The sequence below is a fragment of the Miniopterus natalensis genome, chromosome 6 (genome assembly GCF_054644295.1).
Source record: "Miniopterus natalensis isolate mMinNat1 chromosome 6, mMinNat1.hap1, whole genome shotgun sequence".
NCBI classification, from domain to species: domain Eukaryota; kingdom Metazoa; phylum Chordata; class Mammalia; order Chiroptera; family Miniopteridae; genus Miniopterus; species Miniopterus natalensis.
The window spans coordinates 5,989,907-6,061,995 of NC_142086.1; the positions used below are offsets into that span (position 1 = coordinate 5,989,907).

General features: G+C 40.8%; 1 protein-coding gene across 1 annotated transcript; it reads left to right on the forward strand.

Annotated features, from left to right (window-relative positions):
* The first annotated feature begins 7,627 nt into the window (after window positions 1–7,627).
* LOC107541281 (cyclin-Y-like protein 1) lies at window positions 7,628–17,607 on the forward strand. Its single transcript, XM_016218300.2, has 5 exons — window positions 7,628–7,675; window positions 8,523–8,642; window positions 12,270–12,439; window positions 16,028–16,190; window positions 17,303–17,607. Exons 2-5 carry the CDS (start codon window positions 8,529–8,531, stop codon window positions 17,411–17,413), a joined length of 558 nt encoding a protein of 185 aa, XP_016073786.2. The 5' UTR covers window positions 7,628–7,675; window positions 8,523–8,528; the 3' UTR covers window positions 17,414–17,607.
* The last annotated feature ends 54,482 nt before the right edge of the window (window positions 17,608–72,089 follow it).

Below are 72,089 nucleotides of genomic sequence, written 5' to 3' on the forward strand. Positions count from 1 at the left end.
TATTCAGGGCAGCATTCTATAACCCCTTTCTCAGATCTTGCTGTGAGAGGTAGAGACTCTAATGGGTTTACCATAGAGCTGCACCTGACACCACACTTAAGCAGCTCATAAAGTATAAGAATAATCTAAATGTTTAATTGTTTGACATTTTAACTAAGAAAAAAACACACACTTTCATAGTTTAACTTACTGTGACATTTTCTTGCATTTCCCTTTCCTTTCAGGAAGCTCCAGGGTGCCTTACTAAAAAGTACAGCTCCTGCTCAACAATATTTCTAGATGACAGCACAGTCAGCCAGCCTAATTTTGGAACCACAGTTAAATGGTGAGCACAACTGGGTTGCCAAGGGCCGAGTGACAGGCCCCTGTGCTAAAAGCATCCTAGCAATATGTAATTTCAGCCACTTGATTGCCCTCTTCAGTGATCTGGTTAAGAAACTGGTGTCAATTATATATTAATTTCAAGAACCTAAATATAAGTTTTTTATTTCCATTTTAATCTTCATGTGGATGGAGGAAAAGAAAGCCAGTTAGCAAATAAGAAATCCCAGTGTCTTTATTTGCTGAATTTCTGTTGTTAAACCATGTTGAACATAATGAGGAGAGCTGCTATTCTTAGATGTTTCTATAAGAAAGTATTTCTTTATAAAATATAGTCCTAAAACAATGCGTACTACTTTAGAAGTTACTTTTGCTAGAACTAACAGCTTTGTTCCCTACTGACACCAAAGTGTATCTGCATTTAAATTTAATTGAATATTGTCAAATTTTCCCCATTGAAAGAATAGGTGTATTAAATTTTCATTGCTTAAGAAATTAAAATATTTAATATACCTAATAATAGGTATATTAAATTTAATTGTATATATGTATATATTGATAAAATATATCTCCAAGATACTATATGAACCCGTATATAAAAAAAATCACAGCATAAAAAATAAAAGAGATGAAGATTTTAAACATAGTTATAGTCAAGTTTATGCTTAGGCAAAGGTGAACAGTGCCATGATGGTGAAAACCATTAATTTCTGGGAGCACCCCATAGTCCACAATTGAAGATACACTTTAAAAACACCCTAAGATGAAACTTCCAAGCTTATTTAAAAGAGAAAAAGAACCAAACATAATGTAGGGCTTCTTGACGCCCATTGGGAATGTCCAAGGAACATTATCAATGTCTCTTTGGGATATGAGTGTTGACTTTCCAGAACACAGTTTGAGAAATGCTACCTGACAATATTAATATCCTTACACCTAAATTTATGTCAGCATTTAAAACAAAATTAGCTCATAAACTTAATTTTGTTCATAATATACCAGCTTTTTTGCTAATTAAATTATCAGTAGATTCTAATTAAAAGCAGCTAATTCACATTCATAAAAATGTAACTATGTTCTCTCACAACTGTTGACATAAATTGTGTTTCAGCAAAAGCCAAGGCCCACTTCTCTCTGAAGGCCTCAATTTTGCCCTAGCTAGTTTGGCTCTGTGGATAAAGCTTCACCCCAGGACTGAAAGGTTTCAGCTTTGATTCTGTCCAAGGGCAGGTACCTTGGATGCAGGCTCAACCCCTGGCCCTAGTTATGGCACGTTCAGGAAGCAACCAATCCATGTGTGTCTCTCACATCAATGTTTCTCTCTCCCTTTCTCTCTCTCCCCTTTCCACTCTCTCTGAAAAGCAATGGAAAAAATATCATTGGGTGAAGATTAACAATAATAATAATAATAAAGTCCTCAGCTTTGGGACCTATTGAGTAATCACTGATGTTTTTATTCAGTCAAGACACTAAGTCCAAGATTTAAACAAACAAACAAAAAACACTGGACTTTGGCTGCATTTCGTAGCTTCTTTTCAATGGGACTACATCAAAATAAAAAGCTTCTGCACAGCTAAAGAAACCATCAACAACACAAAAAGGGAGCCCACTGTATGGGAGAACATATTTGCTAATGACACATCTGATAAAGGGTTAATATCCAAAATATATAAAGAACTCACACAACTTAACAAAAGGAAGACAAACAACCTAATTAAAAAGTGGGGAAAGGACCTAAATATTTCTCCAAAGAGGACATACAGATGGCCAAGAGACATATGAAAAAATCTTCAATGTTGCTAATCATCAGAGAGATGCAAATTAAAACCATAATGAGGTATCACCTCACACCTATTAGAATGGCTCCATCAACAAATCAACAAATGACAAGTGCTGGCGAGGGTGTGGGGAAAGGGGAACCTAGTGCACTGCTGGTGGGAATGCAGACTGGGGCAGCCACTGTGGAAAACAGTATGGAGGGTCCTCAAAAAATTAAAAATACAGCTGCCATTTGACCCAGTGATCCCACTTCTGGAATTATATCCTAAGAATCCTGAAATTCCAATCAGAAAGAACTTATGTACCTCTTTGTTCATAGCAAAGCAATTTACAATAGCTAAGATCTAGAAACAGCCCAAGTGCCCATCAGTAGGTGAGTGGATAAAACAGCTGTGGGACATTCACACCATGGAATACTACTCAGCTGTAAAGAAGAAGGATCCCTTACCCTTTGGGACAGTATGGATGGACCTGCAGGGTATTATGCTAAGTGAAATAAGCCAGTTAGAGAAAGACACATATCACATGATTTCACTCATATGTGGAATCTAATTAACAAAATAAACTGATAAACAAAATAGATCCAGGGACATAGAAGTATGGAACAGATAGGAATCTCAGAGGGAAGGTGGGGGTAGGGAAGTGGGTGGGGAGAGATGAATCAAAGAACTTATATGTATATATGCATAACTCATGGACACGGACAATATTATGGGGAAGGCTTGTGGGGGAGGGTGGATAAGGGGAGTAGGGGATCAATGAGGGGGAAGGGGACATCTGTAATATTTTCAACAATAAAGATACATTTTTTAAAAAGTAATAAATAGTATTTTTCTATAAAAGAGAATAATGTTACAGTGTATAATTCAAAAGTAGTTTTAATGATTAACTTTGCTCAGACAAGTAGGTTTCATGCTTTTTTTTCTGAAAATTAGCCTAATTTTTTGAAACGCAGTAAGTTTTTAATTTGCTCTCCTTAAATTTTCAAAATAATCATTCAGTTCATTCACTATTGGTGAAATAAAGGTTTACAGAGAAAATTAGTAGAGACAATGACTTTTAGGAATGATTTTGAAAAATATGGCTCATGGTGCATTTTTCTCAATGGGGCGGGTGAGCCTTATTAGAATTGCTTATGCAACTTTTTCAACATATATGTTTCTGAATACATGCAATCCACCTCCTTCCCTGACATACTCTCTCAGTGTTACGAGCCTTCTGATCAGCTGAGGAAGGATGTGAGGCATAATTATATGAAGCAAAGCATCCAGGGTGATTCTGATCTGTTCTTTTTCTTTTTTTTTTTTTAATTTATCTTTATTGTTGAAAGTATTACAGATGTCCTCTTGTTCGCCCATTGACCCCTTCTACCCTGCACCTCAGCCCCTCCAGGCCTTCCCCACACTATTGTCTGTGTCCATGGGTTATGCATATAAGCGTATAAGTTCTTTGATCAATCTCTTCCCACCCACCCCCACCTTCACTCAGTCTGTTCCATGCTTCTATGTCTCTGGATCTATTTTGTTCATCAGTTTATTTTGTTCATTAGATTCCACATATGAGTGAGATCATGTGATACTTGTCTTTCTTTAATTGGCTTATTTCATTTAGCAAAATACTCTCCAGGTCCCACTACGCTGCCTCAAAGCTCAGGGTGATTCTGACCTTAACGTTGCTGCACGTTGCCATCGCCTGGAGAGCTCTAAAGACAATCCTGTCATAGCTAGCGCCAGCTCAATCAGAATGCCTAGAGGTGGAAAGGGCCATTTTTACAGCGTCTCAGGTGATCCTAATGCACAGACAGGCTTGGGAACCAAAGCCTGGTTAGAGTGCAGGAGGAAGAACTTCTAGCTGTCGGTGGGACCTAGAGCAAGTCAGGCTTAATCCTGGTTCCCTCATCTGTGAAATGGGTTGGGGAATTGACTACCATCTAATGTTCAGTGGTCATCTTCGGCTTATGTTTTGAATTCTGTGATTTTAAAAGCAGTTTGAAGATGAAACTGTTTTAAGCACTATAGAAGTATCCATCTTGTTGCTAAAGACATTGTAGGCCTTTTTCCAAGTGCTATTATTCTATATACCTAGTTATAAAATTCCTATTTGCCTTTCCACAATTACTTTGGGCCTCATTTTCGATATGGAGGGCAAAGAAAAGAAGCATGTAACTTAACCAAGAGAGCCTCTTTGTTGCCTACTACACAACATCTATGAATGACTGAGGAATACAGCAACTTGCACAGTATCTGAGGACTTACATCTGTTCATTACAATTTCATTTAAATTAATTTCAGAATAAATGTTATTAATATCACACTGTGCTGTATTTTGCTGCATTGCTAGCACTGTTTATTTCAGGGTAGCTAGCTAGACCTTTGCTTTTGCTGGCTCTTATATTTGCTCTTAAATTTTTTAATAATTATGTAAAAGTTATCTTAAATGATTTTAAGTTTGCATAGAGCACTTCATTTACCTTTAGAACCATGATGGAAAATGGATGGGTTATTAGATAGTGAACTAAATCAACTACAATGCAGAGCCTAACAACCTTTTAAATATTTTTTGTTTGTTAGTTTTTTATTGATCTCAGACAGAAGAAGGGAGAGGGAGAGAGAGAGATAGAAACATCAATGATGAGAGAGTCGTCACTGATCAGCTGCCTCCTGCATGCTCCCCACCCCCCGGGGATCGAACCTGCAACCCAGGCATGTGCCCTCACCAGGAATCAAACCGTGACCTCCTGGTTCATAGGTCGATGCTCAACCACAGAGCCACACAGGCTGGGCCTAACAACTTTTTAAAAAAGCAAAAAAACTATTGTGTGGCTTAAATTTAAGCATGTGTACAAATTGATAGAATATGTACAGGATAAATGGTTCTATGGATAGAAAGGTAAATCACAGAAAATACATAATAACATATTATAACAATCTAATGGAACATGTCTTCTAAGACCATATACTTAGCATTTTGGTTTCCCTATTTTTGCAAAAATCCAAACTAAAACAAGGGGGAAAATGCCCATATGATACTGTTCTGAATGAGGATTTCAAGACCACAGAGCACTTCGGAAGGTTTTCCACACCCAAACGCCTTTTTAAAGTGTCTTCAGAGATAACATAATAAATTCAATCGTTGCCATTGTTTTTCCCTCCGTAGTGTGACCTTGGCCATATATGACCACATAAAGAACAGGTGAGTGTTAAAAACCTGTCTCGTTATTCTAACTAATAAATTTGCAAGATATCTAGTTTAGTGTTAGGTAATAACTATAGATATTTTGGGGGTAAGCTGTAGAGTGTTTTTATTACATTATTAAAATGAATTGTTTTTTTTTGTCTTAGGACTCCTAATGCTTAAATTATTGCAGATCCAAAGGTGTATTTGTTTATGTGGGCTATATTGATATTTACTATATTAGAAAATTAAAATTGACAACTTAAATATAAATAAGTCTCTTGTATGTTAAAATGCTGTTTTTGTAGGACTACTGAAATTTTGAGCTAGATAATTTTTTGTTGTGGCAGATTGCTCCCCTAGGACTCTCTCTCCACCATACACTGTGACAACCAAAGATGTTTCCAACCATGGCCAAATGCCCCCTGAGTGACAAGATCACCTTTGATTGGGAACCATAGTATTAACATAATTTTTATAAAAAATAATTACTTTCTACAGCAAAAACCTGAGCGGAATGTGTGTCCTTTATTTATATCCTTGCAAGACTCTTTATTGAAGAGAGCTAATTCTCATCTATACTTTGTCTTCAATCACTTGCAATTATTTCCATCATTTGTATTGAGGAAACAATGTGAAGGAGACTTAGCCTTATAGAGCTATATGGCCAAAAAACCAGGTATTTCCAAAGTTTTTAGATAATTGTGAATTTATTTGATACTATACCAAAAGTCCACAAGTGCTGGTTTCTTAAATTCATGAATATGAATTTTAAATCATATCCATGAACTTATAGTAAGTGCTCTGTTAAATTAATACTAACTGATCTATCTTGAAAGCTGAAAGAGTCTTTTACTTGTACATGACTTTATAATAATATTGTGCATTGATCATTTGGAAAATATTGGTTCACATTTCTTTATACTGTGTCAAAATGCACTTTTGTGAGTTATTACCACTGATCTTACCAGAAAAGTTCTTAAGTATTGAAAAGTTGTCCAGCTCACAAGAGAAGGTACACGTTTTCCCAAATCCTGATTTTTAGCTTAATGGATTGAATTGTGTCATTGGCAACAAATATACAAGTTATTTTCCTTAAAAGGACAAGCTCAAATTTCACTTTTGAGAGAATGCCAGTTGTACTATCAAAGAAGGATGTTATTCTGTGAAAAGGGGCTTGCTCAGCTCACAACTAAGTCATAAGTGTTTTTGTTGGCACATCCGTATTTCAGGTGCAGAAGTGCTTAATGCATACTTTCCACTCAGAATGTGAAAAAGCTTCAAAGATGAATAACACCATTACTTTTTACTCCTTTATCAGGATGTTCTTAAGTAAAGCAATTGTTTTTCCCTGCAAGTGGCAGTGAGGAGGTACAGTCGGTACCACTGCCTTGATTCATGTTCTGTTAAAAGTTTCTTACTTTTCCTTTAAACAATCATTGCAAATGTCAGTGTAAAACCAGGCAATGCCTGAATGTTCCTATAGAAACAGTTTTGATCCCATGGGCCTCCTGAAAAGGGTCTAGAAGAGCCCCAGAAGGCTGCAGACACGCTGGGAGAACCACTGTGTGAAGGAGCAGCATGTATTAGTGTGGTGAACCTTCAACTCAAAAGACCAATCACTTTTAAAATAAAAAGACAAGTTTTTAACTAAAACTATTTAAAATAAACAAGAAGAGAAATATAAAATGAGAATATAATATAGCAAACTAATAAAAGGAAAAAACAGAGAAAAACATGAATCACATATGCATATGAGTTAAAATTCTAAAGACAGCCTGGCCGGCGTGGCTCAGCAGTTAAGCATCAACCTGTGATCAGGGAGGTGGCCAGTTCAATTCTCAGTCAGGGCACATGCCCGGGTTGTGGGTTCGACCCCAGCAGAGAGCATGCAGGTGGCAGCCGATTAATGACTTTCTCTCATTACTGATGTTTCTATTTCTCTCTCCCTCTCCCTTCCTCTCTCTGAAATCAATAATGACATATTTTTTAAAATTCTACAGACATTATTGCCCAGCACGCTTGCTTTATATAATGTTCTTGTGTATTTCAATGTGAAGTTAGAAAAATAGAAATACATTTGGTTTACCAGCATTGCCTGTTAGGGAGGTCAGGGCTTATAAAGGCAACTCTGGCTGGTCACTGTAGAAACGATCTCACAGAATTTGATCTGCTGAGTAAAAGGAGGTCAGAAAACCCTCTTAAAAATCCAAGAGAAGTGTTTGAAAATCTGCTTTCTGGAAGGGTTAAGCCTCTCCCTCCAAACCTCTCTCTACTCCCAGCAGCTGTCTTACTAAGGTATTAACAATTCCTGAATTAGTTTTCTAAATGCACATTCTTATTTTTTAGAGCTGGAAATAGGTCCTTGGATGTTTTTGATGAGAGATCACACTCACTCATAGTAAGTGTCAGTTTTATTGAGGCGGTATTTTTCTCAAATTCAGTTGGGTTTATTTTATGCTGATTTTCTTTGGATTAATTACTAGAAGAAAATTATTCCCTCCAGCTTGAAGTTAAAATTATCTTCCTTTAAGTCTTCTTTCCTACCCAATTTGGTATCTAACTATTTCAAAGGAGTGTTGCCTAAGGGATACGTCAGTGAGAACTGAGTTGCATCTTTATAATTAGAGAGCTAAGGAGAGTAAACATACTCCAAAAACAGAAAATTATTTTTTCAAAGATAACTTTTTAGTAGCATCAAACAATATAAATATTTGTAAATAAACCTAACAGATATTGTTAAGATTTTTATGAAGAAAATTAAGCACCTAATTAAATTTTAAATCAATTAAAATGACAAAAATTATTAATTCACCTCTTCAGATGCTCTGTAGTGATACGCGGCTGCTGACTGTGTGTAGCGCGGCACAGATTAGATCTTGTGGTTACAGGAAATGGAAAGTGTCTTTTCAGAGTCGACTGCAGAGATGTCTGACATGGTTATCAACAAGCATTTTGAACCTGAAAGTAGTTTACATTTAGATAAACCTCTGTAAGGGGAAGGTGGAAAGGATCATGTTTAAGTTTTCTGAGGTTGTGCCTGTATTTTTTTTTTTAATGACTGGTGGTGAGTATGGAATCAGCATTGCTCTTTAAGATCCTACGGTCTGTATTTAAAATACTAAAAGACATGTCACCCAATCAGAACTATTTTAGGGGCACGTGGGCACAAGTATAAGATAGCTACTGTGAGAGTACTTAAGCATTTTTCTTCAATGGATACTTACATTGCACTTCTTTCTTTTCAGCGAGAAATGGCTCCAGAGGAATATTTTGAGCAAGACCCTGAACCCACGTGTGTCTATAGGTTTGCCCGCCCTCTTTTCAGGGCCATGCAGATGACAGCCAACTCTGCAATAGTGACGTTGGTAAGACGGTTCTCTTTCCAGAAAGCATCTTTTCTGTGTTGTTCACAGGCTATGTCCTGTTTTTCAAATAAAAGTAGGTTCCTGAAATGATCATCAGATCTTTCAGAGAAACCTCTCACGCATTCGAACTACATAATCATTATGATTTAAAATGCTATTGCTTTTCTCATCACAAACAATCGCTATCAGAGGCAGCGAGAGATTTTTGGTTCCTCCCTGCTCACCTCAGGAGACATATGCACATGCAGTGCACACACATGCACACATGCAAGGTGTGCCCACAGGGTAGGATGGAAGTAGTAACAAAGCCGTCTGGCCCCCAGGCAGTGACTGATTCAGGTAGGTCGAAGCTGAGCCCCCAGCTGTATCCCCCAGGCAGTTCTCATGTGTGCCCTGATTGGGAACTGTCTCCCTAAATTCTGTTCCCTGGGTGATGGGTGTTCGTTTATCCCCGCTGTCCACTCGGGCCGCCTGTGAAGTCGCCCAGGATCGTAGTGCCAGAAGTACGTAGAAGGTTTGCAAGTTGCCTGCTAAGCTGCAGCTGTGTGAGGGCCTTTGTGCCATCCATACAGAATTCCCATGGGAAGATTCTACCGTTTTAAATAATAAGTTCTACTGTGGTGAGAAGTGGTTGGGATTGCATCACTCCTCCTGCACGGACTGGAGGGAAAGAGTACTGAGGTCAGTGCCTCCCGCCTTAGTAGCCAGTTAAAATTTGAGAGAGGCAGCTGGGCTTCTGAAGAGAGCTCCCCTCCCGCCCCCGCCCCAGTGGGCACTGAGTCAGACACGGGCCTTTCCGTGGAGCTCCCAGCCATTTGGGGTGCTCAGCACACGCTGGAGAAGGGCAGGGTGGTGCCCCCACGTGGAGAGCCAGGTGACACAGGAGAGAGCACCTGGGGCGGGAGAGGGGGAGTTCTTTGTAGACAAGTTAAGCTTGATGTGCCCCTGAGACAGCAAAGCGGCAGTGCGGCAGCCTTCAGGTCATTTGAACATATGGAACTGGAGCATGAATCTGAGCTAGAGGTAGGTAATTAAGAGCAGCAGTTCAAATGCAGAGAAAGCATGTGAGTATGAAGTGGATGGAAGACTGAATAGTGCCCAAGGGTAGGTACTCAGTGTATATTTATGGAACGAGCAACTCTTGATGGATTTGGCGTTTTGACTTCACTGTCTTGAACCTCCGTTACCTGGGCTTCTCTTTCATTATTTTCAACTGGGTTTCCCACCACTGTAGCCACTCTGGGGACCCGTCCCTTCAGTGCCGATAGTCCCTGCAGATCTGAGCGCTGAGGGCCAGGAGAGCCGGCTGAATAAAGGGCTCGCCTTTATGTAGCTTCTATTCTAGTGAGGAAGACCTAAGTACTTTTTTCACCAGTGTTTTTAAAAAGGTCAATGAATTAGGGGGTAGCACACACCAAGGAGGTAAAGCAGGCCACGTGATAAAGTTATTAGAGGGGCTTACTATTTTACATAGACTGATCTAGAATAGCCTCTTTAAAGAGGTGACATTTGAGCCGTGACCTGACTGAGCGGGGGAGATGAGGCAGAGGGAACAAGAGCTAGATTCTGAGGCAGGAACAGGTTGTGTGTGCTCGAGGGACAGTGAGGTGTGGCCAGTGTGGGCAGAGTGTGGAATGAGGGAAAGAATGTAGGACGTGAGGCCATAGGAGGGCGCTGTCCTATCTTACAGGGCCTTGTAGCTTGCAGGCCGTGGAAAGAGTTAAATTTTTATTTGTTCAGTGGAAAACCTTTGCAAGATATTGAGCAAGGGAATGAAGTGCTCTCAGTTACAGAGCTGTTCTGGCTGCTTTGGGGAGACTGCACTGTAGCTGGAAGTCCCCATGGAGGCGGAGAAGTCAGAAGGCAGTAATAGTAATCCAAGTGAGAAGTTACCAGCAGAACAGGAAGCAGTCAGGTTGCGGCGACAGGCAGAGATAATGAGAGTTGCTGAAAGACCGGAGCAGGCTTGCTCGTACAGACTCGGCTCAAGCCACGAGGCAAACGGCAGCGACCGCTATGCCATTAGGGAAGACTTGGGAAGTGGGGAGTTGGGATGAAGAGCCCTGGCATTTATGTCAAGGCACCAAGGACCTTAGCAGTAGTAGACTCCGCAGAGTGGTGGTGGCAGGAGGCAGACTGCAGCGGCTTACGGACAGAGTGGGAGATGGGACACATCATCGGGGCACCTACTGTGAGCGGAAGGAGAGGCAGCCTTCTCGGGGTCGCGGGACATGGGGTGGGAGACACGAAAGCACATTCACGTTGGGGAAAATCTCTGGCAGACAGGGAGGAATTCTTCAAAAAGAGGTAACTGTGGGAACAGTGTTCTGCAGAAGTGGGATGGTGTTGACTTCACCGACAGAAGAGTCAGCTTCAGCGAGAAGAGAAAGTTCAATTCCACTGACCCTGGAGGGCAGGTGGTCTAAATGAATGGCTCTGGCCCAGATCAGGTTCGCCAGGAAGGTGAGAGACTGCCAGTATTGTTTAAGGGTCTCTAATTATAGAGTTGAACCTTGTAAGGATGTTCATTCTTAGGATACCTGAGAGGGCTAAGCTTTGGGGAATAGGTTGCAAAATTTTACTAAGATCATATAATGTTCAATAACCATTTGTTTCTGAAAACACAGTTGAGTTTGGAGAACACTGGAAAATTCTCGCTGTCAATCTGATAACCTTCAGAAAGTAAACATGCTCTTTAAAACTGGACTTTTTTCTTTTGTCAAATGGCATGTATACTCTTACGGAAAGCACCCTTTGAGGTAACACCAAATCAAAGCTTACCTCTATAGCCCTTACTCAGCTGTTAACGTCACCCGATTCTTTGTAGACAGAGCATTTAATATAGGTAAAAGAAATTGTGAAACCGCCCAAGCTGCCTGGCAGGTTAGAGGAGCACCAGGGATACAACAACTGACAGCTCGGTTACCACCTCAAACCAACAGAAGTGACTCTGTTTCAGACTATGTAAGACAGAGGCATCTCATAAAGCGATGGTGGAGATGTGAACATTAGGGGATGTGGAAGGACTGTCCTCTGTGTGCATGAGTGCTCCTTACGGAGGCACTAAGGGCAGGATTCCTTGACAATTGTGCAGAGCAGCCTGAAAACGCCTGTTTGCACTGCCTGTCCTGCTGCACAGCAGCCTGAGGGCTCTGTGACCACCAGTTTTTGTCTTTAGCTTGTGCCACAAAAGAAGATATAAACGTGCTCAGTATTACCAGGGATTTACATATTCAAGTATTTTGTAAAATCACCATATAATAACCAGGCAGGTATGAGACATTGCATGTGGCAAACACTCAAGAATTCATTGAACAACTTGGATCTATGCTGGGCCTGTATATGGGGCCCTTTATAAGCAGAAAGGAAATGACGTTTCTTCAGGAAGTCCTTTGCTAAGATGTCCATTCATTCCTATGACCAAAAATTGGGCTGGAAATTTGCATGGTCACAGAGTATCTGATTTGCAGCTGTGACTTGACCTCGGGCTTTGGCTGGCCAAGCAGTCTCTGTAGAACCTAAGAATGAAAGGCATGTTGAAAACAGATGATATCTGTCATTCCTAACAGTTCTTATCACAGCACTTAAACTGAGCTAAAGTCAAAGACCAGTGTTCTACTTTCACAGATTTACATAGAAAGGCTTTTGATGTATGCCGAGATCGACATCTGCCCCACTAATTGGAAAAAAATTGTTCTGGGAGCTGTTCTTCTTGCCTCGGAGTTTTGGGAAGATAGGGATGTGTGGATTGTGAACTACTGCCAGCCCATCAAGGACATCATTACAGTTGAGGACATGTGAGTCTGTAAGGTTTTGGTGAACTTTTCCAATAGCTCATTTGCCTCCATGAAGTTTACATGTTAATGAATATTTTTAAAGGTTAACATTGTGCCGAGAACTGATATAGGCGTAAAACTACATGCTTCTTTAAATCCACCTTTGGTATAACAGTTCCTATTTCTCATCGTTAATTATTAGGTCTTAATGTGTCATTGCTTTATAATCTGCTTGATAACTTGTATTTCTCTGGTGGTTTTTGGCAAACATTTTATGAGCTCGCTACCATAACCACAGTGCAGTAGCTATTTCCGTGGCTTTCTGAAAACCACCCACCAGTTCCAGTTCATTTTTAAGGGGCACACATCTGGCAGTTTAAATAAATGTGTGGCCACTGTTAGGGTCTTAGGGCCTCTAAACTATTGAGGGATCATAGTTTAAACCTGAGTCACACATTGTATATTTGCTGTTACTGGTCCTTTCCTTTATTGTATCTAAAGTTCTTTTGTTAAAGCAACCATGATAGAAAAATAACCACATATAAAGGTTTCAGATCCCTGTGCTCCCTCCTGCCCTTTTAAGAAAATTGCACATATTTAAAAATAAATCTGAGAATTAGGAAGCTCCTACCTCTCATGCAGTGGAAACACCACTGGGCACCACCCAGTGCCCCTGCCTTTCCAGGGTTTCCTGGGCACTCAGCAGCCACAGCAGTGCCTCGTGGGGAACCGCAGGTCAACAAGGAGAGGGATCCTAACAGGTGGCTCACTAACGTGGGAGTGAAACCACACATATGAGGGCTTTCCATGTGGCCACACTGACTGCTGTGAAGGGCTCTGAGGGTGGCAGGCAGGATGAGCCAGAGGTATTTCCAGCAGACTCTGAGTGCCCTGACTGTGAAAACGTCTTTGTGGGTGTCACATGGAAAATGTAAAAGAACACCTCTTGATTATATGAAGCAGCATACAAAGATCAAGGCCGCGGTGGGCCGTGACAAGGGTTTGCTGTCTTTACTCATTTCTCTACCTAAGGCTCATTCAGAATTACCAAAGGGCACATTTGCACCAAGTGATGGTGCTTGTGACTAAGGAGCCAGAGATTGCCAGTAGCTGTCTAGGTGGCTTTCGGGGAGAAAGCCCACTTTGATAATAGTGTAAAGCAGGTAGTCATGGTGATCTTGTTGGTAGACACCTTAGCAGAGTGTGTGACAGCAAATAATGACTTTGAAGCAAATGGAAGTACTTTGGGAAGTGGCAGAAACTGAAGTGACTTTAATCACCAGTGTCATCAGTCTTCAAACTGGTCCCTTGAAGGACGGGAAATTTGTCCTCATGAACACTAGCCCTGCCATGATGGCTGCTGAACTCAAGACCTGCAACTCAGCTGGTGGGGCTCCGGTTCTAGTTATAACAGCAGAGAACGGGCAGGGAAATGTGTGGGCTCTCAGATGAGAGCTCCAGGGGCAACGTGGGCAGTGTCTGTCTAGCTATAGAAAGACAGGTTGTAAACAATGCCTTTTGTGTATAAAGAGGAAAAAACACAGACAGGCGCTATGTGTATAAATCAGCTGCTTTTGTTTGTGACCTTTGGAAACTGGAAGGCAGTGCCAGAGTGTTTAGTATGCAGAGGTTTCGTCCCCCTGCTATTGGTAGTGGTCACATTTTGAGTCTAAATTAAAAATTGGTGTCTATCAACTTTATCCTAAAACTTTCTAACATCTGTGTGTCTTTTAAAAATATTATTTCCCTTCAAAATAAGTTAAGCTGAGCACCTGCTATTCAGAAAATTAGCTGTGCCTGTAAACAGGATGCCGTTCATCCGTCTAGCCATTGAGAAACGAGGCAAAACCCAGAAGACGCTCATTCTGTGGGCATAATGCTTTCAGTCCACGATTAAACCTCTATTAATAGGTTAATTCTATGAAGTTACTGTATTTCTACACAATTAAAGTGTATTAGTGAAGAAATTATAAAATTGATAATGGAGATTTATTTCTGTAGTAAATTAAGTCGTGATTAGCTGATTATCAAAACGTCCAGCATGCGAGTGTAATCAGTTTGTTGTCATCCTAATAAATTTAATTTAAAAATATATATATATACACATATATGTAAAACCATAAAACATTATATGATTCACATTTCTATAGACTAATGGCCATAGGAACCGGAAAATAATTGTGGAAGTAGGTTCAGTTGGGTTTAAAGTTCAGCAGATAAGAAAAGCTCATCCCTGCTCATGTTCAGCCCCCTCCATACATGAGAACATGGAGGCTTGGTTGACGGCCTAAAGGATAAAACATTAAAGGTTTAAACTAGGAAACCAAGGATGTTAGAAAGTCAGCCTCTCGGGTTCATTCATGGTTTCATCAATTTTGTATAATTAACTCTGTCAAGAGATTACTTTGAAAGTAGTAAAGTTTACTCTGATTTTATATTTATGTAAACACTTGGCAGGTGACGGCGGTAAGGTCTGTAGTGCAGGACTGCTGCCACCTTTCACTTCCCACTGTACTGAGCTCACCCCTGAGGCTGTGCCCCCTTCCATCTGGCAAGGGGGTGGATGTGAGCGCCCCGGGACCGCACTCCCAACATGGACCACTCAAACACTGTTGGAGTGGAGTCCAGTGCTCTCTAGCAGAGGTCATATCGTAGAGTGGGTTTAGTCCAGGCAAGGCATTTCTCTTTAATCTTCATGCCTTCCAGGGTTTACAAAGTGCATCCTGCCCTGTCAGAGTGACAGTTCTCACTCCAGTAAGACTAAGGTAAACAGAAACTTGCATTATTATACCTTTTGACAATCACCCCAGGCGCTGGGGTAGGAGGAAGTGTTCCCTTTCCCATCGAATGTGGGTTATTTATTTTATTTGAGACGACTCCTTGTTGCCTAGAGAGTGTTTCCTCCTCACAGTCAATAGCACAATAGTGATGGCTCTAGATGGATCTATCTGTTGTCATGGTGATGTGCCCACTCCTCTTCAATAAGCCCCTTTTTGTTAGGGGCCTGGTGAAAAAGTCTGCAAGTTGTTCAGAACTAATAGCAGCAGCAGCACTCCTTTCACCTGACCACTGCAGTGGGCCTTGCGAGGGAGCGTGGAGCGTACGTCCCACAGCTGCCCTGAGGGCCTGCAGGAGGGGCCGCGTCCGCAGTGGGGGTGCACGGAGGGCCGTGACCTCCCAAACTCGAAGTGCCGGGATGCAGGAGGCACCACGGAGCTGCGCCCTGTTTGAGCAGTAGTGTGTTAATACAGCCGGTAGCCCTGGCCGGTGTGGCTCAGTTGGTTGGAGCATCACCCCACGCACCGAAAGGTCACAGGTTCAATTCTGGCCAGAGCACATACCCAGGCTGTGGGTTAGATCCTGGGTCAGGGGACAACCGATGAACGTTTCTCACATCCATGTTTCTCTCTCCCTCTCCCTCTCCCTTTCTCTCCATCTAAAATCAATGAAAAAATATCCTCAGGTGAGGATTTTAAAACAAATACAGCTGGGCGGCCTGTATTTGCTTCAAAAGAAAAATTAGAGCCATCCTAGAAGCTCAGAATGACATTTATGAAAACAGCAGCATTCAGTAAAATTGCCCGGGGTTGGTTTTGTCTTCCCACCCAGGAATGAGATGGAAAGAGAGTTTTTTCGTCTAATTCAGCATCATATTAGTGTTTCTGCGGGTGTGTTTGCCAAATGCTATTTTAAACTGCGCTGCGTGGCCTCTGACAACCACCTGCCTCTTGTATCCACCCCTCTTCACAGAGAAAGAGCACAGAACCTCAAGGTAAGGCTGCGGAGTCGCGAAGCGGACTCTCGGTCAGTTACTAATGCCAGCATCTGCTGACACATCATATTCAGCAGTGATTAGGAAAATGGAAAGCTTTTTAAAATTAACATATTGAAGAAGAGCTTTTTTATCCTTTTGCATCATATTTCCAGCGTCTTTTATGATTTATACAGGGATCTCAGATTATAAAAAATTACAGATCTCTCTGGTGACCATAATTCAAAATACTTTAAGTCAAATTTAATCTGGTAATGGTTTTCCACTTGACACACTATCCTTTCTCGTAATCATACATGAATTATTTCTTACAGTTGTATCACTTATCATGTCTACATACATAATCTACTCACCATGTTTAATCAGTTTGTGAATTCCTGTCATTTCTATATATATCACAGTGCAGTCCCATCAGTTTATTAGACAAAGCATTAGTGGCCAACCAGAGAGACCTCTACTTAGAACGTATAAGGTGTGTTTCAAATACTGGATGTAGAAGTACATCGATTTGTAATGAAAATGGATAAAGTACATTGGACAAAGTAATATTAATAGTTTATGATTTTGGGTGAGTATAAACAGAATAATTCACAACTGAAATAGACACTTTTTAATGGACATTTCTGTGGAATCTTGGTTGTACCTTACAATAAGACGTTTTCTACGTGATTAATGTGCAGATGAAATAGTTGTGGTCCTTCAGTCCTCAGGCCTTTCCTACCTTCCAGTAGGCTACAGCACACACCTGCCTCATTACCACTTGCTTAGAGTGTTTGATAACTGATGAAGGCTGTGTAGAATTTGAATAGCTGAGTCATCACTGGTTTTGCCCAAATATATGCTCTTTACATACAGGCAACAGATGATGGTTTTTTTCAGTAATTCTAAGTTCCGTTTTGGTCTGGAAATCTAACCATAGCCCCGAAGGGACTTACCTTAGTGAATTAGCGGGAAGTAGCACGCCAGAACCTGGCAGTGGGGACCTCATCTACCCAAAGAGGCCAGGACTATACACTGTATAAAGAGTGTGAATGTTTGCCTTGTCACTATGCTTTTTCCTAAAAGAATCCGTTTTTAATAGTACCTGTATTCTATTTGATTGCCTTTGCCAGGCCATTTCCAGATTTTGTGAAGACAAAGACCTATGCAGAGCTACTATAAAAAGATCTCTCAGTGAAGACAACTTCATTGGCATTCGAGGCTCTAAAACCATCCTTTCTTAAAAGAGAAATGGGAGGTCATAACATCGTGAGCCCTCCTCATCCACAGGAACTGGAGAAATATCACCTCTCCTGCTCAAAACCCAGCAGCTAGTACTTCCTCCCTTAGGGAGGAATGAGGGGTTGTAACATCATGAGCTCTTCATTCACAATAACTGGAGAAAAATCACCTCTCCTGCTCGACAGCAGTGATAACAGGAGGTAATAAAACAAAGGTGTCCTGCAAGGCTTGGCGCAGTTTTTTAGCTTTGATATTGCCGGCTTGGGTATAAATGCCTCAGACCTACAAAATATCATATCGAAGTTTAAAGTTCTCTTCAGCTTATTTAGTTTTGTAAGTTGTAAATATTAATTTTTTAATTTTAATTTTTTGTTTCAACCCCCTCTTGAAGATGGCAAAGGTTGATGAACTTCTAGTCATGCTTTAAAGCCCAGCTCAGATGGTACCTCCCTGAGATGCCCCTCACCTACCACTCAGTCCTCGGGGCAGCGCCTCTGCACATCGGTCCAGGGTTGTCCAACATCTCCTTGTCCCCAAAGCGTCTGTCTTGCTCTGTGTCACCTCCTCAGTCCAGGGGCCTGGTAGTCTCCACCTGTGTGCATCTGACTGGGTGTGAGCTCCTGTCACCGCCTGCAGGCACAGACTGCGCTGGCAAGAGATGGGCTTCTTGGGAAGCTGCACTCAGGAGAATAGTGGGCTAGAGCGGGCGAGGGGGCCTGGAGAGGAGGGCACTCAGGGTGCGCACCCCCAAGCCTGTGGCCCTGGGAAGGGGGTGAGTGAGAGAGAGTGTCATCGCAGGAGACGTGTACCTTTGAGGGCCAACAGCACTGGCCTCTGTTTATGCTCCAAATACAGTGTCTTTTCTTGAGAAGTCCCAGTGACAGCCAGGACTGTAGGCATGTCCTACTCAGTAATGTAACTGTGGGTGAATTAACAAGGCAGAGGAGGGACAACACTGTTCTTCCTCGGGCCGTCTGTCCCCAGCACTGCCCCACCCCGGTCACTGTGCTCCCTCTGGGTTGCCGGGTTAGTGGGAATGAGCAGACAGCTACTAGGTCTCGGAGAACAGTGCTGGAGATCTCGCTCACGCCGCGGCAGACAAACGGGCCGGTCGGGCAAAGAGGGAAGCAGCAGCTAGGGAGACGCCTGGGGGCCGCCGGGCCTGCGTTCCCCAGACAGCCCGCTCCCACCGTCATTAAGGAAGGACGTTGCTCAGAAGTTATCTTCTCACAAAAGGGATGTTATAAAGGGAACATAGGCAGCTAATGTGTTTTTAATTGCTGAAAAGCAAGGGGAGTTAAATTCTTAATTCTGGCAATTAAGTTTTCTGTGTTCTTGAGCACTCCAAGAATAAGCACAATTTCCAGGCAATGATCACCTCAGACTGAGCGTGGGCCCTGGCCGTGGGAGAGAGCCAGTGAGCGGGCAGGCCGGGCTGCGGGCAGCTCGCCGGTTTCATCGTCCAGGTGTGGCGGACGCTGCATGGCACAGACTCACCACCTGAGAGGACACGGCCGCCCTGCGGCTGCCTGCCCCCCGCCCCTGCCCTGCGCCCTTGTCCTTCAGTGCCCCCTGGGTCCTCAGGACTGAGCCCCATGATGCGGAGCAGGACCGAGGAGCGCGGGACAGGCGTCAGGGTGCACATCCCGCACCTCTCTGGGCCTCAGCTCACGAGTCAACAAAATATAAGGTTTAAAATCAGCTTGATCTTCAAAGCAGAGCTTGCTCCTGATAATCCTAACAAATAAACAATTAAAGGTCAGCCCTCCCCTTGGCCCACGGCAGCTCCGAGTGGTGGAGTCGGTGGAGACAGTGGCTGATGACAGAGGGAAAATGCAGTAACGGCAGGCCCATGGCTCGTCCGGACCAGCAGCACAGAGGCTGCGGGGGTTTGAAGATGCCCAAGCGAGGGGAGCAGGGGGACAGCATGCCAGCTGTGCAGACCCTTCCCACCCCGTGCGAAGTCGGCTTCGACTCTGCTTCTCTTTCAGGGGTGCGTTGACCTTTGAGGCAGCACCTCTGCGCCCTTGTCCCGGTGATCATTACAGAGCTCCATGAAGCAGGTGGAAGGGGGATTCTTGTTTCCATTTGAAAGATTAAGCAACTGAGGCCTGGAGAAGGCAGATCTCAGTGTGCTGACACCCAGAGACACCTTGTGGCTGGTGGGCAGGCACCTCCTGCCAGCTCACTTTCACAGGTTAGGTATTCCCAGACCCCTGTGATCTTATGGTGCTAACTTTGGCCACTGGCCCCAAGTTGTGTGACCTGTTCCCCGAGGCTGAGCACTGCCCTCCGGTTGCTGCTGAGTTCCTTCCGTGGCCAACCTCTTCCCAGAGCATCGGCCTGACCCGTGTCCTGAGCCCTGCATCAACACCTAGGCCGGGCCAGCCCTCGTGACACAGGGACCTTCTTTTTTTAAATTTTTTTTTTTCAATTACAGTTGACATAGAGTCTTATATTAGTTTCAAGTGTAAAACCCTGTGATTAGACATTTATATAACTTACAAAGCAGCCACCTCAATAAATCTAGTACCCATCTGACACCACACATAGTTATTAGAATATTACTGACTATATTCCCTGTGCTGTGCTTCACATCCCTTGACTGTTCTGTAACTGCCAATTTGCACTTCTCCATCCCTTCACCTTTTCCACCCATCCCTCCAACCCCCTCCCATCTGGCAACCATCAAAATGTTCTCTGAATTTGAGAGTCTATTTCTGTTCTGCTTGTTCATTTATTTCGTTTTATAGGTTCCCATATAAGTGACCTTCTAAGTCAGTTTACAGGACTGACCCAGAGCCTAGGGCTGGGACACCCCCAACTCATCGCTGTATCCCTCTTCCTGCCTCTGTGCATCTGCGGAGAAACCACCTGGGCCCGGTGACAAAGGTGCATGTGTCTTAAGAAAGGGTGTCCTCGGGCACCGCAGGGAAAATCTGTCACAGACAGGAGGGTTCCCTCAAGCAGAGAGCTCAGTGACAGACACTGAGGTTAAATGTACTGTGATTTCTACCTGAAAAAATTTCAACAGAATCGAGAATTTTCATTGTCAGATTTAATATTAAGTTCAAACATGGGTCTTGATGACCTAATTAAAATCATCATTCATAAACATTCTCCCACCCTCTATTCTCTCTCAAGTTTTTCTCTGAATTCCACCCTAAAAAGGTGGCCTTGCCCTCCCTGTGTCAGAGGAGGGTGTCTGTCCTTGTCTGGGTTTTGTTGGATGATGAATGCTCACGGCATCTGCAGCCTGGCTTCCCCACAAGACCTGCTTCCTAGGAAGTTACCCCAGAGCTTGTCGCCTCTGAGGGGCCAGCTTGCCAGCTCCACGGCAGAGGAGAACTTTGGGTGAGTCCTTTGTTGTCTCCAGTCCCCTCTCCCCCTCAGGCAGGACCTCTCTCTTTATACAGCCTTGTCCGCTTCTCCATTTGTTGGGAAGAGGCAGCACCCAGCCTGGCTCACCCCCGCCCCTGTGGGTGACCTGCACTGAGGTGGTGGCCTGGCTACGAGCTTCAGAAGCTGAGAGCAAAGCTGCTGCAGGAATCAATTAGCCACAAAGCTCAGGAACAGCACTGTCAATGTTAATGGAGGGGAGAGGACCTCGTCTCCCCTGGTTGCTTGGGGGGGTGTTTTTCTTGTGATGTCAGGAGAAAAAGTATTTTGTGAGATTTGCACAGAAAGATGAGATAGGGTAGAAAGCTTTATTTTCTGTGGAATTACACTCCTGGGTTTCCAGAGTTTCATCCCTCAGGCCCAGAAAGGAAGACGCCCCATTTTACCTTCACCAGGACTAAAATCACAGCCCACGTCCGGAGCTTCTGTTCCATGTCTGCACAGTCCAACCCAGCCTCAGGCGAGCTTAATTTGTGTTTCCCTGCTGGAGTCCAGCAGTCCATTGCATGTGGGGTCCACAGAGCCACATGGTCATGGAGGAAACACGGGCGAATGCAAGGAAGTAAGACCAAGAGAGCCCCACGAGCCAAGAGGAAGCAAGAGCAGGGAGCAACAAGAGAGAGAGAATGTCTTTGCTTAGGAGATTATATATGCCTCAGTTTTCACAGGCTTGCAGTGGCCACGCCCATTCTGGCCAACCATCTGTGTCTCCAGGTTTGACTGACCGGCAAGTATCTTCCCTATGTCACCCCAACTTTACTGGCATGTGTCTATCTCCACTTTGTTGGAACCCTTCCCCCAGTGTTTCTCAGGGAATAGGCTGGTGGTTCCTAGTGAAGCTGCCCAAATGCTATGCCCATAATGTCTGGCCTTCCCTTTGCTCATTTCCTGTTATTAAGAACTAGCTAATCGCAATGGTATCATCACCACCTTCTAAGATATTATGATAGGAGGTGGGAGCTCCCCCAGTAGGCTCCCAGCAGGCTTCCCGGATGGTTTTTCCACAGAGCAGAGAAGGCTGTCAATTAACCAGGTGGGTGGAAGGTGCCTGTGGGGCTCCGTGTGATCTATACATGGACCCAGTGTATATATCATGGTGTGTAGACGTGAACCACTTGCAACCCTAAGAGGATGGTGCTGCCGCAGGGGGAGGGCTTGGGTGCAGGTGTAATTCAGAGGCACAAGCAGCTCATCCATTCAGTCACAAAGAGGTGTGGCCAGGACCCACTGCAGAGGGGCCAGACCTGGGTAGTTTCTGTCCTGGTGGCCACATCTTTTGTGTGCCCCTGTAGTGTATGACACTGGGATGCAGAGTGACCTTGCAATGCCCTTCTCGTCCTTGAGCCCGGTCTGTTACATGTGAGCTGCGTGGCCTGACAAAAGTGCCTGCCCTCCCTGAGCCTCGTTTTCTCTCTGGAGAGTGAAGGTGGCAGCCGCTCACGGGACAGCCTGCAGTAACAGGTGCAGGGGCCGCTGGCCACGCTTCTCGCAGCACCCAGCGCCCGCCAGGGGCCTGGTGAAGCTTTGCTGCCAGTTATGGTGATCTTGAGTGTATTCAGCAGCATTCCACACGGTCCCATTAAAGGATTTTAGCTAAAGTGAACACGTTGCAGGAAAACCGGAGACTCGCCCTGAGCACATGGGGAGACACCTGCGCTGACCTCCCTCTGCAGCCAGCGAGTGAGTGAACAGTCCGCAGGGGACTCACTGCAGCACCGGGAGGGGAGCAGCAGACAGACGCCCGCGTTTTCTGCCTGAAGGCGTTTCTTATGTGTGTGTCACCTGTTCTGCCTGCTCCCCACAAGGTGTTTTTGTGGGCTGCTATCAACAACTGGGAAGGGCCTGAGACCTTGCTCCCTTTTTAGCTGCGGAGTTACCTGTGGGTTTTACAGATGCTGCCCAGAAATATGAGAGGCCTGGGCCATTTACTAACAGCAGTCACAGTAGAGCCAGTGTCGCTTCTGTCACCGAACACTGAGGCCTGTTTCCTCAAGGCAGATGATAGCTGCAGTGGCTGCACTGCTGGAGCGGAAGTAACCCTGACCTTCAGGGGCACAGATCCTTGCTGCTGGGCAGTCAGAGACCCTACCCTTGGCTCTAGAGAGAGAGAATCCAGCTTCCCTCGAAGGATGTGGAACAAACAGCAGCCGGGCCCCTGCCTGTGAACTTTCAGGAGGGCAAGGCCCAGCACCCTGTCTCCGGCAGTGGCTTGAGTGTCCGTCATGGTTTGGGTTAGTGAGGGACAGGTGCCCTGAGGGTGACTTAACCAGTGCTGCCCAGTTACCACTCCCTCAGCTCGCCCCTGTGTACTAGAATGCAAGCAGCAAAAGCCCTGGTCATCTTAGCCTAATGGAACTTCGTGGACAAAGAATAGCATCGGTCCGTGCTGTCACTGTGACATGTCACTCAGAGCTGTTCCCTTGTGCTAGCCCTGGACACGGGCTCTTGTTTGCACCCTACCCGTTTGTGTTAGCTCTCATCATAGCAGGATTTCTCTCTATTTTTATGTATTTCACAGAAGCTGTAGGTCATTGATTTCTTCCTTCCGCATCTGTGGCAAACGGAGGCCTGAATATCTCTTAACAAAAAGCCACACCGTGGTTTCACAGCGATGGCGGCATCGGGAGCTGTCAGCCTTCAGGAGCTCCAGTGGGTCTGGGCTCATTTATCCTGGCTCTGGTCTGCTTCTTGACTGAGTCACGCAGGACAGGATTATCCCTGCTTCCTGACAGCACCCAATCCAGAGCAAAGCCCCACTGCCTCAGGCCCCCCAAATTACTCAGCCAAAACCCAAGTCCTACAATAGAACTCCCCATTGTGAGCATTCTCCCAAAACTGCAACCAGTAAGAAACCCGCATTTTCAACTACAGATATGTTGCCAGTGGCCTTTGGCAGAAAGGAATTGATATCAACAAAACCAAGGGCAGAGCCTGGAAAGAGCACTGGAGCCTTCCCTGCTCACTGCACTGATCCAGCACCTTGGCCCTGGTACCTCAGCCGAGTACATGTCCACCTGACTGTACAGCTACTCATTTCACCTCTCAATTTTCTTCACAAAGATATCAGGAGAGACTTTCTCAGATTAACTTGTTGGATCATTTATGCAATATCTATGATATTGTCTTAATGTTTTTTTCACTTTTGAGTTGTTTGGTCGTTTAAAAATTGTACATAATGTGTAATTGAGATCGAAGGTGAACAAGGTTGTCGGACTTGCCAGTTTTTATTAAACTCATGTCATACTTCCTACTCCCTGCCACGCTACTCAATGATGTCTTTGTCCTGTTTGCCTACCGTATTTTTACTTAAAGTACCTTGAGTTTGTATTATTTTCTCTTCCTTTTAGGTTTCATTTAGCTTATTAATATATTATGCTGTCCTTTCCATTTAAAGTTATTGATTTTTAATTAAAGTGACCTGTTGACAGTGTCTCTCTCATGTTAAGTCTGTAGCATCTGTATAGTTAGTGGAGTCAAAAATCCCTAATATATTTGACATTCTGATTATTACAAAGAACCCTTAATAATTAACCTTAGTAATATTTTTTTTAACCAAAATTAAGTCATTAGGGGCTTAAGCACTAAGTAGGTCTAAAGCACACAGGTACAATGGAAGTAGCAACTGGAAGACAATGCCTGGGGGGGGAACAAAGGGCAGAGGGTGGATCATTCCAGATCAGAGGCCTGGAGGGGGGATCCGTGAAGCTGGCTCTCAGGCCCTGCACAGGGGCTGCTGGCAGACGGTGCCGGTGTCTCTGAAGGGCTGCACCGAGGCAGCTCTGCCAAGGAGGAGACACGGCCAGCTGGATTCAGATACTGATCTGGAAGGAGCTGCCTCTGCGGGCTGAACAGCTTTGCTGGTCTGATGCTCACAGGGACAGGAAACACGCAGCCCACAGAGAGGAGACTCCCCTTCTCCTCCCTCAGCCTCGAGTGTCCTTCCCACGTCCCCACTGCCAGAGCCCGACAGGGAGCGGCGGGCGGAGCAGGGGTCTGGTCTGCAGAGCCTCAGCCCCAGCACCACACGCTGAGGACAGGGAGTGGGTCTGACCCTGAGAGAGCACAGCTGCATAACTGTCACTCTCTCAGAGGTTCGTGCCAGGCTCTTTGTCCCCCTTCGATTACATGCTCCTCTCTTTCTTCGTTATACATGTCCCATCGTGCATGACGAATTTTTAAGCTGCTTTGCCTAATGTCCAGGACCCATTTGGTTATTTCCAATCAGGTAACCCTGATGTCACATGGCCACTCTCTCCTCACGCTGCTTTCTCTCCCTTCCGACCAAGTTTTCCCTGTAGATGGTAATTAATCACAGAGAGCTACTTCCCTTCATTGTTTCCTCTTCTTTCTGAAATATGTTCTATAAATTCCCACAGGGTGACCTACACACTCATAAATCTGTTTATCTCTTCCCAATCCCATCTCTGTGAACATATATCTTGCATCCTCAAAGGTATATAACTCTTGAATATGCAGAGAATGTGTTAATGAAAACTCTGGCTGGCTTCTAGTAAGCTATTTTCCTACCAATAAATTAAAAATCCCCCAATTCTTTCTCTTCACAGAAAATAAATTGCCTTATTTTTATTCAAACATTTTCTTGCCTTATTTTCCTGGCATTAAAGGCATCTTGTTTTCTCTCTCTCAAAGCTTAATGATTAAATATCCAAACTTTTGCTTGTTTACTGTATGCCTCCCTACCCCAAACCATATACTTTTATTTTTTTCTAATTCAGCTTTAGTGTTCATTCTATTGTTTTATCCTTTCTGCATAGTTTCCACTACTCCCACTATTTCTATTGTGCTGGGTCTTCTATTAAAATCTCCTGACGTCTAGTCAAGATGACGGAGTAGGTAAATGTTTTGCTCACCTGCTCCCATGGCAACATCAAAATTACAACTAAACTACAGAGTAAGCATCGTTGAGAATCACCTGAAGACTAGCCCAACAGAAATCCTATATCTAAGGATGTACAGAAGAAGCCACATGGAGACTGGTAGGAGGGACAGAGATGCAAAGGGGTTGGTCCTACACCCACATCAGGATATCTCAGCTGTGGAGGTTACCCCTGAGAAGCAGAAGTCCCAGCCTCACACAGCTCCCCAGCCCATGTCTCCAGTGCCGGGAAAATAAGTCCCCCTAACTTCTGGATGTGAAAATCAGTGGGGATTCCATCTGAGATAGATAGAGGGTTGCTGGAGTCCCAGGCGTTCCTCTTAAACTGCCCACATTTATTTTTTTACTTACTAGCTCTCAGCTCCAGAGTTGGGGCAGCAGCTCACAAGGTGCCAAAGACATACAAGGAGCAACGGAGTCACCTAACTTTGGAACAAGAGTTGGAGGGACAACTTTCTCCCAGACAAAAGTGCTGGCAGAGGCCATTGTTTTCTGCTGCGTTCTCCCCCCACAGGGCCACCAGAACTCCATCAATCTGGCTAACATTGTTTGCCCCGCCCTGGTGATTCCCACCAGCTTTTAGACCCACTCAGGCCACATCCCGCAGCATTTCCATACAAACGGCTTTTCTCAGCTCTCACCGTGGACTCTCCTAAAATCTTCATTGTAAGTGTGCCCCTCTCTGTACTAAGAAGAGGAGGGTACTTTAAATCACCAGGAATTCTTATCTATGGGGAAGGGACAGACTTGAATTTGAAATAACACCATACATTTATTTACTGTATTTTTCTGGATAATTTCCCTAACACGCTTCCCCTAACTCCCAATATCTTTCTTCTTTCCTTAGATGGAAATGGTAAAGGTGGTGGCTTGGGCCTTTTCAGAGAGTTTTGTTCAGTTCCCCTGAGTATCTCCCATGTATACATGAGGTGTACATGTCATTACATTTACGTTTCTCCCTTGTTACAGGGTGTTTCAGTCAAGAGCCTAGAAGGGTAGAGGGGAATTATTTTTCCTTCCCTACACCAAGTACATGATAAGAACAAAGTAAGTTTTGTTGAAGAAATAAAGAAACCTTGAAAGAAGCTTAAGTTTTTTCCAGATTTGTTCCACTGGTTGAGACCCTCACCCGTAGGGACCTGGGCCCAGCTCTGGACTTGTATTATTGGTGTAGTATGTTACCAAATATGGCAAGAAGATTGTTGTGATGATCAGTTTTATGTTTTAACTTGGCCAGGCTATACTATCCAGTTTTAGGGGAGAAAAGTATAATTTTCCTTTTACCCTTCTAAATCGTCATCTGGGAACTCTGTAACAAAGGACAGGTTAGCAAGAGAAAAACAAACAGAAGTTTATTAACACTTCTACCTCATGTATACATGGGAGGTACTCAGATGAAAATAAGTAACTCTCAGAGGTGACTTAGAATTCAGGCTTAGGTACCATCTTCAGCTAAAGACAAAGGAGAGAAGGGTGTGGGGGGAGTTAGTTACGAGTAGGTGACTAGAAAAAGTATGGTAAATAAAAGTAATGTCTGCTATGAAAATTTAAGTCCACTCCTTTTGCCTTGATAAGAGTCTCGGGTGGGGTTGGGGAAGGAAAAGATTTGGAAGTTAGTCACCATTGTTGAACTTCACTGCTCTGATGATTCACCTGAATTATACTCTTTAGGGAAAAGTAATCAGGTTGACATACTTCTATGAACTGACCAGAGAAAAAATTCTGAGATGTCTTAGAATAAATTACAACAGGCCAGAGAATCTGAGGAAGAGACAGGGAAATTAGTCAGTGAGCAGCCTCTAACTAAACCCAATAGAGACTTCTCACAAGGATGTCAGCTTCGTGGCAGAGTGAGAGGACTCCTTTGTTTTTTCCCTTAAATTTCCAGCAAGTGAGACAATTATAACTTAACAAAAGACTTCCGGCTCAACAAACACACTGGAAAGATCCAGCATGAGTACATATGATGGCTGGCAACTTGGAATGAGCATGGGGGTGGGACAGGGCGAAGGACAGGTGCAGTGGCCGTAGATGCAGTTTAGCACCCACCGTGGCTCCTGTAAGAACAGTAGTGGCAAAGTCAGGCTGCAGCCCTCACATGACAGCCTGGACATGCGGGGCAGAGGCAGTGTCCCTCCAGGAAAAGGCACCCCCCTCACCCCTCACCATCATGGCAGAGCCTGGTAGAGAAAGCTGAGACCTTACAGCCATGGCTGGCAGGGGGTGGAGCCCCAAGATCTCCAACTGGCCTACCCTGCCCAATCCGTGGCTGGCAGGGCCCAAGGAGGCAATGGAGATGACGCCAAAAACACAGTGGATTCAGCAGTCATTGCTGCAAAGAATTTAGCACTGGGAGCTCACAAAACCAATTATCCACCACCTACCTCATTTCCTCACCACTATGGTGATGTCCCATAACCAAGGTGATCTTGTCACAGTGGGTACCTGGCATTTTCCTTAACCAAAGTAATGTCACTCCACCACAATCTCAGAGGCACAAATATGCAAGTAAGAGAAAATAAAAGTTTACACTATAACCCCATCTACTGGCAAACAAAGAAAGTACCTTATCTATCAATCTGCTGAATTGTTGTGAGCAAAATAATATCTAAATGAGAAAGAGTTCACTGTCTCAAATGGGCAGGCAGAGAAACACTCCATCAAATACCATAAACAACCAAGGTAATACGGGAGCACAGAAATAACATATGGGAAGGCTCCAGAAACCAAATTCACAGTCATGAAAGACTGTGACTTAAGTGACACAGAATATAAGATTGTCGTGATGTACTGTTATTAACCAATGTTGCCCCAATAAATTGAATTTTAAAAAAGTGCACACATTCCTGAATGTGTGTTAAAACTGAGTCAGCTTCCAGGCAGCTATTTCAGCAATTGTCCAGGAAGAATAGCCGACCGCCAGACACGACTGCATACGAATTCTGCTAATGCACAAACATTCTTGATTGCTGCCCACATCAATCCAGATAATCAAATACCTATTCCCTACAGACTCTTCATCAACCCCATAACTTTCTCCAATTCATCTTTTCCCACCCCCCTCATCTATAGCCAAAGTAAATTATTTTAAAACAACTTACATCTCTGTTTTCCAAACTCATTGTATAAAGGAGCCTCGTCAACCCCAGCGCAGGAAGAGTAAACATGTTTCTCTTCATCTAGCCCCGAGATCCTTTCTGGCCCTTACACTGGTCCTTTCTCTGGCTATCATACCGCACAATAAATTCTTTCTTTCAGGACAACTTTTATCTCCAAGGACTGTTTGTTTAGTGTGGAGTTTTATGAGTTCTTTATATATTTTGCTTATTAAACCTTTGTCAGAGCTGTTGTTTGTATATGTCATCTCTCATTTGGTTGGTTGCCTTTTTTGTTGTTGATTTCCTTTGCAGGGTAGAAGCTTTGTAGTTTGATATAGTCCCACTCATTTATTTTTTACTTTACTTCCCTTGCCTTTGGGGTAAAATTCATAAAATGTTCTTTATGACAAATGACCATAAGTTTAGTACTTCTATTTCCTTACAACAATGTATTGTTTCATGTCTTATATTTAGGTCTTTGACCCATTTTGATTTAATTTTTGTACACGGAGACAAACTGTAATGTAGTTTCATTTTTTTATGTGGCTTTCCAGTTTTCCCAGCACCATTTATTGAGGAGGCTTTCTTTCTCTCTTGTGTGTTTCTGGCTCTTTTGTCTAAAATTATCTGCCCATGTACATGTGGTTTTATTTCTGGGCTCTCAATTCTGTTCCATTGGTCTTTGAGTCTATTTTCTGCCAATCCCATGCTGTTTTGATTATTGTAGCTCTGTAATATAATTTGAAGTCAGGTGGTGTGATACCTCTGGCTTCATTCTTCTTTCTCAGGATGCTTTGGCTAGTGTGGGTCTTTTGTTGTTCCATACAAATCTGATGATTTTTTGTTCTGTTTATTTAAAAAATGACATTGGAATTTTGATGGGCATGGCATTAAATTTTTATATTGTTTTGGGTAATGTGGTTATTTTGCCCTTCCAGGCATGGCTCAGGGGTTGAGCATTGATCTATGATCCAGGTGATAGTAGTTCGATTCCCGGTCAGGGCACATGCCCAGGTTTCGGGCTTTATCCCCAGTCGGGGGAGTGCAGGAGGCAGCTGATCAATGACTCTCATCATTGATGTTTTCATCTCTCTCTCCCTCTCCCTTCCTCTCTCTGAAATCAATAAAGATATTTAAAAAATAAAATAAAAATAATAATAAAAAGAATGTGGCTATTTTAACTATATTGATTCTTCCAGTCCATGAACACGGACTTCTTTCTCTTTCATTGTGTCATTTTCAATCTCTTTTAATAATGCTTTTTAGCTTTCAGTATGTAGGTCTTTCATATCCTTTATTAAGTTTATTCTTAGATATTTTGTTCTTTTAGTTGCAATTGTAAAGTGAATTGTTTTTTATTTTCATCTCTTTTTCTGAAGTTTCGTTGTTAGTATGTAGGTAGGCAGTGGATTTTTGTAGATTAATTTTGTATTCTGCAACTTTATTTGTTTATTGTTTCTAATACTTTTTTGGTGGAGTCTTTAGGGTTTTTTACATACAGAATCATGTCATCTGCAAAAAATGATACTTTTACTTCTTCCTTCCCAATTTGGATGCCTTTTATTTCTTTCTCTTCCCTTATTGTTCTGGCTAGGAATTCCAGCACTGTGTTGAATAAGAATGTTGAAAGTGAGCATCCTTGTCTTGTTCCTGATTTTAGAGGAAAAGTTTTCAATTTTTCACCATTGAGTATGATACTGCCTGAGGGTTTGTCATACATGGCCTTTATTATGTTGAAGTACTTTCCTTCTATGTGTAGTTTATTGAATGTTTTAATCAATAAATGGATGTTGTATCTTATGAAATTCTTTCTACATCTATTAATAAGATGATTGTTTATAAATTCTTTTGTTGACATGATGTATTACATTGCTTGATTTGTATTGTTGAACCATCCTTGTACCCGGGAGTGCATCTGACTTGATCGTGGTGTATTATTTTATTAATGTATTGTTGTATTAAATTTGCTAGAATTTTCTTTAGGATTTTTCATTTGTATTCATCAGAGATATTGGTCTGTAGTTTTTTGTATGTGTGTTATCCTTGCCAGGTTTTGGTATCAGAGTTATGGTGGCCTCATAAAAATACATTAGGAAGTATTGTCCGTTTTTCAAATTTTTGGAAGAGTTTGAAGAGGATAGGTTTCAAATCTCCTTTGAATGTTTGGTAGAATTCACTGGTGAAGCCATCTGGTTCTGGGCTTTTATTTTGGGGGGAGGTTTTTGATGGCTGTTTCAATTTCCTCACTGCTGATCGGTCTATTTAAATTTTCTAATACTTTATGGTTTAGTTTAGGGAAGTTATATATTTCTAGGAACTTATTATTTCTTCTAGGTTATTGAATTTGGTGGCATGTAGCCTTTTAATGTATTCCAGTATGATCTTTTGAATATCCATGATATCTGTGGTGCCTTCTCTTTAATTTCTAATTTTGTTTATATGGGTCTTTTCTCTTTTTTCCTTAATGAAACTAGCCAGTGGTTTGTCAATTTCATTAATCTTTCAAAAAAAAACCTCTTGGTTTTTATTAATTTTTTCTATAGTCTTTTTCTTCTCTATTTCATTCAATTTTGCTCTAATTTTTATTATTTACTTTATTCTGCTGGCTTTGGGTTGCTTTTGTTCTTTTTCCAGTTCTTTAAGATGTAATGTTAGGTTGTTTACTTGAGTTTTCTCTTGTTTCTTGAAATAGGCCTATACTGATATAAACTTCCCTCTTATTACTACTTTTACTACATCCCAGAGAGTTGGTTTTTTCTTAAGAATAGTTTTTTGATTTTTTTATAGACAGAGGAATGGAGAAGGGGGAAACATCGATGAAAGAGCAGCATTGATTGGCTGCATCCTGCACGCCCCCTACTGGAATCAAACCTTCAGTGCATGTGCCCTGACCAGGAATCGAACCAGCGCCGTCTGGGTGCACAGGGCCATGCCCAACCAACTGAGCCACACTGCCTAGGACATGTCCCAGAAGTTTTGATATGTGGTATTGTCATTCTCATTTGCCTCTATATATCTTTTAATGTCACATTTTATTTCTCCTTTGAACCATTCAATTTTTAGTAGTATGTTATTACAATCTCCATGTATTTGTGGGTTTCTTTACTTCTTCATTGCAGTTGATTTCTAATTTGAAAACATTGTAGTCAGAGAATATGCTTGGTATAATTTCAATCTTCTTGAATATGTTGCTGCTAGTTCTGTGAGCCAACATGTGGTCTTTCCTTGAGAATGTTCCATATGCACTGGGAAAGAGTGTATAATCTGATGTTCTGGGATGAAAGGGTCTGTAAATGTCAATTACATCCATTTTGTCTAATGTATCATTTAAAGCTGATATTTCTTTATTGACTTTGTATTTGGTTGATCTGTCTAGAGCCATCAGTGGAGCATTAAGGTCCCCAACTATGATTGTGTTTTTGTCTGTTTCTCCCTTTAATTCTGTGAGTGGTTGCTGTATATATTTTGGTGGTTCTTGATTGGGTGCATATATATTAAGAAATGTTATGTCCTCTTGATGTAGTGTCCCTTTTATCATTATAAAATGTCCATATTTTTCTCTTGCTACCTTTCTATCTTGAAATCTATTTTGTCAGATATAAGTGTGGCTACACCTGCTTTTCTGTGGATGTTATTTGCTTGGAGAATTGTTCTCCACCTTTCACTTTGAATCGACTTTTCTCTTTGTACCTTAGATGTGTCTCTTGATAGTGGCATACAGTTGGGTTTTATTTTTTGATCCACTCTGCTGCTCTGTGCCTCTTTATTGGTGAATTTAGTCCATTTAAATTTATGGTAATTATTGATGTATGAGATTTCTTATAGCCATCTTATCCTTTATTTTCTGATAGTTCTGTGCCTTTATTGTTTTTTTTAATATATTTTTATTGATTTCAGAGAGGGAGAGAGAGAGAGAGACAGAAACATTGATGAGAAAGAAACATGGATCGGCTGCCTCTGCTCACTGCCTGCTGAGGATCAGCCCGCAACCTGGGCATGTGCCCTGACCAGGAATTGAACCGGCGACCTACTGGTGCATGGGACAACGCTCAACCAACTGAGCTGCACTGGCCCTGCACATTTGGTTCTTTTCTTTCGTGTTTCTGTCTGTTGTTTTTGTATGGTGTTATTCCATACTCTTTCTTCTGTTTCCTCTTTTTTAAAGCTATGTGTCTCAGAGAAACATTGATCAGTTGCCTTCTACACATGCCTGGATTGGGGATCAAACCCACAACCTGGGTACATAGCCTGACCAGGAATCAAACCCACAATGTTTTCCTGTACAAGAAGATGCTCCAACCAACCGGGTCACATCTCTTTTCCTCTCTCTCTCCCTTCCTCTCTCTAAAATCGATTGTTAAAAAACTATGAGATTCCACCTCACACTTGTTAGAGGGGCAATTATCAACAAGACAAGTATTAACAAGTGTTGGAGAGGTTGTGAAAAAAGGGAACCCTCATGTGCTACTGGTGGGAATGTAGACTGCTACAGCCACTGTGGGAAATAGTCTGGCGGTGCCTCAAAAAATTAACAATAGAGTTAGCATATGGCCCAGCAACCCCTCTCCTGGGTATCTACTTGAAAACATATATTTGCAAAGACATATGCACCCCTATGTTCACTGCAACATTATTCACAGAGGCCAAGACATGAAGAAAACTAAAGCGTCCTTCAACAGAGGACTGGACAAAGAAGATGTGGGACATATATCCAATGGATACTACTCAGCCATAAGAAAGGGTGAAATACTGCCATTTTCGACAACATGGAAGGACCTTGAGAACATTATGGTAAGTGAAATAAGTCAGTCAGAAAAAGCTAAGAACCAGAAGATTTCACTCATATGTGGGATGTAAAACTGAAACTCGTGGACACAAACAGCAGTGTGGTGGTTGCCAGAGGGAAGGGGTGGGATGCAGGGGGTGAAGGGGGCCTGATACATACATGGTAACAGAAAGTGATTTGACTTTGGGTGGGAGGCACGTAGTACAATATACAGATCTTGTACTACACAAATGTACACTTGAAGCCTATATGATTCTATTAACCAATGTCACCCCAATAAATTTCATTAAAAATTTAAAGTTTAATAAAAATGACATTCACTAAAAATGAGATCATTGTGGAATAATATTGTGATTAGAATGAAAGGAATGCTTTAGGACAGAAGAGAATTGAAACAAAAAATAATGAAACCTCATGATTTGACATATTTTCAATTCTAAAACTTTTTAATCTGCTAAATTTCAAACTGTCTGAATCATATTATATTTAGCATTTAAACTTTGAAAGTAAAATCCAGTATTATTCAATATAAAGTAGATAAATTATGTGGTAAAAATTGCAACAATTCAAAATATTCCTATTGAGTATTATTTTTTCAGTTTTAAACTATATGTGTATAAAAGTAAATTCATTGATAATTATGAGTTTCTTAACAACAACAAAATGATGACCTATTCTAACCAAGTAAAAAAACAAAACAAAAACTGGCTTCTTTGATAGAAGAAATAAAAACTACATTAAGTTGGAAACCTCTACCTTATTTCACAAAAAAGAAAAGAAAATCTGAAATTGAAATCAAAGAAAAGTTATTTGTAGAAACCTTGAGCCTTTGAAATATTCAGATTCCAAACAAACTATACCATTTTAGCAGGAAGAATGCAAGATCAAAGTCACAAATAAGGCGGCAGCCAAACCGTCACCTCGTATAAAGCTGGCCGCCTGAGCTGGTCTAACTGAAAAAAAGGAAAAAGAAAAAAGAAAAATATATGATGCCAGCTAGAAAAAGTCTGGAACAAAGTTACATTTTTGCAGGTTTTATGGAAACCCAAAGAGTGAATTGAACGTTTTATGAAATATGCATCACTAAAAGTTACTTTCACAGGTATGAAATCAACCAGCTTTCTACAAATTCAAAGCATGTGCTGTCCTAGAGTAAAAACAGGAAAAAAAATTTAAAACCGTACACATTTGATCACTGTAAGGTATGGTTTATCTGTCTTGTTTTGTTTTATTTGCAATAAAAAGCATTATGCAAGAGATCCTATATTTAGAATGATCACTTACGTGAAGGCCGTACTTACAGCTGAAAATATGCAATAATGAACAAAATTCAGGTTTAGAAATGTATATCTTTTCAGGGACCGAGCGGCTCTCCAAGTCAACGGGTGAACTAATTGTGAAACCTCACTTTCATTTGTTGGCCAAAATCCTGCATCAGAGGCCTGCGTTCGACCCAGCACACTCACTCCACAGCTTCTGATCCGGTATAATTAATATGATGCTTTGATCTATTTTTATCTCTGTTTTTTAGATGCAACAAGAAGTGATGATTAACATATCTAACTGTATGTTTGGCAAAACGAAGTGATAAAATCTTATTGTTAGGGAGTGAACTTCCAAAGACGACAGCCATGTGCATGGCTCCTTCCACAGAGCCAGAAATGCCCTCCTGCTCCCTCTACCAGCACGGCCTGTGGGGAGCTGTGTCTCTGCCCGAGTTCTCAGGTTTTCACCAAGGCTGCTGGCCTGCCTAAGGCTCAGGAGTCCATAAATACTACAGTAGTGATAAAGAAAATCTGTATATCAGGACCCGCAAAGTGGAGGCTTCCCCAGTGGCCTGGCGCACATCACAGACCTAACGCTAAGTCGGCCCACACTGGCTGTGCCTCACTGAGCAGGAGGCCCGACACGTTAGCCGCAGTCCTTGCCTGGGCTCCAGCCGGCCCACCTCGCCCGCAGCCCTCAGGCCGCCCCGCAGCCCTCAGGCCGCCTCTGCCTCTAACCCTCCCCGGGGCTCTGACGCTCGCTCCTGCCCCAGATTCCTGGGGACAGCGCCCTGGCTAGTGCCCGTGAGGCGCTGCACCCCCGGATCCATGCAACCCATGTTCCCTTGAAGGAAGGACAGGAAACTCGTCACTAAATTGTATTATTTTTGTCATTTGACAGTAAATACCATTCCAGTTGCCTGAAAGGGCCCTGAGGCACTCTTTCCAAGAGTGGAACAAAGTCTTCTTCCTTTTAATAACCTTACGATACTTCATTTGGTGATTTGAAGCTTTTTATATTGCTGTAAAATTTATACAACAAAAAGTTTGCCCCTGTAGCCATTTTTAAATGTACAGTCCAGTGGCATTCATTCTATTCACAATTTGTGCAGCCATCAGCAAGCACTACCTGTTCGCAAAATGTTTTCATCATCCAAAACCAAAAGTGTACCCCTTTAGCAATAACTCTCCAACCCGCTTTCCCTCAGCCTCTGGTGGCTTCTAATCTACTTTCCTCAACGAATTTACTTCTGAATGTGACATTTCTGGAATGGTCCTGAATACAAATGCTTGTTTATCCAATTAAATTCTGGTGGAAAAAAAGAATAGATTTTTACTAAAATATGCAAATAACTACATTGCGGTGAAAAGTACTTTTTATAATATTTGACCACTTATCTAATTAGTTTTTAATACAAAGCTAATCAATATACAATCATCACTTTCTATACGTTAACCATTTTTAAGTTTTGATGATGACCTCTAAATTATGAAATACATTAAGATTTTTCCATGGGATTTCCACTCCTCCAAATTCTGAAAGGTTGGTTAGGACAAGACACTATTCAAAGGGACTTTCATTTTAATTTGCACAGGTGTGGCCTGTAAAACTGAGGATTAGAAATAAGCCAAAGAAAAAGAAAATTGTTTTATAGTATGCCCATCAGAAAATATAACTTTAATTAAATTTCCCTTATATAAGTTACAGTTACCCATGGACACAGACAATAGTGTGGTGAAGGCCTGGGGAGGGCAGTGGGTACGTGGTGGAAGGGGTCAATGGGGAAAAAGAGGGACATCTGTAATTTTTGGAACTATATTTAAAAAAATAATAATAATAATTTTTTTAAAAAATCTTTACAGCCAGGACTTGACTTTGCAGCCTGCTTTCACAGAATCAGCTGTTTCTAGACTAAGGTGGTCTGAATACTTTAATCTATTTCCCAAACAGTGTCTGACAGGTAGCAATGTCAGCAGATACTTGAAAAGCTTTATTCTGAATGTGGGGAAGTCAAAATCATAAGAGATATCAGAGGAGACTGATCACTATATCAAAACCTAATGACAATATGCTTATAATCTTGACTACAATTGGAACCAATGACAGTGTTTGGAAATAAAAATAACAAAACATCACACTAATTTCAAGGAAGATGAGCTCTTTCAGAAGAGAAATTCTGATTTTGACTTTAGAAAGTTTCACAATCTTGACAAAGTCAGTATGACAGCACAAAATGTTAATAAGTCCTCAATAAAGATGTTTTCAAACACAAGTGAGACCAGGCTAAAACCATTCCCCTGATCCAGTTACAAAGAAGTGGGTGCCAGTCACTGGGGGATTCCCAGTCTTCAAAACATAAACAAAACAAGAACAGATCTAAATGTCATCCACTGGTAGACTGTACTCACATGGTCCCTAAAACAGAACAAATCCAGATCTGCAAGAAGTGAAATAGACCAGAAACAGACTCAGGAGAGCAAAGCCTCTGTCACGACTCATCACAAGTCACCTCAGAGACCAAGCACAGAGCTGGGCAAAGAGGTGCATTTATTGAACAACTTATTTTGCTCCATTTCATTGGGTAAATCTTTGTGAGTGTCTTGACAGGTCCCCAAGAAACAATAAAACAAACAAACACATAAATGAGTGGCAAATAAATAAGCAAGCAAGCAGGGGAACTCACTGGAGATTTAGATCAATCAGAAAGGGAAGATTTTCTATTTGCAGTAAGAGCATTATTCAAGGCAATCAGCTCTCAAAGTAGCTTCCTGCAATGAGGAGCAACAGCTGTATTTATAGTTCACATTTTTGTATCACAGTGAGTAAGTCTGATTGAATGGCGTTTGGGCCAATGTCAATAAAGAACAGAAGTTACAGCCTTTTATAATTTTTATAAGAAAAAAAAACATAATCATAGCATATTTCAGGATGCAGTTTTCAAAATTGCATATAGTAAGATCCAGCTGAGGGAAAGGAAACAGATAAAAGAGAAAAAGAAACAGTACTCACACCTATGCATGTGCAACATAAAATATATGCACATATAGAGTAATATGTGAGTACCTTTCATTAGGAGACTATGTGGATGCAAATAGACAATTTTTAGAATTCAGTAAAAATATAAAGGAAAATCTGTGCTAAAAATATCTTAGATTAAGTTTGCTGGAGAAAACACAGCATTTCTAGTCACTCCAGCATGAAAATATAGACCAGGCATAAAACCTTCTTCTTGATTTTGGAGACAAGTACATGTTTTTCCATGGGTATATATCATTTTTCCATTCAGTTTTCCCACAAACTAGCTCTGGCTCTGTACGGAACCTAGATGAGTGGATAAAAAAGCTGTGGTACATTATACCATGGAATACTATGCAGCTGTAAAGAAGAAAGATCTCGTATCCTTTGGGACAGCATGGAGGGACCTGGAGGGTATTATGCTAAGCAAATAAGGCAGGCAGAAAAAGACAAACATCATATGATCTCACTTATATGTGGAATCTAAAGAACAAAATAAACTGATGAACAAAATAGATTCAGTGACATAGAAGCATGGAGCAGACTGGCAAATCTCAGAGGGAAGGCAAGAGTAAGCAGGTTGGGAGAAATTAATCAAGAATTTATATGCATATATGCATAACTCATGGACACAGACAATAGTGTAGTGAAGGCCTGGGTCAGGGAGTGGGTGTGGGATAGAAGGTTGACGTCAAGGGGGAAAAAAGGGGGATTCCTATAATACTTTCAACAAAAAGGTAAATTTAAAAATAAATAGATAAATAAAACCAACTAAGTCTAACTTCCTCATCACTACAATAAAATAAATTTTAATGCTTACTCTATTTAACAATACATGTACTTTGTTACTCACTTTCACATTTCCAAATACAGATTTTTCAATGTATTACTTATTTTAAATATAAAATTCTTCCAAGAACAGATAAGCCCCATTGACACAAATTATTCAAAGGGAAAGCAGTCAAAATAGTAAAATATTTGCAAACCAGTTCTCATTTAGAGGACAATTATTGAGCACCTATTTGGTGCTGGCCATTTCCCCAAACACCACTGATTGCAGCTGTAACACTATAAACAATATCCTTGAGCAGCTTCTTAGTAGCAGAGAACACAAAAATGAACAGAGTAAACAAATTGCACAGAAAGTGCTGTAATGCAGTATAAAAATGCTATACCCATTCACAATTTGTAGTAACTACCTCAGCCTTTCAAATTTGAATTTATAAAGGCTTGAAGAATAGGAAGAATATTGCCTTTCAAGAATGGGGAAAAGTATTCCAAGGAGAAGCATAAAAAATGAAATGACCTAACATATATCTTCATAAAAAGTATCTCAAATATGTCCACTCTTATCCACAGCCACCAGCATAGCCTAGTCTCAAACACCGTCCTCTCTCACCAGGAATGTTGTAATTCCAACCAACTCGCATCCATGATCCAATCTTGACCCCTTCATCCCATGTAGTAGACACAGTAACTTTTTATTTTTTACTACATTTTAGATCTTGCCACTGCTGCTTAAAATTTGTCAAGATTTTCTATTCCTTTAAAATGAAATCTAAATTCTTTGTCAAAGCCTTGGTCATCTGACATTTCTTCACACTTCAAGTTCCACATCCCTAATTGGCTGTGATTGAATATATATATATATGGATGTCTTTAAACTCTTTCCCCAACCAGCTTCTTGGAAACCATATTTCTAAATGCTCACACACATTTCAGAATTAGAATCTATTTTGATAATATTTTCTGAAGTTGGCTAATTGGTAGTTTTTCTGAGTCTATTAGAAACATACAATTTGAGAGAAAAGGTATCTAAATTGTAACTATATGGGAATACCTATTTGTTTATTAATTGTGCTTCTAAGCAATTGAAAAAAAGTAGCATTTTTTTAAACTTGGAATCATACTTGAAATGTAAAAAAGACTTCCTGTACTCATGTACTAAGTAACTCAGACACACCCTTTCAGTGAGGAAAACTAGGAAAAAAATGCATATTTAATATTGTGTGCATATGCTTGCAGGAACTGAAGAGCTAAGGAGATCAGGCAGAATTATTGGGCCAGGATTTGGGAGACAATGGAAATACAGAGACATGTGTCAGGCATTGGAGAGCACTTGCTCTTGGATATTAGTTATTCCAGCAGCAGGAAGGCAGGGTGAGGGAGGCAATGTGTGTCCAAAGCAGCAGAGAGGTGTGTTTCTATACTCTCCTTCATGGTGAGAGGCTGATGGGTTACAAACTAGATATCTACCAGGCCTCACAGGAATTGCATCTTGACTTTGACTTATTACCCAATTAAAATGGATTAAGAAGGCTCCCAGGTGGTCTAGTAATTATGGATGTCAGGCAGAAGCAAACAAAAGCCTCAATTTTTTTCTACAAATAATTTTTCAAATACAGTGTCTGGCATGCAATGAAAAATAACCAGGCCTATGAAGAGACAAGATACCTTGATGGAGAACTATAGAAGTAACAATAGAAATTGTTCTTTTTTTTGGGGGGGGGGGGGGTAACAAACTATATTAAACTTTGACAAATAAAGGATAAATGCTGCAATTTCTAAACTAATAACAAAAGTAAAATTAAAAGGGTGTATAACTTCCAGGGTTAATAAAGGTAAAGATTTAGAATAATAAGTCTAAAGAAAAGAAGTCAAGAAAGGAAATAAAAGATATATACCCAAAAGAATGTAAGGCAGCATCTTAAAGATATATTTATACATCCACACTCATAACAGTATTATTCATAATAACTAAAATGTGAAAGCAACCCAAATGTCCATTGACAGATGAATGGATAAGCAAAATGTGGTATATATATATATATATATATATATATATATATATATATATATATGATGGAATATTATTCAGACTTAAAAAGGAAAGACATTTTGACATTCTACAATGTGAATCAACTTTTATGACATTATGCTAACTAAAATAAATCAGTCACAAAAAGATGAATACTCCACAATTCCACTTATGAGTTAATTAAAGTAGTCAAAATCATAGAGACAGAGTAAAAAGGTGGGAGTGAGAGGAAAAGTGTTGGGTACCATCTGAGGTTCATTAAGAGACTGAGAATAACAATCAGGCTGCAGGCAGAGGCAGATCTCTGGGTGCTTTGAGTCTTTGCCTGATCTGCTTCTGGACCCAGGGCTTGGAAAAGCAGACCTTGATGTGCATCTTGGTGCTTTCCAAATGCACCCAGCCCCAGCAGAGGGAGCAACAAGTTTTGGATTGCTGATAGCTCCAAACAAGGTATTTAAGGACAGTTACAAACATCGTCAGACATTGGCCTGCACCAGAGACATTCCAAAAGATTGAGAGTCCTAGCAGAGCTACCTAATACATAGAAACAAATCCAAACATGCAGCCAAAATAGGGAGAGAGAAAAAATCCCAAATGAAAAAACAAAAGAATTTTCCAGAAGAGATCAATGAAATGGAGATAAGCAATCTATCAGATATAGAGATCAGAATAATAATTGTAAGGAAGTTCAACAGCATGAGAAAATATATGGAAACTATGGAGCAAATTAAGAATGACATAACAGAAATAACGAATATATTGGAAGGAATAAACAACAGGTTACAGGAAAGTAAGGATAGGATCAGAGAGTTAGAAAACAGAGTAGAAAAAAATCAATCAGAAAACAAAAAAGAAAAAAGCAATTAAAAACCAGGGCTAAATTCCCTGATAAGGGAGCTGTGGAACAATATGAAACATAACAATATTTGAATCATAGTAGTTACAGAAGGGGAAGAAAGTAAGCAAAGGTTAGAGAGACTGTTTGAAGACATAAGGGCAGGAAACTTCTCTAAGCTGGTGAAGGAAAAAGTCACACAAGTTCAGGAGGCACAGAGAATCCCATGCAAGAACCCAAAGAGGCCCACACAGAGATACATCATAATTAAAATGTCAAAAATTAAAGGCAAAGAGTGAATCTTAAAGTCAGAAAAGAGAAGGAATATCTTATCTACAAAGAGTTCCCATAAAGCTGTCAGCTGATTTCTCATCAGAAACTCTCCAGCCCAGAAGGGAGTGGCATGAAGTATTTAAGGTAATGAAAGCAAGGATCTGAAACCAAGACTGCTCTATCCATCAAGGTTTTCAGTCAAAATAGATGGTGAAATAAAGAGCTTCCCAGAGAAAAGAAGAAAAAAAAAAAAACTAAAGGAGTTTATAGCCACCAAACCTGCATTGCTTGAAATGTTAAATAGACTGCCATAATAATAAATAGAAATAGAGAGAGAAGCATAGGCACAAAGAATTAAAATGGCAATAAATAAGTTCCTATCAATAATAACCTTAAACATAAGTGGATTAACTGCTCCAGTCAAGACACAGGGTAACTGAATAGATAAGAAAACACAACCCAAATATACGTTGTCTACAAGAGACACACCTCAAAACAAAAAACTCACACAGGATGAGAGCGAAGGGATGGAAACTTTTTCTCCATGCAAATGGAAATGAAAAAAAAACAAAACAAAACAAAAAAACATGGAGTAGCAATATTCATATCAAAATTAAGGGGCCATAACAAGTTATATTAAAGGTCACTGCATAATACTAAAGGGGATATAACCCTGGTAAACATATATGCACCCAATATAGGCGCACTTAAATTTATAAAATCTTCTGGAGGACTTTAAGGGAGAAATCAGCAGCAATACAGTGACAGTCGTGGACTTTAAAACCCCAGTGACTTCACTGGATAGATCTTCCAGACCAAAAGTCAACAAAGAAATAGTGACTCTAAATGACACACTAGATCACATGGATTTAATTGGTATTTACAGAACATTTCACCAAAAAGATGCAGAATATACATACTTCTCAAAGATAAACCACGTTAGGATACAAAAAAGTCGCTACAAGTTCAAGAAGACTGAAATGATATCAAGCATTTTCTCAAATCACAATGGCATGACAATAGAAATGAGTAACTGTTAAAAGCACTCAAAAAATTCAAACACATGGAGGTTAAATAGCATATTATTAAACAATGAATGGATTACCAAAGAGATCAAGGGAAAAATAAAAAACTCCTTGGAAACAAATGAAAATGAACATACAACAACCCAAAGCCTATGGGACACAATGAAAGCCGTCCTGAGAGGAAGTTCATAGCACCACAGGCCTACCTCAAAAAACAAGAACAACTTCTAATAAACTCTCTAACCCTAAAACTTAAAGAAAAAGAAAGAAAACAACTAGAAAAGCCTAAAGTAATAAGAAGGGAGGAAATAATAAAAATCAGATCAGAAATAAATGACATAGAGACTAAGAAAACAATACAAAAGATCAATGAAACCAAGAGTTGGTTCTTTGGAAAGATAAACAAGATTGATGAACCTTTAGCCAGACTTGTCAAGAAACAAAGAGAAAGAACCCAAATAAATAAAATGAGAAACAAAAGAGGTGAAGTAATATCTGATACCACAGAAATACAAAAGATTGTAAGAAAGTGCTATGAACAACTATATGCCAACAAGCTGCCAACCTGGACAAAATGACAAATTCCTGGAAACATACAATCTTCAAAAACCGAATCAGTAAGAATCAGAAAACCTGAATAGGCCAATAACAACTGATGAAAACAAAACCATATTCAAAATCTCCCAGCAGACAAAAGCCCTGACCAGATGGCTTCTCCGGGGGAGTTTTACCAAATATTCAAAAAAGAACTAACACCTATCTTCCTCAAACTATTCCCAACCTCTCTTTATGAGGACAGCATTAGCCTAATTCCAAAACCAGATAAGGACACTACAAAGAGAGAGAATCACAAGCCAATATCCCTGATGAACATAGACGCTAAAATCCTCAACAAAATATTAACAAACCTGATCCAGCAATATATTTAAAAAATCATACACCATGACCAAGTGGGATTCATCCCAGGGATGTAAGGCTGGTAGAATATTTCCAAGTCAATAAATGTAATACCTCACATAAACAAATTGAAAGACAAAAATCACATGATCATATCAATAGATGCAGAAAAAGCATTTTACAAAATTCAACACTCATTTTTGATAAAAACTCTCAGCAAAGTGGGAATAGAGGGATCATACCTGAACATAACATAGACCATATATGACAAACCTACAGCCATTATCATACTCAGTGGGCAAAAACTAAAGCCATTTCCCCCTAAGAACAGGAACAAGACAGGGGTGTCCACTCGCACCATAGTACTGGAAGTTTTTGCCACAGCAATCAGATAAGAGGGAAGCATAAAAAGCGTCCAAATTGGGAAGGGGGAAGTGAAACTGTCATTATTTGCAGATGACATGATGTTGTACATAGAAAACCCTGTGTTGTACATGGACTCACCAAAGCACCACTAAATTCAATAAATGAATTTGGCAATGTAGCAGGATAAAAAATTAATACCCAGAAATCAATGGCATTTTAATACACCAATAATGTACTCTCAGAAGGAGAAACTAAAAAAACAATCCCATTTACCACTGCAACAAAAAAATTAAGATACTTAGGAATAAACTTTACCAAGGAGATAAAAGGCCTGTACTTGAAAAACTATAGGACTTTGCAAAAAGAGATAGAGGAAGATACGAACAAGTGGAAGCATATACTGTGTTCATGGATTGGTAGAATTAACACCATTAAAATGTCCATACTGCCTAAAGCAATCTTTAGATTAAACACAATCCCTATTAAAATACCAACGGCATATTTCACAGAGCTAGAACAAACACTCTGAAAATTTATATGGAACCAAAAAAGGCCTTTAAGAGCCACAGCCATCTTGACAAAGAACAAAGTTGGAAGGATCACAATACCAGATATCAAACTATACTACAAAGCAACTATAACCAAAACTACCTGGTACTGGCACAAGGACAAATATATAGATCAATGGAACAGAACAGAGACTTCAGAAATCAACCCACATCTATATATGGTCAATATTTGACAAAGGAGGCAAGAATATACAATAGAATAAAGACAGCCTCTTTAATAAATGATACTGGGAAAATTGTACAGATACATGCAAAAAAAAAAAAAAAAAAGAAAATAGACCACCAACTTACACCATACACAAGGATAAACTCAAATGGATAAAAGACTTAAATTTAAGGCACAAAACCATAAAAATCGTAGAAGAAACCATAGGTAGCAGAATCTCAGACATCTCTCATAGCAATATTTTTGCCGATACATCTCCTAGGGCAAGGGAAACAAAGGAAAAAATAAACAAATGGGACTGCATCAAAATAAAAAGTTTCTGCGCAGCAAAAGAAACCATCATCAAAATGAAAAAGGAGCCCACTGTATGGGAGAATATATTTGCCAACCACACATCTGAAAAGGGGTTAATATCCAAAATATATAAGGAACTCATACAACTTAACAAAAGGAAGACAAACAAATCAATTAAAAAATGAGCAAAGAACCTAAAGAGACACTTCTCCAAAGAGGACATACAGATGCCAAGAGACATGAAAAATTCTCAAAGCAAGTAACCGTCCGAGAGATGCAAATTAAAACCACAATGAGGTATCACCTCACACCTGTGAGAAGGGCTCCATCAATAAAGCAACAAACAACAAGTGCTGGCGAGGGTGTGGGGAAAGGGGACCCTAGCGCACTGCTGGTGGGAATGCAGACTGGGGCACCACTATGGAAAGCAGTATGGAGGCTCCTCAAAAAATTAAATATGGACCTATCATTTGACCAGTGATCTCAGTTCTAGGAATATATTCTAAGAAACCCAAAACAACAATCAGAAAGAGTTTATGCAACCCTATGTTCATAGCAGGGCATTTTACAATAGCTGAGATTTGGAAACAGCTCAAGAGCCCATGAGTAGATAAAAAAAGCTGTGGGACATTCACGCCATGGAATACTATGCACCTGTAACAAAGAAGGACCTCTTACCCTTTGGGACAATGTGGAGGGACTTGGAGAGTATTATGCTAAGAGAAGTAAGCCAGTCAGAGAAAAACAAGTATCACATGATCTCACTCATATGTGGAATCTAATGAACGAAATAAACCAATGAACAAATAGATCCAGAGACATAGAAGAATGGAACAGACTGAGGGGTCTCAGAGGGAAGGTGGGGGTGGGGGACTGAGTGGGGAGAGATTAACCTAAAAACTTATATGAGTATATGCATAACCCATGGACACAGACAATAGGTGTGGGGGAGGCCTGGAGAGCAGGGAACAGGTGTAGGGTTGAGGGGACCAATTCAGGAAAAGGGAGACATCTGTAATACTTTCAATAATAAAGATAACTTTTTAAAAACTTAGGGGGAAAATGAATTTTTAAAAACGTAGATGGAGACATTCAAATATATTAGCAGTTTGAATCCTTTTATCTTAGGAGTAAATGGCTCTTCATCGTTTAATAGTTCCTGAAGCTAGATTTATAACAGTACCCTCATCAATTTTATAATTATGAGTCATTGCTTAATGAGGTGTGAAAAAACACTCTCTATTTAAGAGTCACAAAGAGTATTGTAGGCTTGGAAGATACTGTCATCCATAATAAAATTAAGGGTATTGGCCCCCAGATAATAAATTTCAATTACAAAAATTGTATTTGGGTGAAATAGTTTCTTCCTTGTTCTAATGATTAGATAAAGTTTATTTCCAAAAAGGAATCCTTTTGCACATTAATCAAATCATACACAGAAAATTTAGTTTATTTTCTTGTTTTTCAGAACCCACATTTTCTTAACTCATTTACATTTCTAATAAATTCAACTTGTCCATTTGTTTCTAATCTTTTGAAACAATATGATAAACTTTAATGTAATTTATTTCAGTATCATGATTTGGTTCAAATGCACATTAAATCAGTTATAAAAATAAGCACTATGTGTCTAATTTAGTAGCTCACAGAAATAAAGACAATCTTAATTAAAAGTAATCTTGCAGTGGATCTAATGAATTCTGGTGGTATAGGTCATGGAAATTTACTATATTTAGCTAGTCCTCTCGTCATTTGTTCGCCTTTTTTAAATAAAAGTTATGTTTTTGTGTGAGGCTGCTCTGTTTAGAGAGCTGCATGTGTTTTTAACTTTGTCAGATAAGAGCAGTAGAAGAGGATGGGTAAAAGCAATAAAAAAAGAGGAGAACTGATGAATGTGGGTAGAGGTGATGCAGATTTTACAGACCAAATAGTCCGTTTGCAGATAGTATGCTTTCAGGTGATTTGCAAAGCTAACTAAAGATTTCCCTGTTTTCATTTTCTCAGTGCTCTGCAGTAAATACCCTATTAAAATGGATGCAGCATTTTTTAAATTTAATTTTCCTTCCATTAGAAATAAAAGCATGTACATTAGCTGTCCTTTACTTAAATTTCCTCACATGATGTTAAAAAAACAACAACCCAAAACACAACAAAAACAAGTAGACCTGTTGCTAATTAGCAGTGTGAGCTTCATTTAGCCAGGCATTTAATTTATCTTGGACTCACTCCATCTGTAAAATAGAGATAATCAAATAATTATGAGAATTTAATGAGAAAATGTATATACAAATACTTGGAAGCTCTAGAATATACAAATGTGAATTCATGTTATTATCCTTGGCTTTTCATACAGCCAAAGGTTTAATTCTGATTGACTTCTAAAAAATAAAAATAAAAAATCCATAAGTGAACATCTACACACACAGCTGAGCAAAGTACTGTAATAAGGATATACCTACAGTATAAAACAAGGCTCCTGATAGCAAGTAGCTTATATTCTTCAGTCTCTGTAACAACATATCAAAGTTAAATACCTTTGGATCCAGGAAGGGAGCACAAAGATATGAATGCCCAGATGTGCAATGATAGGATACAGTGAGAGCTGCAGGAAAGGAAAGCAAGGGTGTGCTCTTCTTAAAGGCATTCAAGTTCAATTTTAAAATTATTGTGCAAGCAAACACACAGTTCTGGCTCTGTCAAATTGTGTCCCTTCGTGTGGTTAAAGAGATAAATTTAAAACATATAAAATGATCAGAAAACAATGAAAGGCTCAATTCAGCAGCTGACTAAAATTCAATGAAAGTTTCAAGAAGGGAGACCCGTTAGTAAGCTGGAGCTTTCAGATAGAAAAGCAGGGACTAGTCTGTTACCCTAAAGGTTGAATAATATCCAGATAGTTGAATGGGAGCAACTTCTGAGAACTCACGCACAGAGCAGAGGACCATCATTCCCTATAAAACTCAAAGATCATTGAGGAGAAGCCAGAGGTAAGGTTGGAAGATGGAAAACAAATGTAACAAAGATCGAAAGGGAGCATGAACCAAAGCACCAGGGTTCAGGGTACCACTTCATGGGGGAAAGGGTGTATGCAGATCTACTTTCCTTACCTTTTAGTAAGAAATTGTTACAATGAAAAATGTAACCAATTAAGAACTACTGAGAACTGAAAACAAAAAGAGGGACAAATATTTCAACAAAGAAATTTATTTCAAATGAGTAATTTATGACTAATTTATCATTGATCAATTTTCTGATTTTTATAAAATTGTGAAAGACAAATGACAAGAGAATTAAGGGGGGATTGCTGGGCATCTTGTGGCGTCTACCACATCCTTGGGGTTGGCCCAGTTCATAGTGATCTGCACCTTTTCATCTTTGTAGAAAACCAATAATAACTTATATACTTCTTGATCATAGAAATAAAATAAACGCTGTCTAGAGAAGATGAGTTGATTCACCTTCCAAGAAGTCACTTTTGCATCTGTTTAAAACATGAATGCCAACGTTCCTGATTGCCTAAGTATCTGCTCTTTGCATTGTCCTTTGAATGATTTTTTATTTTATTATTTTTTTTAAACATCAATGATGAGAGAGTCACCGATCTGCTGTAGCCCGCAACCAGGGCATGTGCCCTGACCGGGAATCAAACCCCGATGCTCAACCGCTGAGCCACACCTGGCCAGGCTGAATGATTTTTTAATACTTTACTAATTCCCTCATGTATTAAATTCCTAGGACTGCTGTAACAAAGCATCAGAAGCTTGGTGGCTTAAGCCAACACAAATGTATTCTCTCAGTTTTGGAGGCTAGAGGTTTGAAATCAAGGTGTCAGCAGGGCCGCCCTCTCTCTCCCTGAGGCCCTAGGGAAGGGTCCTGCCTTGCCTCTTCCCGCTTCTGGCGGTTGTTGACTACATGTGGCTGTCCTTAGTTTGCATCTGCGCCACTTCAACCTTGGCCTACATAGTCACATGGCCTTCTCCACTGTGTCTCTGGTCCTTATGTCCTTACATGTTCTTCCTATAAGGAGACCACTTGATTGAACGCCAAGTCTAATCCAATATGACCTCATCTCAATTTGATTATATCTGCTAAGACCTTATCTCCAAATAAGTTCACATTGACAGATACAGGGGGTTAGGACTTCAACATGCTTTTTTGGAGGGTACAATTCAGCCTGCGACACCTCGTTAATAAATGAATTTTTAAAAAACCAGTAACATGTGTTCATTTATCTTTTGTGAAATTCATGGTTTTGCCTTTTAGAGGTCTATATTTCAATAAAACTAACATTTTTTAAAAGAAACATACCTTACCCCATTATATATATTTAACAGCTAAAATCTAAAATGTGGGACTCTAGGGACAGGTTTATTGCCCTTCATTGTTGTATCACCAGCATATAATATTTGCTACTATAGTATGCATTTGACAAAGGTTTCAGGATTTAAATCAAAATATGGGTGTTTTAGTTTATCTGTACGTGTTTACTTTGCAAACACTCCATCCTACTCCACACGGTGTCTGCTAAGCGTTTTCCTCTCTTGGTAACATTTCCACAAGGAGAATGGGTTGCTCAGGCTCAGGGGGCTGCTCCTGTGCTTCAGCTGAAAGTGGCAGGGCCTGGATCACCTCGGGACGGAGGAGAAGAGCAAACTTGAGTAAAACGTCACAGAAGAAAATTCCAAATCTGGAGATAAACACTAGGAAAGGCAAAGGAAGAATCCGCATGGCATCAATGGCTAGGAAAATTAAAACAAAAACAAGCTGATGTCACTTTAATGTTCTGGGAAACTAATCTTCCAGGAATGAAGGACGTGCACTTTGTGAGGGGGGCTGATAAAAGAACTAACATCCCCAGTCCAGCTGCTCCTGGGTAGCCCCTTGCCAGCGTGTTACCTGATTCTCAGAGAAGGGGGCAGCCGGATCATGCAGTCCGCCTGGTGAGGCACATCTGGTCTCTCGCACAAGGGTCTTCTTACCAAACGGGCCTTCTCACCAGGAACGTATCTATGAGTTCTGAGCTGTTAACAGAATTCCTTTGCGTAAACCTCTGCCGTGAAGTAATAACGAGAACACCAGGAGCAGCCGGTTCATGGCAGGCTGGCAGGCTGGGTTAGGAACGCACCACCGTTCTCACCAGGTGCCCGCACCAGGAGCCGCACCCTTCACCGCCCTCCACCAGGTCGGCGGGCACCACCCGGCGGCTCTCGCTGTCCTGGGTCAGCGGAGAAAGCGCCGTGGTTCCTAATATCAGAAGCTGCCGATCTTTATCTTTTCAGATCCATTCTCTACCCTCCCCCTGCGCTGCTGTGTGTCCCAAGCCGCAGACCCTTAGAGAATGTGTTACCCAGGGTTCTTGTTTTCTGGTTTCCAAAAGATTTCACCAAAGGAAGTCAAGGGCAGGAGCTGCAGGACTGGGAGGAGGGAGGCTGGGGCACTGGGGCAGCTCTTCCCTGTTTCCTGTCCCTGTCAGCGCACTCCTACTCCCCCCCCCCACACACACGCACGCACACGCACACACACACCCGCGCACACACACACACACACGCACACACACATGCACACACGCACACACACGCGCGCGCGCACACACACGCGCGCACACACACACACCCGCGCGCACACACACACCCGCGCGCACACACACACGCGCACGCACACACACACATGCACACACACGCGCGCACACACACGCACGCACACACACACGCACGCGCACACACACACACATGCACACACACACATGCACACACACGCACACGCACACACACACATGCACACACACATGCACACACACACATGCACACACACACGCACACGCACACACACGCACACACACGCACACACACATGCACACACACATGCACACACACGCACACACACACGCACACACGCACACACACACACGCACACACACACATGCACACACACACGCACACACGCGCCCAGGCCGCTTCCCTGGCCTTGCCTGCGCTCCCTCCGGGTGGTGGCCCCTGAGCGGCCCTCCATCGTGGCTGCCTCGCATGGCTTGTCCCCTGTACCGCCAGGCCTGAGGCGGCAACAGCGCCCGCCGGTCAGGTTCCCGCTGCCTCCGTCCCCGGCCGGCTCCTCGCTGCCCGCCCCTTCCTGAGCAGCCCTCTCACAAACGCCTCCGCTGGACCGTCCGAGTGGAATTGTTTCACCCTGGAACACAAGCCAGCACAGTGATTATTCAATAAAATTCAACACCTGTCAGCCCTGAATGTGTGTGCTACTTAGAGGCCTGTGCACATAATCGTAAGCCACTTAGAACTAGCTATTTATGGACTATACGGCTAAAAGCCTAATCAATGCCTTCAGGTGGGCTTGATCACAGAATCCTGAGGCGTCCTTCTCATCCCACTTACGTGTATTCTTTCCATGTTCACATGCTTTTTGCTTTCTAGAACCTTCTTTCTTTCTATGAGATCTTGAACCATAAATCTGACATCATTAGAGGAGCCTCAGGTAGCAGGAGGTCTAAGCAGAGCGGATGCGGCACTGTGGGGTCATGCAGGATCCGAGCATCTCTCAGCCATGTGTCACACACGGTCCCCGCACAGGACCCGAGCATCTCTCAGCCATGTGTCACACACAGTCCCTGTGCAGGACCCGAGCATCTCTCAGCCATGTGTCACACACAGTCCTCGCGCAGGACCCGAGCATCTCTCAGCCATGTGTCACACACGGTCCCCGTGCAGGACCCGAGCATCTCTCAGCCATGTGTCACACACAGTCCCCGTGCAGGACCCGAGCATCTCTCAGCCATGTGTCACACACGGTCCCCGTGCAGGACCCGAGCATCTCTCAGCCATGTGTCACACACGGTCCCCGTGCAGGACCCGAGCATCTCTCAGCCATGTGTCACACACGGTCCCCGTGCAGGACCCATGCATCTCTCAGCCATGTGTCACACACGGTCCCCGTGCAGGACCCGTGCATCTCTCAGCCATGTGTCACACACGGTCCCCGTGCAGGACCCGTGCATCTCTCAGCCATGCCATCACACAGGGTCCCCGTGCTGGCCAGAGGACCACCCAAACTTCCAATTCCCACGTAGTTTCTGTTTAGCAAACTGTCTACGTAGCTACAATATGCATCTCTGGAAATAACATTAGGTAAAAGCATCTATAAACTATGTAGACATGGAAAACCATTTTTCACAACTGAACCTTCTAATATATGAGTCCCTGAAGCCTCTTGTCAGTTAATTAGAAAATCAGCAGACTTCTCTTACATTTATTTGCTTTTTAAAAAAAAGCAATAAGATTTATTTCTCAGTATTCAAAGTAGATTTAATGCTAAAGTTAGAGAAAAACATGCCCCATGGGGAATTTAACAAGAAGAAATTATTTAAATAACATGAGGGACCCAAACCCTTTCCCACCCACGTCTTTACACCCCCTCAGAGAAGGGCAGCCGTGTTACCTGGCAACTGGAATGGGACTCAGAGCTTCACCCAGCTCTTTCCTGAGCTGTAACCTTGTATAAGAACAGTTTTTCAGGGCTAGTATTTTCTCTGAGACATTGGATTAGAAGTTCATTAAGATCCCTTTCAGCTTTTGGATTCTCTGGTCTGCCTATAAATTGGCATTTTCCTTTTTACCATCCCGGAGGATAGCTAGGGGGAAAAGCAGGGAGAGGCTGACGGACAGGATGCCTCTCTAATTCTTAGAAACTACACGCACTCCCTTGGCAGTTAGCCCCCTGGACTGGAATAGCTGTGGGTGGCCACAGGCCCTGCAAGGTGGGTGCAGAGAACATCAGCATCTATAGCTTCAGTTCCGTTGTGAAGACCTTGCTCCGACCGGTTCTGTTCTCTCTGCCTTTCACTAATCACAAGGGAAGTCTCTCACCGTCCGCTGCCGAATGGGTCCCGGAGAGAACGCCCACAGGTGCCTTTGGACTGGCACCTGGATCTCCGTGATCTCTAAGGACGGTTATGTCTACCTTTTACCTCATAAAATGTATAATTACTTTACCAGCCTCTAAACTTCAGTCCCTCCAACATCTGGTAAATTATCTCTGAAAACAGCACTTTTGTTGGGTTTTCAGTCATTACTTGAGCTCACTTAGTCGCCTGTTAGCCTTCGTTTTCAGTCTCCAGCTTCCAGCTCTCCCTGCTGCCCAGCTTTCCCAGTTGCTTTGGCGGCCATCAGTGGTTGGAGTGTCAGGGGCGTCCTTTCCACTCTTGCAGAGAGAGCCCTTGCTATTAGGGACTTCAGGGAATGCTGGCTCACAGCCTCGCACGCCTGCTGGGGCAAGAGGCCAGGGACTGTTTAGATTTGGGAGAGGAAAGGACAATGACCCACAGCCCTGTCTCCACTGGTATCCCTGTGAGATGCTCAGGGCACAGTCACCATCACTTTTCCCAAGGGCATTCTGTCTCAGGTCAAGCCTACCCCCCAATACAGTAGGGATATTAGGGAGAATCTGATGGGTCTTCATGGAGCAGTAGAGCAGAGGGAACCTCGAGAATGTTAACATTGACTTAATTTTCCTAGTGTACCACAGACAGGATGGCTGTGGACCTTGAAGACCTCCCTCACTCCCCCCTCCTTCTCTCCCTTCCTCCCTCCCCCCTCCTTCCCTCCCCCCTCCCTCCCAGGACTCTATTTCTCTTCTTCCCTCTATTCTGTGTCCTCCCTCCTTTCCTTTCCCCTTCTCCCTAGTGACCTCCTATCTTGGGAAACTTCCCAGGGTTTGACTTCTCTTTTGTCTTACAGACTCAAACTCCCCACTTTTTCTTAAATGCTAACGAAGCTAACGTGAAAGAAAGATTTGCTCCTGTTAACTGTGAAGCCCAGGTGAAATGATCGCTTTCCCAGCCGTCAGGAATGAGTGGAGTGGGATCCGGTTGGATCCTTTCTCACTCCCGAATCTCACGCTCCTTTATAAGCAGGTCGAGGCTTTCAGTTGACCCTGACACGGTGTCTTTTATTACTGTTCTCCTATGACACAGGAAAAATAGTGGAGACCAGTATTCCAGATCTTCAAAAGCAGAGATAGAGAAAAAAGCATGTCCTTGATGATAATGGATTTTTTATTAAACTCATAAAAATATATATCTTTGTAATCCAAAAGGATGCATTCTTTAAAATCTCATGAAACCTTATGGGAATCCGTTCACCTTATGGAGATGAGTTGTACAGAGAAAAAAGCAGACCCCACCTTATTCAACAAGAAGCACAGAGCCTCCGGGGGAAGTAGGATTTGGGTGATGACGGCTACATGTAAAGAGTGACTTTTGTGACCACAAAAATATAAATACTTTACAAAGTAAAATATGCAACATGTAGTTCAGAATGCAAATTATTAATAATGAAGCATTAAAATTCTTTTTTATTCACTACCCCTGGATTTACCAGATGAGAGTGAGACTGAAACAAATGGTGTCCACGCAGCTGTAGGTACCAGAGTCAATACGTAGAGACAAGGCTGAACCTTTGAGGTGCTTTTACGCAGACGCCAGCGAGCAGAGAGAATGGCAGGTACAGTCCCTGAGAAACCCCCTCACATCTTGTCTCAAGCCCCCCGTGATACGGGTTAGAGGGTGGGAGAGAATCGGAACTGGCGTGCATCCCCAGGGCCTGTTTTCCATCACTGTCCTCAGTAAAGGCGAGCCCCCATTGCTTCTCTCACCCAGGCCTGTCCCGTCCTCCATCTGCTCTCAGAATGTACCTTCTCTCTGAGTGATGGAGCCACCCGGACTTCAAGGTCGATTTATCTTCACGACTGTGTTTCTCCTGACAACGCCTCCTCCACAGTGTCCCGGGTCTGCAAGAAAAGCCACTTATCTGCAGTCAGTATAGGAAACAGCTATTAACCAACTATGACTCGGTCCTCCCAGCATGGCCTTGCCCTATCAGTAGCTTTAGTTTTCTCTCACCAAAATCTTCAGCAAGATGTTTTATTTTTTTCTCTTAGCTGGAGAAAATATATATGTGTAGAAGTTTGTTTGTTTTCCAGGACCTGAGCTTTCATCCAACTGTTACTGGCTATTTGATATACAGTTCAGAGTTATTGAAACCTCTAACTTCCCCATAGTCCTGGAAATGAATAAAAATTTGTTTGAGACAAAAATTTGGGGGAGTCTTTATTTAACATACTCAGCTATGATAAAAAGGTATTTTCAGCAGCTCTCCCCAGCACATGGGGTCATATAATTTTAGCTCAGGCAAAAGCAACTTCTGACCAAAGGGCTTATTCAGTCTGTCTTTCCACAAAACATCTTGAGTTCAATTTTTCTCATAATCTCAGGAGTGCAGATTGAACACTCTGGTGGACCTTTATAACTACCATACTTTATTGCAAGATCCTCTATTCTAACTCTGTTGTCTGTTTTATTTTCCTTCCTATTTCCAGCTTCTCTCTTTTTCTAATTATCCCCCAATAGAAATGAGTCATGATTTGGAGGAATCGAAATGCTCTCAGCCGTGGAAAAGCAAATAGAAGTAAATCCTCTGAGAAATGTTTCTGCTGAGTGGTTATGTAACTGTCACTGTGTTTCCAAGCACTTCTATGTAAAGACAGGGAGGTAAGGATTCAGCAAAAGGTTGAGAGAAAAGTTTAAACATTAGTTTTAAAAAGGACCCAGGGGAGAAAGAGGTGATGGGAAGAAATGGAAACTGTTCAGGGCATGTGCCCAGTCACTGGGACTAGCTCTGGGCCTCGATGGAAAATGGCACAGGGCCAGAAGAGAACTGGCTCTTTCTAAGAGGCTGGGCAGAAATGTCTCTGTTTCGAACTGAGGCGACGCAGGGCCATGCAGAGCTGCTGAGATGGCGATTCCTCCTCACCTGCACAGAACCCAGAGCATCTCCAACCCTGCAACGATGGGCGGCTTGAGGTGCATCCTTGGACAGTACCTCTGTGTGCACATTGATGTTTTTACAATGTTCTCAGTGTGCTCTTTGCCACCATCCACACTGGTGCTTTTAGCAGCTTCACAGAGGAGTCAGGGCAGGAAGGAAAGGAGTTCACGGATGCTCTTGGTGTTGCAGATGATGGCGGGTGTGTGAATTCCCAAAACGCATACCTGTGGGCCCCCAGAAATACCTGAGGGAGCTATGTGCACTTTGAAGTAAGACAAGAAGTCTGGGTTATTAAGATTAATGTGATTTCTTTCACATGCACATTTGGTTAGGACTGGTGACAATTGGGTAATAATTTCCTACAAAGAGCGCTCCACACTGGGAAGGGGTTATTCTACCTAAGGTGTTTCTAGGTAAAAATCAGTTGGAGCCTTTAAAAACTTCTTGCAGATGTATTTATCACTAGTACCAATTTAGTAGTTTATTGCAAAAAAATTGACAAAAACTCAGGATTTTAGTTTTTTAAAAAGGTAATCAGAAAAACTTTTTAGATTTTGAATAGCCACTAAAAAAGCAGAAAGTAAAGGTAGAGACTTACTGTAGAGAAAATTCTCTAGTCAAATAGGTCTGCTGAAGGGAAAAGAATTTCAGAAGGAAAGTATAGCTCAAAAAAAAAAAAGCTACTATCAGGGGAGCATTGCTTCAGATTGCTTATTTTGCAAACTAAGAAAAAAGCTCTATTGATAAGTTCATGATCAAAGACGTTCCTGTTAAGGCATTTCTCAACAGAGTTAAATAAAAATCTAATAATAATGAACCCAATATTATTATTTGACAGTGTTTAAATGCCAGGAGAAAATACAAGGGGATTTGTTACATGCTGTTAGAAAGGGCATTACTTTGTTTGTAAATCTTTGCTGTTGTTAACAGGGTATAATGTTAAATAGCCCATTTTCTGTAACCAGGTTTTATGCATTTAAATCTGACCTTTATCAGTTTCTAGTTGGGTGTCCTTGGTTTCTTTGGCTGTAAACTAGAGATATAATAGCATCAACCTCACAAGTTTGTCATGCTGTTTACATTTTCTAATATATATAGAATACATGGAATGTAACCTGCATATAATAACTAAGTTAAAAAATATTTAAAAAAAAATATTAACAATTGATTTTTAAAAAGTAAATATATACACTTTAGATTTTAAAAATGGTTTCTCTATTGCCAGACCTTAAACATCATCTTTACTACAGTCTTTTCATATTAATTAATAAGCAAAGAAGATACATAAACCCAGTTTAACCAGACTTGCATAATGTGGATACAATGAAAAGCTTGGGACATTCTTAAATATTTCTGGCCCAGTGAAGAAGGATGATAGCCAAGATATTTCCAGTAACTCGTAAGCATGTGTTTTTGAGTACTGTCATGTCTTGAAGCATTTGCCCATCTGTCATGACTTGGGAGCAGTAGCTATGGCAGGCATGAACCTGAAACCTTCACATGGCCATGGTTATGAACCAGGAAATACGGACTTGAGCATAATCAGAAAAGCAGATGTTGGATCTAAGTCAGGAGTCAGTACAAGACCTCACAGAAAGATGGAGTGACTCATGGTTCTGTGCCTCCTAGAGCAATGTCTAATACAACTAGCATGTCAATAAATCAAATGTCTGCTCTGGGGAAGTCAGAAAGATGGCTGTGGACCCTCTAATGGACATTTCAATAAGTATGACTGAGGTAAGACCCAGAGATTCAGGAAGAATGGAACAAAGATTCTCTTAGGGGAGGAAAAGAGAAAAAAAGAGTATGCCAAGTTTCCTTCTTTACATTTGTATGTCTTTTTACTCTCTACTCTGCCCTGAAATATAAGTGAGGCCAAGCAAATGAGGGTGAACTCCTGCTCTATAAATCTATATAGTTAGCTGGCTAGTTTAGATAGATGATAGATGATAGACAGATGATAGATGATAGATGATGATAGATGATAGATAGATAGATAGATGATAGAATAGATAGATAGATAGATAGATAGATAGATAGATAGATAGATAGATGATAGATAGATAGATAGATAGATAGATAGATAGATAGATAGATAGATAGATAGATGATAGATGATGATAGATGATAGATAGATAGATAGATAGATAGATAGATAGATAGATGATAGATAGATAGATAGATAGATAGATAGATAGATAGATAGATAGATAGATAGATAGATAGATGATAGATAGACAGAGGATAGATAGATGATAGATGATAGATAGATAGATAGATAGATAGATAGATAGATAGATAGATAGATAGATAGATAGATAGATAGATGATAGATAGATAGATGATAGATGATAGATAGATAGATAGATAGATAGATAGATAGATAGATGATAGATAGATAGATAGATAGATAGATAGATAGATAGATAGATAGGTGATAGATAGGTGATAGATAGATAGATGATAGATGATAGATAGATAGATAGATAGATAGGTGATAGATAGGTGATAGATAGATAGATGATAGATGATAGATAGATAGATAGATTGATAGATAGATAGATAGATAGATGATAGATAGATGATAGATGATAGCTAGATAGATGATAGATGATAGATAGATAGATAGATAGATAGATAGATAGATAGATAGATAGATAGATGATAGATAGATAGATAGATAGATAGATAGATAGATAGATAGATAGATGATGATGATAGATAGATAGATAGATAGATAGATAGATAGATAGATAGATAGATGATAGATAGATGATAGATGATAGACAGATAGATGATGATAGATAGATAGATAGATAGATAGATAGATAGATGATAGATAGATGATAGATGATAGACAGATAGATGATGATAGATGATAGATAGATAGATAGATAGATAGATAGATAGATAGATAGATAGATGATAGATGATAATAGATGTAGATGATAGCCCAACTGGGCATGGCTCAGCAGTTGAGCATCGACCTAGGATACAAGCGATCGGGGTTCGATTCCGGGTCAGGGCACACGCCCATGTTGTGGGCTCGATCCCCAGCAGGGGGCGTGCAGGAGGCAGCCGATCAATGACTCTCTTATCATTGATGTTTCCCTCTCTCTCCCTCTCTTTTCCTCTCTCTGAAATCAATAAAGATATATTAAAAAAATAGATATAGGTGATAGATGATAGATAGATGATAGATATAGATAGATGACAGATAATGATATGTGTCACTTAGTATTTATGAAAGTTATCAAATAAACTATTAAATTTAGTAAAGAATAGCTCCACCTTACTGATTTTCCATATAATTGCCTCATAATTATAGGGGATTTAGGAGGAATCTCACCTCTGATCTTCCTTTAGTCTTTAAGAAAATACTAAAGTATAGTGTATGTTCACGACACGCCAATCACTATGCTGAGACGTGTGTGTACTGTCAAGAGATATATGAGCATTTTACAAATCCAGAGTTAGCTTCTCTTATTATCTCCATTGTACAGATGGAAAAAACTCAGTCTTAGAAAATAAAAGTGAGTCCCCAGAATCACACAGGTCACACATGCAGGTTTGTGAATTCAAACCCATGTCAACCTGAGTCCATCCTCAGAGCTTAGGTTTACCATGAATCTACCCTGAAGTCAAGTCTGAATTTTTGCAGTGGATGCCACCTGGGCATCTTTCATAAATCCCAATGCCCAGGCCACCACCCTTTATACCAATTTAGTAAGACCCAGGCATTCATTTTTTTAAGTTCCCCAGGTGAGTTCAATATGCAGCAAGGTTGAAAACAACAATCATGTATTCAATATAAACAAAATTTGTTAGCTTTGGACTTCGTTCTTTATATAAAATTGTCACAGGCCTCCTATGATCTCCTATTTTCATAAATGAAAATATTTTTACTGAAAATTTACATCCAAATTTATGTCGAACCATTCTCAAGGCTCTGGAATGCTTCTAAAAGATTTATTCCAAATGCATGTTTTCTACATGCATTTTTCTTAGTTCATTCATTTTTATTTTATGGATTAGAGTATTTCAATACCAATTTACAATTCTCTATACCACGATGGTTAAGAATTGGGGATTTGGAGGTGGCAGATCTAGGTTTGAATCCTGCCTCCATCACTAATCTTGGGCAAATTTACCTCTTTGTGTCTTAGTTTTAACATGTAGAAAATGAAATCAATAATAGTACCTGACTCATAGACCTGTGTCAGAATTAAGTTGTATGGAAGGCAGTCCCAGAATAATGCCTGTCACATAGTAAAAAACTGAGTGAATTTTAGTTATTGTTATTTTGTATAAAACAATGTGTTTTCACCTGTTATGTCCATATTCATTGATGAGATAAAGATCTATTACATCTCATTCACTAACTCCCCAAACTTGAAAGGCCATTTTCCTCGTGAGAACTAGGCAAGTGCCAACCCTCTGTCACTGCTTGAAGACGCTGCAAGCTGCTTTTACCTTTCCCATTGAACATGAGCCTCAGATGTTTGGTCTGAATCAACCTTTTTGACCCACGATTACCACTGTCCACCCACTTTGTTGTCTTTGTTCAGCACTAGAGCCATTCTGCTCCACTCCCAAGTAGCTACCGTAGTAATTAAGACAAGTTCTAGGTCTGGTGTAGCACAGGGACTTTAAGTCTGTTCCTACCCATGTCACTCTGTCAGCTGCCTCCCACTGGCATCAGAAAATAGGGAATGATATTAGTAAGAGTCCCTCCAGCTTGCACATAAGGGGGACCATGCTGGGGACACAGTGGTGAGGCTTCTGGCCTTCTGCAGTGCACACTCATAGACCCTCAGCCATCAGAAACATTTATATCATCATCGTACAAGGTCTTTCGATTTAGTGCTGAAACCCAAACATAGAGTTGGCTGCTAGACCCTCCTTTTTTCTTCTGCTTTGTTTCTCCCTAGAGGCCTCATCCTAAAGGCTGTAAAAGATTTGTAGTAAATGACCGACTGTTTTCTGTACGTCTTTTTCGTCTCTGTGCTGCAATACACTTTCTTACATGATTTATTTTCTTCTCTGTCCACATCTGCTTTCCATTTCACCCCTGAGAGGTCCATCTTTAAAAATGTCTAACATTTTTTAAAAGATAATGCAAATTGATTCTCAGATACAAAGTTATTAGTTGGCTCCTTATTTAAACTTAAGAACCATAATCAAAATTCCCACAGAGAAGAAAATAGGGATCTTCACAGAGGCCTGGTCAAGCTCTAGAGGCCATGTGCACATTCTTGAACAGAAGTGTGCACATGAGCCAAGAAAATCAGAGTTTATCCAGAAAAAACAAGGGGACATGATAGCAGTAGAGGCTGTTTAACAGCCAAATGTGCTGCATTCTCTGAAAGTTCAGATGGACCTAGCAGCTGACAAACAGCTGATGAGGTACCTTCTGTCCAGAAGGGCAAGGCAGCCCCAGCCGATTTGGCTCAGTGGTTAGAGCATCAGCCCTCGGCCCGAAGGGTCCTGGGTTCAATTCCAGCCAAGGGCACTTACTTCAGTTGCAGGCTCGATCCCTTGCCCTGGTCGGGGTGCATGCAAGAGGCAACCAATCAATGTGTCTCTCCCACTTCGATGTCTCTCTCTCTCTCTCTCTCTCTCTGAAAAAGCAATGGAAAAAATATCCTCTGGTGAGGATTAAAAAAAAAAATTAAAAATTAAATTAGAAAAAGAAGGGCAAGGCCAAGGCCAAGATGTCCTCCTCAGAGCCGTGGCAGAAGCAGGCTGATATCCCGTCAGCCTGGGCTCCACCAGAGTTTATCAATGCAAAATGGGGAAAAAGCTCCCTATCACTGGGAAATCAACCACTTGGCATTGTGGAAATTTGTCACACCCATAAAAACGGTACCAGAGAGTAAACTGTGCTCCTTTGGAAAACATCAAACTTTAACACTGCCTCAGTGTGTCAGCGTGTCCTGGTCACCTTACACATCTCATGTAATTTCCATCACCCACATCACACACAGTGAGCAGCTTGAATAGCTTAAACGTTTTGACAAGACACACTAATTACGTATGAGATGTCATCTCCATCAATATATGTGCAGTGGTAGTCCGTGCAATTTCATAAAACCTATTCTAGTGCACATTTATATGATAATATAAGAGAGAAGTATTACATTTGCATTATTTTAGTATACTCACAGGCAAAATTTCTAATGGGTGCTATCAGACACTGACCTCCTTATACTGAACCATAGCCTATGTATGTTTGTATTGCATGTGATAGGACCCAATACTTTCACATTTCAGGACAATAAAGAATGTAATGGAGATTTACACCAGCACAGAGCTGAGTTATTACTACTAAGCCTCTTACTGTACAATGCAAGGCTCTTAGGGCCATATCAGAGCTGGACAAAACAAACATGATCGCAGTAATGTTCAAACACTTCAAATATGTGGTCTGTTTAAAGGAACCACTCAGAACCTGTTTCCTAAATTCTAAATGGAATAATATCAACCCTTTTTCCATCAGACAAGTGTGGTGAGCTAAAAATAATATGACATAATTAAGCATATTTTTTTAAATGTATAGAGATATATAATAGTAACATTATTATTACTGGTTCTAGTAATACAAATAGCTGTCCAATATTTCCATAGACTTTTGTCTAGCTTTCTTAAGGATTTTTAAGCCACAATTATCTAAATATTATTACTTCTAAAAATGTTTTATGGAACTATTTTTATGTAAAGTTTACTTACCCTCTAAATATCAATTTGCCAGTTGCTTTTTACATGGTGTGCTCAGAAATCAGATACAGATGTTTTCCAGTCCTTCAGTCCTTGGCATGAACTAAGAGTACTAACAATTTTCTACTAAGAGAACATAATTTCCACATAGAAAGTTGATCTTAGCATCCAAGGCTTTATAACCGCCAGTATTTCTGAAGGTATTATCACACCCAGCCTACTGATGCAGGGGCTTAAAGATAGAGAGTGGAGACTAGAACACAATTCCTCCAGTTTCTAATTCAGCTGTTTTCCACATTCCTTCGGGGCCTCTGAGATGCTTTACTCCTTTCTCCTTTGGTTTGTAGCATTTGTAATTACATTATTTAATATTATCAATTAGCCCAACCAAAACCCTTCATCACAAGATAAATGGATAGTCTTTAACTATTAACAGAGGCTAATAAAACAATGCCAATTTTTCAACAGTGGTTTAAAATATTGAGAAGCCTCTCTCCAGCAATACGTGCTCCACACTCTCTCGCTTCTTGGCACTGTGTTTCTCTGTGCCAGGAAGAGAGGATAACAAATGAACCAGGAGTGGCAAACCATAGCAGGCGCTGTGCCCGGCATTTACCCAGCTGCGTGAGCAGCATGCGACGAGTTCTCCTCTGTGTCATTGGCTTTGCCATGTGCAAATCCATGTTCCTGTCCTGCGTCCTTTCATGAGTACTTTCAGGAGGAACCCCTCAAAACAATTCTAAAAGTACTCCAAATCCAAAGTTACCTGCATTCTCCTTCATCTGGATAAATCTGACAACTTGCCAAACAAAAATAGATTATCTTCATAAAATTCACTGATTGCTCAAACTATAGGGAAACAATAGAGATGTCAGGCTTTAGCTGGTTAATTTTGATTCATTTATTTGCAGCAGCTGCCCCAGCAGGCTTTGCTTTCCAATCGCACTCCTTGGCCTTCTGCTGCAGTTGGTCTGCGCACAGCTCGCTGTTGGTGTTTCTTCTTTTCCCTTCAGCCTTCATCCCAAATACTGTTCCTCTTCCCTCTAGGCGCCCGCACCGACATTTAACCTGTGCCCTCCCAGGCCATCTTTCAGACGTTAATGTACCTTTTTGTGTATCTGTGATACTTACCAAGTTTGGGGTTTATGCTTTACAAAAAAATAATTGCTCTGTGTTTTCTCTACATAATATTTTGGAGATTTATTTATTTATTTATTTATTTTTTAAACTTTTTAAAAAATATATATATATCTTTACTGATTTCAGAGAGAGGAAAGGAGAGGGAGAGAGAGAGACAGAAACATCAATGATGAGAGAGTCATTGATGGAGCCCACAACCCGGGCATGTGCCCTGACCGGGAATCGAACCCCGATCGCCTGGATCCCAGGTCGACTCCCAACCGCTGAGCCACGCCCGGCCAGGCTTGGAGATCTATTTAATGTTGTGTGAATGTTGTGTTAGACGATGCTTCTGACCACTGACCAGTGTGACCAGTGTTGCCATCCACACTTCACCACCTATCGCTCGGTGTGCGCGATGATCAGAGCAAGGCGGCCAGGGCAACGCAGCTGCACGGAAATGCTTCTTCCAAGGGGGGCTAGGAATCGGGCAGCAGCTGCTGAAAGGAAGAAAGAGAAAGGCAGGGATTCTTCATCGGGGGACGCCAGCTGAAAGGGACAGAGGGGACAGGAACACTGCCCAGCATTAGCTGTAGTCAACCCCTTCCTCTGTGATCGGGGTCAGCCCTGCCTGGCCTGGCCCACTAAGCCTACCCTCTCTCGCGGGGCCGGGATGCTAACATTTAGGAGGTCTGGAACCTCCTGACTTGATTCACTGAATGCTGCTTTCTCAACCATCTTCAATTTTAATTTCCAACATATTTGGCATTCCATGCCCCATATTTATGACCTTGTCTTCTGTCTACAGCTTCAAACATGCATTTTGGGCCCGATGTCGGATTAAACTCTGGCAAGGCTCAGGAAATCTCCTTTTATCTATGATTTAGTCATCCCTTAGACCATGGCATTAAGCAGCTCCAGATGTCTCAAATTCAACCTTAAAAGCCATCTCCAGTAATCAAGTAATCAATATTTCAGTTGAGTTAGCTTCATTAAAAAGAATAGAAAAACATAGATCAGATGAACAAAATTGATAGCAGCTAGCTGTCAAGGTTTGGGAGATATGAATAGTGAGACGCCACTACTCTGGCAAAGAAAATCAATGGGTTGTACATTATCTTCCAAATATCTGAGTAGCCTACTCTAATTAGACTCTCACAAATCCACAAGAGATTTATTATAATGCCCTATAATTCATCTTTAGTGCCCACATTAGGTGATTTGATTAATTGTCCTATATTTTTAGTAATCCTTAAAATTTTTCAGAAAACGAACTCATTTCATTGTGGTATTTCACCAGGATTTTTCTTCCTTAGGTTTTTAGTGATGAGGTGTGGACAGAACAGGAGGGGGTTGTATGGAAAGTAATCTCACAGTGTGGCCTGGTCACAAATTCCTAACTGGGCAGGTCACCATGGGTAGTAACTCCCCAGGCATATAACTTCTTTAGTAAAAGGTTTATCTTTGCCTTAAGCAAGCCCTGCCTATTGTTTCTATGCATCTAGGTCAATGCCTCTTTGAAATGCCTCTTTTCAGACCCCTTCTTCTAAAGTGTGCCCACCTGCAAAAGAGCAGCACATAATCTCTTAAACCATCCTGTAATTCGATCCAGGCCTCTCTTTCTCCCACCATCCTGCAATCGTCCTTACATTTCCTCTTTAATTCCAAATCATAAAAGAAGCTGCAAAGTGTCATTTCTTGGGAGCATTATTCTCAGTCAACTGAGATCTTGCTTCTAGATCTATCTTCTGTCTAACTCAAATAGACTCAGAAAAATTCTCCAAAGGTTTAAATGTTCCTTATGTCGACAATGGGGGGAAAAATGGATTTCTTCTTTTAACTTTGGTTTTTAATTGGATTGCTTATTGAGAGTTGAAAAAAAATAAAAATCTTTCCTGGCTAAAGGAGAGACTGAACTCTCCTAAGCTCCAAAAGAGAAAGGGCACTTGCTTCCCCAACCCGAATGGCCAATGAGGCAATGATAGTTGTCATATCCCCCAGGCTGGAGTGGTAGAGGTGGGTTCCGGAGGTCACCCAGTCTGGTAATGGAGAAGCAGTCAGGAGTCCCTGGGAGAGGGCAGGGCACCCTGGAATGGGTTCACCACAGAGCAGGGCCCATGCCTTAGGAAACGTCATGGTGGTGGGTCTGGAAACCTCGTGCTGGTGTTTGCTCAGGTATTCTTAGCTGACTAAGAACATTTGTAGGGTGGCCTGAGATATAATCTTCTCCAGGGCATATAGCAGTCCTATAGAGAGATTCAGTGCATTTGGCACTTCTGGAGATGTGAACATAAGGGCTGGTTTTTCTAGAAGTTCATTCAGACTCTACAGATCTCAAAATTAAGGTGGAAAATTGTGCCTCCCAGGTCAACAAGGGCCCAAGACAGTCAGCCTCACATTGATCTTAAGATGGCCATTGATCCTAAGCATCTTTGATGCTTCTAAATTTATATTTTGTACACATAATTAGAAAAAGCTGGCTATATAATTATACAAAATAAATACAAAACATTTATTTGGTTTCTGGAAGCTTCAAATAGAGGACTTAGACAAGTGGATCAACCTATGATGTGACTTATGTGTCAACCCAATTCTTTTGAGTCATTAAAAATGAGTGTCCTTATTTTAAAAGGGGGATCCTCATTTGGAACATGACTTGTCATGGACAGATATAAATTGAAAATGCATCCAAAACAAAATTTGGACCCAACTGTTTCTTGTTTATGTCTGTGTACATACGTATATATATGTATTTTGTAAATGTAGATAATTTTCTACTTTTGATGGTATTATTAACATTAATTTTAAAGGCAAACGCCTTTAAGGACTGGGTAGTTTAAAACTCTCATAAATATAGAAACGAACTCAAATGTTTTTCAAGTTTATGTGATTAAAGATACTCTTTATTAAAGAAAAGCTAGCTTAAGTTTTTTTAAGTAAAACAGACATGTCTTTATTTTGCCAGGGTTTTACAAGAATAAGTCGATGTTAATACCTGACTTTGGTGTCATGAAATACGTTTCTAGAGATTATAAAATGTCTTCATAAATTTGTCAGGCTAATGATTGCTAATTGCTTATTTCTTAGTTTTCATTAGAAATTGAGGTTTTAAGGGTTAAAATCTCAATATACGAAGGAATAACTTTGTGGTTTTTCAGGAGGGTCCCTGGAACACCTCAAAAGACTTTTCTTTCATGTTAAATTGTATGGGAAGCATTGTAAAATAAGTGATGAAAAACGTCTAGGGTGTATTAAATAGGGAAACGATGATTGCAAATTACACAAATAGTCGAAGCTATGGGCAACCCAAGACAGCCTCTTGGGTTTCCCTGGTTCCCTGGCTATTTCAGTTTTTGCATTTCTTCATTCATCACCAAACATTTAAGCTGGACTTAAATTAGATGAAAAAACTTATGAGCTGACATTATGAAAATGAGACATCTTACACTGTTGCAAAGACCTGATAGAGTCCCCTTAAGAAAATGCCAAATAGGTAAATACTTCCTTTCACAGTGAGCTCCCAGGGGACAAAGACTTTAAGGATTATTGACTGCCACCTGAAAACATGTAAGTTTCTTGAACACAAATAATGTTACACAAAAGGAAATTTTGTTTTAAATGGATTGGGGATACAAATCGTGTCTCTTATGATCTACAGGAAACATTCTAGTTACTGGGTCACATATGTAGACCCTCCCTGTTTTAAATATGAAAAGCAGAGTGATAATCTATTGCAACATGATCAGGTTGCCAACTCAAATATTTCTATTTGCTTTGCCTAGAAATTTCAAACCAGATTAGGAAATTTGTGGACTATTAGTATTATAATGCAGTTTTTATTATTAGGTAGATGCTATGCAATTTATAACAGTCGTTAATTATCAAATCACAATTATTGGGATAAGACAACTATGCAATGAGATGCAAATATTTTATTTATTTATTGAATTTATTTTATTTTATTTTTCCATCATCATTTATTCCCCTGTACCCTCTTCCACCTACCCCCACCCCCTGCACCTTGCATCACCACACTGTTGTCCAAGTCCTTGAGTTCTTTCTCCCTTTTTTTTTTGTTCAATCCCTCCACTGCCCCCCCAACACCTCCTTACACCAGAGCTGTCTGCCTGCTCTCTATCTATGACTCTGTATTTTGCTTGTTAGTTCAATTTGTTCATTAAATTCCACATAAGAGTTAAATCTTACGTTACTTGTCCTTCTCTGACTGACTTATTTCACTTAGCATAATGCTCTCCAGATCCATCCATGCTGTTGCAAAGGGTAAAATTTTCTTCTTTTTATGGCAGAGTAATATTCCACTGTGGAAATGTATCACAGTTTTTTTATCCACTCTATCTACTGATGGACAATTGGGCTGCTTCCAAATCTTGGCTATTATAAGTAACACTGCAATGAACATAGGGGGGCATATATTCTTTCAAATTAGTGTTTTGGATTTCTTTGGTTAAATTCCCAAAAGTGGAATCGCTGGGTCATAAGGCAGTTGCATTTTTAATTTTTTAGGAACCTCCACACTGCTTTCCATAGTGGCTGCACCAACCTGCATTCCCACCAGCAGTGCACAAGGGTTCCCTTTTCTCCACACCCTCTCCAACACTAGTTGCTTGTTGATTTATTGATGACAGCCATTCTGACAGGTTTGAGGTGATATCCCATTGTTTGTTTGTTTTGGACTTAAACAACACAACTTTATTTATTATGATTGTGGAGCTCTCGGAAGCACTAGATGGGACTCAGCTAGCTGAAATCAATGTGTTACCACCTTTTCAGAAGGTCCAAGCAGAGAGTCATATGCTTCCTCATTCAGGTTGTTGACAGAATTTACTTTTTAAAAATTTATTTTTATTTATTTTCTATTGTTGACAGTATTACAGGTGTCCCCCATTTCCCTCCTTTGCCCAACTCCAGCCAGCCCCTTCTCCGCTCCAGGCCTTCTCAGCTTTTAATTTTCATTTTTCTAATGAATAGCGACATTGAGCATCTTTTCATATGTTTATTGGCCACCTGTATGTTCTCTTTGAGAAAAATGTCTTCGGGTCCTTTACCCATTTTTAAATTGGATTGTTTGTTTTTTTGGTGTTGACTTTTATAAGCTCTTAATAAATTTTGAATATTAAGCCCTTTTCAGATTTATCAGCAAATATGTTCTCCCATTCAGTGGGTTGTCTTTTCACTTTGTTGATGGTTCCTTTTGCTGTGCAAAACCTTTTTAGTTTGATGTAGTTACATTTGTTTGTTTTCTTTTGTTTCCCTTGCCCAAGGAGATATATCAGAAAAATATTGCCAGGAGAATTGTCTGAGATTTTACTATCTATGTTTTCTTCTAAAATATTAATAGTTTTCAGCCTAACACTTAAATATTTCATCTATTTTGAGTTTATTCTTGTGTGTGCTCTAGTTTCACTTTTTTGCATGTTTCTATCCCATTTTCCCAGCACCATTTATTGAATATCTTAAGTCTATTGTATGTTTTTACATCTCTTGTCAAACACTTATTGACTATAAAGGTGTGAGTTTATTTCTGGGCTCTATATTCTGTTCCATTGATCTAGATGACACTTTTAATGTCAGTACCATGCTGCTTTGATTACTATGGCCTTATAGTATAGTTTGATATCAGGTAGCATGATTGCTCCAACTTTGTTCTTATTTTTCATGATGGCTGTTGCTATTCGGGGTCTTTTGTGGTTCCATATAAATTTTTCGAATATTTGGTCTAGTACTGTGAAATATGCCATTGGTTTTGTTTTTTAAATTCTCGCCTGCTGATATTTTATCCATTGCTTTTCAGAAAGTGGAAGGAAGAGAGAGAGAAACATCAATGTGAGAGAGACACATCAATTGGTTGCCTCCTATACATGTACCAACTGGGGCTGAGCCTGCAACTGAGGTACATGCCCTTGGCCACAATTGAACCTGGGACCCTTCTGTCCGAGGGCTGATGCTCTAACCACTGAGCAAACTGACTAGGGTGCCATTGGTTTTTGATAGGAATTGCATTGAATCTGTAGATCATTTTGGGTGGTATGGTCATTTTAATGATGTTAATTCTTACTGTCCATGAACATGGTACATGCTTCCACTTATTTCTATCATATTCAGTTTCTTTCTTCAGTGTCTTATGATTTTCAAAGTACAGGTCTTCTACATCCTTGGTTAACTTTATTCCTAGGTATTTGTGATGCAATTGTGAATGGGATTGTTTTTTTGTTGTTGTTTGTTTACCTGTTTTTATTTCCTTTTCAGATAGTTCATCATTGGTGTATAAAAATACAACTGATCTGGATATTTATTTTGTATCCTGCTATTTTACTGAATTCATTTATGAGTTCTAATTGCTGTTTTGTGGAAACTTTGGAATTCTCTACATACAGTATAATATCATCCACAAATGATGACAGCTTTACTCCTTCTCTTCCAAATTGGATGCCATTTATTTCTTCTTCCTGTCTGATGGCTGTGCTAGGACTTCCAGTACTATGTTGAACATGAGTGGTGAAAGGGGACACCCCTGTCTTGTTCCTGATCTTAAGGGGAATGCTTATGGTTTTTAACCATTGAGTATGATGTTGGCTGTGGGTTTGTCATATACAGGCTTTATTACATTGAGGTATATTCCCACTTTGCTGAGAGTTTTATAATAAATAGATTTTATCAAATGCTTTTTCTGTATCTGTGGTCAGTATCCTTACTTTGTTTATGTGGTGTATCACGTTTATTGTTTTCTAGACATTATACAACCCTTGCATCCCTGGAATAAATCCCCCTTGATCACGGTGTATGATCTTTTTAATGTATTGCTTGATTTCATTTGCTAGTACTTTGTTGAGGATTTTAGCAACTATCTTAATCAGGGATATTGGCCTATTTCTTTCTTTGTCCTGTCTTTATTTGTTTTTGGAATTAAGATAATGTTGGCCTTGTAAAAGGACCTTGGGAGTTTTCCTTCCTCTTGAATTTTTTTGGAATAGTATTGGCAGGATAAGTGTTAGTTTTTTGAATGTTTAGTAAAATTTATCTGTGGAACATCCAGTCCAGGACTTCATTTTGTTGAGAGTGTTTTGATTACTGCTTCAACTTCATTAGTTGTAATCATTCTATTCAGATTTTATGATTCTTTCTGGTTTGGTTTTGGAAGATTGGATGTTTCTAGGATTTTACCAGTTTTTCCCAGTTGTCCAATTTGTTGGCATATAGTTGTTCATAATGTGTTCTTACAATCCCTTGTATTTCTCAGAAGTCAGCTGTTACTTCTCTTCTTTCATTTTTCATTTTATTCATATGGGTCCTCTTGTGTGTTTTTTTATGAGTCTAGTTAAAGGTTTCTCAATCTTATTTATCTTTTCAAAGAACCAGCTCTTGGTTTCATTGATCTTTTGTATTATTTTTTTAAACACTGTCTTGTTTATTTCTACTCTGACTCTTTACTATTTCCTTCCCTTAACTTGCTCTGGGCTTTGTTTTTTGTTTTTGTTCAAGTTCCTGTAAGTGTAAAGTTATATGGTTTGTTTGAGATTTTTTGTTTCTAGAGATAGGCCTGTAATGCTGTGAATTTCCCTCTTAAGACTGCTTTCCCTGTGTCCTACAATTTTGGGTTGTTGTGTTTTCGTTTTCCTTTGTTTTAAGGTATCTTTTGACTTCTTCTTTCCTTGATCTCATTGTTAACACTTTCATTGTTTAGTAACATGTTACTTAGCATCCATGACTGTGTATTTTTCAGTTTTCTTCTTGTGATTGATTTTAAGTTTTATAACATTATGGTAAAAAAAGATGTTTCATGATTTCAATCTTCTTAAATTTGTTGAGACTTGTTTTGTGTTGTAATATGTGGTCTATCCTACATAACATTCCATGGGCACTTGAAAAGAATGAATATTCAGCTGCTTTGGGGTAAAATGCTCTAAAGATATGAATTAAATGCATTTGATCTAGTGTGTCATTTAAAGCTGCTGTCTCATTGAGTTTCTGCTTAGATGATTTATCCATTGATGTCAAGAGGATGTTAAAATCCCTTACTATAACTATTTTACTATCAGTCTTTCCCTTTATGACCATCAAGATTTGCTTTACGTGTTTAGGTGCTCCAATGTTGGGTGCATAATGTTTACTAGAGGTATATCCTTTTGTTGGATTGCTCCCTTTATCATTGTGTATTGTCCTTCTTTGTCTCCTTACTATAACCTTTGTTTTAAAGTCTAAGTTGTCAGATATAAGTATTGCTACCCCAACTTTTTCCCCTCTTCCATTTCCATAAAATATCCTTTTCAATCCCTTTACTTTTAGTC

Coding starts and splice junctions, on each gene's coding strand:
- LOC107541281 (XM_016218300.2), top strand. CDS start 8,529: ATGGCTCCAGAGGAATATTTTGAGCAAGACCCTGAACCCACGTGTGTC. Junction 8,643..12,269: donor ACTCTGCAATAGTGACGTTG/GTAAGACGGTTC, acceptor CTACTTTCACAG/ATTTACATAGAAAGGCTTTT. Junction 12,440..16,027: donor ATCATTACAGTTGAGGACAT/GTGAGTCTGTAA, acceptor CTTCCCACCCAG/GAATGAGATGGAAAGAGAGT.